The 72,089-nt window shown below is 39.3% G+C and overlaps 2 protein-coding genes across 8 annotated transcripts in view; one reads left to right on the forward strand and one right to left on the reverse strand.

The window, feature by feature from the left end:
* The first annotated feature begins 16,497 nt into the window (after nucleotides 1-16,497).
* CPSF6 (cleavage and polyadenylation specific factor 6) lies at nucleotides 16,498-51,639 on the forward strand. Of its 7 annotated transcripts, none has more exons than XM_036458042.2 (11): nucleotides 16,498-16,656; nucleotides 25,717-25,926; nucleotides 28,450-28,553; nucleotides 32,185-32,330; nucleotides 33,242-33,415; nucleotides 33,545-33,655; nucleotides 34,097-34,601; nucleotides 35,960-36,075; nucleotides 36,964-37,117; nucleotides 39,519-39,711; nucleotides 46,870-51,639. In XM_036458042.2, exons 1-10 carry the CDS (start codon nucleotides 16,597-16,599, stop codon nucleotides 39,706-39,708), a joined length of 1,770 nt encoding a protein of 589 aa, XP_036313935.1. In that variant the 5' UTR covers nucleotides 16,498-16,596; the 3' UTR covers nucleotides 39,709-39,711; nucleotides 46,870-51,639. The 7 variants fall into 7 exon arrangements, with proteins under 7 accessions (XP_036313935.1, XP_036313937.1, XP_036313936.1 ...); XM_036458044.2 differs by having other exon boundaries at nucleotides 39,522-39,711; XM_036458043.2 differs by having other exon boundaries at nucleotides 46,622-46,896.
* A 15,555-nt stretch (nucleotides 51,640-67,194) lies between these two features.
* The window catches only part of LOC118730245 (cytochrome P450 2A13), a 6,795-nt gene continuing 1,900 nt past the window's right edge, over nucleotides 67,195-72,089 (reverse strand). The window contains exons 4-9 of the mRNA XM_036458049.2: nucleotides 71,884-72,044; nucleotides 71,057-71,233; nucleotides 69,695-69,836; nucleotides 69,081-69,268; nucleotides 68,481-68,622; nucleotides 67,195-67,929 (exon numbers count right to left, since the gene is read on the reverse strand). Of these exons, the coding sequence (XP_036313942.1) occupies nucleotides 67,748-67,929; nucleotides 68,481-68,622; nucleotides 69,081-69,268; nucleotides 69,695-69,836; nucleotides 71,057-71,233; nucleotides 71,884-72,044 (992 nt within the window). The 3' untranslated portion in view covers nucleotides 67,195-67,747. The remainder of the gene's footprint in view (nucleotides 67,930-68,480; nucleotides 68,623-69,080; nucleotides 69,269-69,694; nucleotides 69,837-71,056; nucleotides 71,234-71,883; nucleotides 72,045-72,089) is intronic.

Genomic DNA, 72,089 nt, shown 5'->3' on the forward strand with positions numbered 1-72,089 from the left:
ACAGAGTTCGTTTGCTTTTAGAGTAAGGGGAGTCTTTCTTAGAAACCAGGCCAAGTCAAGTTTGAGTTGTTACCCTATCAAAGTGTTGGCCAGAAGCCCAGAAGTATATAAAAATCATTCTTCCCAAAGGACAGATCCATCAAAAACAACTTGAGCCAGCATAGCTCAGTGTCCTCCTATAAACCAGGAGGTCACAGTTCAATTCCCGGTCAGGGCACATGCCCAGGTTGTGGGCGTGATCCCCATTAGGGGGCATACAGGAGGCAGTTGATCAATTATTCTCTCTCATCATTGGTGTTTCTATCTCTCCCTCTTCCTTCCTCTCTGAAATCAATAAAAATATATTTTAAAAATTTTTTGAAAAACATTCAGCTGATTTCTTGAAACATCATAAAATAAAACAAATCTCATATTAACTTTGAAATAATTAAGCTGCTAGTACATATTTAGACACACTACTCAACCATCAGATATCATGAGGAAATTATGGTCCTGTTGGCAAGGTGAAGAAAATAGCTCATTTTCTTGTTCTCTGTAATATATCCAAATTGATTCTTCTGCTGATTTGTGTTACACACTAAACTAAACAGATGACCTCACCTGAAATTTACCTCAAAGTGTTCTTCTTTAGTGAAACTCTCCTCCTTCATTCTGATTAAGTGTTCCACTATGGAATTTTTCAGATTGAAAAAAATAACAAACTCCTCACTGACAATGCAGTAATGGAAATTCTCATAAATCTTTAAATTGTATGAATAAATCACGGAGAGAGTCTGTCTTAGACCAGATGTGCTGCCATGGATCAAAAGATAAATGTTAGGCTTCCAAATGTTAAAATAAGTCACTTTTTTCGTTGCTACTAGATCTTAGAATTTAGATACATTTTTATTAGTTCCAAGTTTAGGTGGGAGGGTAACATGGGGAGTATGTAAGGGAAGAAGGAAGATGAGAATATGCCTCAACATCATTCTTTTTTTTTTTTTTAATTGATTTTTAACAGAGAGAAAGAGAGAGAGATAGAGAGCTAGAAACGTCGATGAGAGAGACACATCGACCAGCTGACTCTTGCACACCCCCTACTGGGGATATGCCCGCAACCAACGTACATGCCCTTGACCGGAATCGAACCTGGGACCTTTCAGTCCGCAGACCGATGCTCTACCACTGAGCCAAGCCAGCTTCGGCTCAACATCATTCTTTAAAAAAAAATAAATAAGTAAAAATAAATAAAAATTACTCTATTATTGCCGAAACCGGTTTGGCTCAATGGATAGAGCGTTGGTCTGCAGACTGAGATGTCCCAGGTTCGATTCCAGTCAAGGGATGTACATTGGCTGCGGGCACATCCCCAGTAGGGAGTGTGCAGGAGGCAGCTGGTTGATGTTCTCTCTCATGGATGTTTCTAGCTCTCTATCCCTCTTTCTTCCACTCTGTAAAAAATCAATAAAATATTTTTTTTAATTATTATTTTATTTATTTGTTTGTTTTTCAGCATTATTCGTTAACTTCAGCCTCTGGATCGATGCTCAACTACTGAGCCACACCAGCCAGGCACTATCTTTATTTTTATTAATGGTTAAATTGTCTTTTATCTTATATTAATATAGCTAAGCCAGCTTTATTTTGGCCTGTACTTATTTCCTACACCTTTTTGTATCCCTTTATTTTTAACCCTTCTGTAAATCTTTGTTTAGATATGTTTTCTAGAGTATAATTTCAAGACCATATTAACTCTGACAATTGAGGTCTTTTAATTGGTGAATTTAATTTGATATGCCATTGGGTGTCCTGATGTTTCAGACATAAGTTACCATCTTGTTTTGTGTTTTCTATATATACTTTTGTTTTTATTTCTTTTCTGTTTTCCTAGTTCCTATTAGATTAACAAAAAATTTATATCTCCCACCTTTTTTCTCCCAGTTGTAAAGGCTATGTATTATGTCTCTCTGATTTTGGAGGTTACCTTTAATTTTTCGAGTAACATATTTAACATAGATAGCAACTTAACATATGTGTGTTTTTTTCTAACAATATCTGAAGTTATTCAATAGTTCTTTCACAGGCTACTTCCTTTTTAAAAAAAAATATTTTTGTTGATTTATATATAGAGAGAAAGGGTGCAAGACAGAGAGAAACATCAACATGAGAGTGAAACATCACTTGGCTGCCTCCTGCATGTCCCTTGCCAGAGATCAAGCTCACAATCCAGGCATGCACCCTGACCTGGAATCAAACCAGAGCCTTTCCATGCATGGGATGATGCCCAATCAAGTGAGCCATACCAACGAGGGCAGCACAGTCTATTACTATTTATTCTACCATCTTTATTATGCTGGCTTTTGACATCACATTTATTGCCTCATGGTTGCAGTATGATTACAATAAACTTCATTAGGTATCACATTTATATTTTAGGCAGAAAAAAGAAATGGGGTGGAGAGAAAGGTTATAGCTATTCTTATTAATAAAGTAAAAATTGCCTTCACCGGTTTGGCTCAGTGGATAGAGCTTCCACCTGCAGACTCAAGGATCCCAGGTTCGATTCCAGTCAAGGGCATGTATCTTGGTTGCGGGCACATACCCAGTAGGTAGTGTGCAGGAGGTAGCTGATCGATGTTTTGAACTCTCTATCCTTTCTCCCTTCCTCTCTGTAAAAAATCAATAAAATATATTTATTTAAAAAGAAAGTAAAAATTGTCCCATATTCTCACTAGCAGAATTCCAACAAGATTGCATTGACCAGAACCAAATTACAGTGCTATCCTAGCTATAACAGAAGCTAGGAAAACTAAGGCAACAAAGTGTTTACCAATAGATGAGGATTCCTTCACACTTCAGGCAACATTTGAAAATGGCTCAGAAAGGGAACAAAATACCTCCTTTCTAACTAAGATCTGCAGCAAGTCACTTTCCTCACAGTAAAATTAACATAATTGGATTAGATTATCTTTGTTGATGATGTGTGGTGATGAAGATATGGGTTAGGATAATAATAGTAGAGTAGAAACTATTTGAGAAATATTTAAAGGGAAATTCAATAGGTTTGAGACTGAATGAGCCCAGGCTTTTCAATAATTTGCATTTTTCTTTTCACTTTTGTCAACCCTTCTAGTAAATACCCATACCTCAGTTCCAAATGTTTTTATTTGAAGATTTATGCGGTATGACCAGCACTGATTTACCACCAGCCTGCTTAGGATTCATTTTGTGTGTGTGTGTAAAAAGAAAAGCGGGGGAGATTTGGATTCATTGATCCTTTTGGTCCTGAGGTTTATTGGTTTTTAACAATTCCATTCAGCGAGCATTCATTAAATACTTTATACAACTAAGGCACCCTTCCAGATGCTATGAAACATAAAGATGAAAGAATATATTTACTTACCTCAAGGGATTCACAGTATAATTGTGTGATACAAGGGTTTATCATCATCATCATCATTACCTATGTTCTTTTTTTCCGGTCTGCTTGCCTCCAAGGTTAATCTTAACATAGTTGGAGCCTCGTGCAGTGATAGTTTGTATTTCACACCAGGTATTTCCATTCCTGGCTCCAAGTATTCTCTTAGAGAAGGGAGGCAGCATATAGAAAAATGAGTGAGTGGGAGCATTAGCTTCACTGTGGGAGAGTCCGTGAAAACCAGATGGAATTGGGGATACAGTAATTTGCTAGTCAGATCCCATGCCCCAAAATAGCTTACCTAGCTCTTGAGGTTAAACATTTCTTCTTCACTTTGAGTGATGAGGGAACATTTTTAAAGAATTTGTATGTGACTCTGGCCAGGTAGCTCAGTTGGTTAAAACATCATCCTGGTAAGCCAAGGTTGCAGATTCAATCTCTGGTCGGGGCACATACAAAACTCAACCAATGAATGCATAAATAAGTGGAACAACAAAATTGATGTTTATCTCTCTCAAAAATAAAATCATTAAAAAATTTAAAAAACAACAACACAAACAATAAAACCATAGCCACCCTGGCTAGTGTGGCTCAGTTGATTGAGTACTGTCCCATGCATCAAGAGGTAGCTGGTTCTATTTCTAGACAGGGCACATGTCTCTATTACCAGTATGAGGCATGCAGGATGCAGCCAATCGATGTTTCTATCTCTCCCCATCCCTTTCTCTCTCCCTAAAAAATCAATAAAATACATATTTTTTAAAAATGAAGCAAAGCATAACTGCCAAAAAAAGAAATAAAAAATTCATGTGCTCACGATTGAACAATTTAATCATTGAATTAGCCATGTATAGGCTTGATAGAATGCATTAATATATACACTTTAATCTCTTTACACTTGAGCTAGAATTAAGAACAAGGCAGGTTCTGAAGTAAGCTTAGCCTGGAAGATCCCTTCTCTGGAGCCCCTGGTCTCTAAAAAGGTGTATTAAAGCTTTTTGATCCCACAAATGAACATACGTGGGAAATAACATTTGCTCATTTCTACACTTTCTGTGCTAAATAATCTTTGCCCCTCCATATTCTTTCCACCATCTCCACTCTGCTCCCAGTCCAGTGGGAGGACCATATCTTCCCCTCTGAATTCCAGTTGAGTTCAAGCAATGGGAGGCCCTCCCAAGAGATGTAAGATAAAAAGAGGAGTAATATCCCTAGACAGTTTGGCTCAGTAGACCGAGTGTTGGCCTGCAGACTGAAGGGTCTCAGGTTTGATTCTGATCAAGGGCACATGCCCAGGTTTTGGGCGTGATCCCAGGAGAGGGTGTGCAAGAAGCAGCCAATCAATGATTCTCTCTCATCATTGATGTTTCCTTCTCTCTCTCCCTCTCCCTTCCTCTCTAAAATCAATAAAAATATAGTATTTTATAAAATGAGTAATATCAGCTTTGGCTAGTGTGGCTCAGTTGGTTGAGTGTCATTCCCAAACACCGAAAAGTGGCAGGTTCAATACCTGGTCCAGGCATATTCCGAGGTTGCAGGTTTAATCCGCAGGCAGACACTCTACCCACGGAGCCAAATCGGTAACCAATTGATGTTTCTCTCACATCAATACTTGTCTTTCCCTCTCTCTTCCACTCTCTAAAAAAATCAATGGAGCCCTAACTGATTTGGCTCAGTGGATAAAGCATTGGCCTGCAGACTCAAGGGTCCCAGGTACAATTCCGGTCAAGGGCATGTACCTTGGTTGTGGGCACATTCCCAGTAGGGAGTGTGCAGGAGGCAGCTTATTGATGTTCTCTCTCATCGATGTTTCTAACCCTCTATCCCTCTCCCTTCCTCTCTGTAAAAAAATCAGTAAAATATATATATTTAAAAACAAAACAAAACAAAGCTTCCCATTGTTCATGGAGACCTTCCTGTGTAGGATTTTAGGTGACATATTTTCATGAGGTTCTGACTAAAGTACCAGCAGAGAATGAACACATGGAAAGATTTCTCAAGGTCCCACATCACTGACTATTTCAAATATTCGACTGGATTGGGGAAGGGTGAGAGAGGAACGGCCAGAGGTTACAGTGACACCTTCTGCAGCTCCCTGTCAGTGCTGTGGGTCTGCCCTCACCATAATCAGGACAATCACTAGAATGCCCGCACTCAGAAACAAAACACAGTACCCAACTTTCACAGCTCTGCTGATTTTTTACCACGTTTTGATGACTTTTCTTTGGCATATCCAAATTTCCAGCATCGATACTCTTGTACTTTGGGGGTCATGGTTAAGTAAAATAAGGGTTACTTGAACACAAGCACTGTTATTCCATGGCAGCCAATTTGCTGAGATTACTACATGACTAAAGGGCGGGGAGTATGTACAGCCTGGATACACTGGGTGAACGGATGATTCACATAATGGGCTGGACAGAGGGCGATTTCATCACACTACTTACCACGGTGTGCAATATAAAACTTATGAATTGTTCATTACTGGAACTTTAAATTTAATTTTTTTCATACTGCAAGTTGACTGCAGGTAATTGAAACAACGGGAAGCAAAACCGGCAAGAAAGGGGACTACTATATTCATTTTCCAGGCTTAGTCCACTGTCTGCCTCTCCTGAGGCTGCCGCTGAGTCAGGTGGCTTCTCTCACAGTTACAGCTTTCTCTCTGAGCTTTATTAACCGATTGCTCCCTTCCTTTCCTCAGGCTCACCCCACAGTGCTTCAGCAGCCTTTCTTTATTAGTTTCTCTTAACCCTGCTCACATCTTCATAACAGTTACTCCAACAAATCCTACTTCATTTTCCCTGTCGAGTGTGCCATTTGCTTCCTGCCAGATTCTGACGGAGACACATCTTTCCAGAGAATGCCAAAGTAATATCTGTGCTTTTCTAAGAACTACCCGCAACCCCATCTCCCACATTGTACGTATGCTTTCTAATTCAATTTGATGCTCATGAAGCATTTATCTCAGGGATGGCACATATTACTATATGCTGGCTCCTTTCCATTTCTTTCACAAAAATATTCCATTTGAGGTAGATGTTATTGACCCATTTTTTTTTAATTTTTTTTTTAAAGAGAGAGAGAGGAAGAGAAAGGGAGAGAGCAAGTGGGGAAGAAACATTGATATGAAAGAGAAACATTGGTCAGTTGTCTCCAGTATACACCTTGACTGGGGATAGAGCCTGAAATCTGGGCATGTGCCCTGATTGGAAATTGAACCGAAGACCTCTTGGTTCATGCGTCAATGCTCAACCACTGAGCAACACCGGCTGGGTACAACCTTAACTAATATTTTAATATAGGGATTGACATTAGTGTCCTCAACTCAGTTCATATGTCAAATGGTTTTATGTCACTAAGGTTTGTGACAAGCATGACTCTAGGTTTTCTGAGGCCTGATATATCTATATTTTGGGAGCTTTCTTAAAGAAACAAAAATTTATGAATACAAAATAATGTATGAAGGCAAATTGTTATTTGGAAGATGAAAAGAAATAGGAATTTAAATCTCCTACGATTTTCTCATAAAGAGGAAAAAGGTATAGTGAGTTGATAATTTTATATGCCTCATTATTTAGTGTTTTCCAGTAAGGTCTTCCATTTTATCTAGCCATCAATGAAAACCAAATCTTCCACTTACAATTCTCTTTAGACTAATTTCCTAAAGAATAGCATCTGATTTCAAAGATTTCAAACTTTGTTTCTCTTCTACTACCCATGTACCTCCAGTGCCTAACATGGTTGGATTCACTTAGATCATGATATGAACTCTGGTCTTGCATGTTTGTATCAGAAACTAAGTAAGTCGTAACAGTGGCAATAAAAATATTCCTGGAAAGCATTCCTAATACTAGGTTGGCTAACAATAATTTACACATAAGTGTTTTCCGTTACACACAAACTAAATATACCCCTTCATTTAACTTCTACTAAGATCCAAAAAGATGGCCAGTATACTCCAACTCCTATCTGACATGAGGCAGGGGTAGATGACAGAAAGATAAGTGGTGGAAAGGAATAGTGGTCTCAAACAAATTGTGCAAGGAGCCCATGAGATGGGGGAGGAGGGCCTTTGAATCATTAACTCTTTTTGCTTCCCATATAGTCGCCCTTGTTGGGGCAATCCAGAGAAAAGAGGGAGATTTCTTCCCTAATGGAGAGGATTCTAAAAAGAGTACCTCACACAGGCACTCAACATACTTCACTTGCAGTTTATGAGAGCCTCATTAAATAGGCTTACACGTCTATTTTCTTTTCTTTTTTTTTTTTTAATAAGTTTTTATTGTTCATATTATTACAAATGTTCCTTTCCCCCCCTCCCCCCCCGACCATTGCTCTCCTCCACCAGGTTCCCACCCCGCCCTCTGCCCTTTCCCCTCTCCCCATTGTCCTCATCCATAGGTGCACAGTTTATGTTCAGTCTCTTCCCACGCCCCCCTCTCCCCTTTACCCCAAGAATCGTCAGTTCACTCCCCTTCCATACCTCTGATTCTATTATATTCAACAGTTAATATTGTTCATCAGATTTTTTTAATTTCCTTGGTTTTTAGATTCACTTGTTGATAGTTATGTATTTGTTGTTCATAATTTTTATCTTTGTTTACTTTCTCTTCTGAAAGAACCCCCTTCAGCAATTCATATAATTCTGGTTTGGTGGTGATGAACTCCTTTAGCTTTTTTTTATTAGTGAAGCTCTTTATCTGGCCTTCGATTCTGAGTGATAGCTTTGCTGGGTAGATTATTTTTGGCTGTAGGTTCTTGCTATTCATCACCTTGAATATTTCTTGCCATTCCCTTCTGGCCTGCATGGTTTCTGTTGAGAAGTCAGCTGACAATCGTATAGGTGCTCCTTTGTAGGTTACTACCTTCTTTGCTCTTGCTTCTTTTAATATTCTCTCTTTGTCTTTTGCTCTTGGAATTTTAATAATGATGTGTCTCGGTGTGGTCCTCTTTGGATTCCTTTTGTTTGGAGTTCTGTGCGCTTCCTGGACTTGTAAGTCTAATTCTTTCACCAGGTGGGGGAAGTTTTCTGTCACTATTTCTTTCAGTATGTTTTTGATATCTTGCTCTCTCTCATCTTCTGGGACCCCCATAATTCTGATGTTGGTTCGCTTGAAGTTGTCCCAGAGGTTTCTTACATTATCTTCAATTTTCTGGATTCTCTTGCCTTCTAGCTTCTGTGGAGGAGTGTCTTCTGGCTCTTTATGTTCCAAATCTTTGACTTGATTCTTGCGATCTTCCCTTCTGTTTTTAGGACTCAGTAAAATATTTTTTATTTCAGACAATGTATTCTTTATTTCTTGTTGATCCCTTATCATTTCTTGATGACTCCTTATTAATTCTAGTTGATCTCTTTTCATGTCCTCATAGGCCTTATCCATCTTTTCTAGGAAATTCTTGAAAAACCTTATAAGCGTAGATTTGAACTCTATATCCAGACGCTTTTTGTCCTCCACTTCTTTTGTTTGTGATCTATTTTGTTGTCTCATTTCGCTGTTACAGATGGGACGGGGTTTCAGGGTGGAGCCTGCAGCTTTGGCTTCTGTCAGCCCCGCCCTATGCGGGTCCTTCAGTGCTCGCTGCCGGCGCCTCTGAGAGAAAGGTGCCCTCGATTTTCGCCTGCTGCCAAACAGTCTATGCTCTCCCCTAATGAGCCCAGTATTGGGGTTCAGTTCAGTTGGAAGTGGAGTTGGAGGTGGCGTTCAGAGCAGTCTGGAGCCCCAGTCTCCTTCCCGTCAGGCAATCCCGCAGCACAGCTGACCGTCCCTTCTCTGTGCGCAGTGTGCGCACCGCCGGGACCTCCTTTCGCCTCTCCCCGGGGTTCCGCCTTACAGCCCGGCTCCCTATGGCTGAGCCTGAGTCCCCGGGGTCTGGCCCAGAACCGGGGTTCAGAGCAGTCGGGGGCCCAGCACAGTCGGAGTTTTATCTCCTTTCAGCTCGGGAACTCCCGCCAGGCACTCCGCCTCCCTCCTCTCCGGCTCCGTCCTCTCCGCGCTGCGTCTCCGTACCTTGGGCTTTTCCAGCTCCTCCGCGCCTCCTTCTGGTTTGCTCCTTGCTTCTTGCTGTAGAATTTCCAGTCAGTCAACCTTCCTGTAGTTCTGGGCAATGTCCGTTTTATATTTTAGTTGTATTTTATTGAAATTGTTGTGTGCGGCTGCGGCTAGGTGTTCACCTGGGCGCAGCCATCTTGGATCCTCCTTACACGTCTATTTTCTAGCTTTAACTAAGCTAACCATCACAAAATGCACACGTGTCTTAAAAAGAATCCTAAGAAACCCTGGTTCACAGCTACTAGTAATAATGTGAGTACAAGTGAAAGATAAGAAAACGGCAGAGCCGATCCTTGTCTACTTCTAGTATGAATTCTTGTTAGCCACATAATAAGATGAAAATAATGACGATGATCATGAGATCTGACAGGAGTTGGTCCCAAAATTTCAGGAAGTCTACTTGAAAATATGTGTTTATATCTACTAAAGATGACATGAGGTTATGATTAGCAAGACATTTAAAAATCTTATTTATTTTGCCGGGACCGTTTTGGCTCAGTGGATAGAGCGTCGGCCTGCGGACTGAGGGGTCCCCGGGTTTGATTCCGGTCAAGGGCATGTACCTTGGTTGCGGGCACATCCCCAGTGGGGGGCGTGCAGGAGGCAGCTGGTCGATGTTTCTCTCTCATTGACGTTTCTGACTCTCTGTCCCTCTCAATTCCTCTCTGTGTAAAATCAATAAAATATATTTAAAAAAATAAATAATAAATAAATAAATAAATAAATAAAAATCTTATTTATTTCATCCTCTAAAATTTTATATTTGTATGTGTATTCATGGTATGAAAATGTTAATAAAACACTTTAATAAAGTAATGTCTACATTTGCATATATTATGATTACATCTTTATAAATGTTATACTAATATAGGTGAGTATATTTTAAAAGTCTTGCCCTAGGTGGTTTGACTCAGGAGATAGAGCACTCACCCACAGACTGAGGAGTTCCTCAGTTGCAGGCTCAATTCCCAGCCCTGGTCAGGGCTCATGTGAGAGACAACAAATGAATGTGTTTCTCTTATATAGATGTTTCTCTTTGTGTGTCTCTCCCCCTCCCTTCCACTCTCTCCTTAAAAAAATAAAATCAGCCGAAACTGGTTTGGCTCAGTGGATAGAGCGTCAGCCTATGGACTGGAAGGTCCCAGGTTCAATTCCAGTCAAGGGTATGTACCTTGGTTGCTTGCACATCCCCAGTAGGGGGTGTGCAAGAGGCAGCTGATCGATGATTCTCATCAATGTTTCTAACTCTCTATCCCTCTCTCTTCCTCTCTATAAAAAAATCAATAAAATCTATTTAAAAATAAATAAATATTTAAAAATAAAAAAAATCAGTGGAAAAATATTCTCAGGTAAGGATTAACCAAAAAACATATATAAATCAATAAATAAAAAGCTAAACTATAGCCTGTAGTGGGTTACAACCAAAGCCATGTTCCTACAGAGATTATGGCATTTATTTATTTGGAGTAAGTTAGAAGGATAGCATGTGTTAAATATTTGTGGGTTACGTATAGATTTTCTCCAACCATCAGGCCTTTGTCTATGTGTTGTCATCCAATAGGTGAAATGTGTTCAACAACCTTTGGGGTGTCTTCTTAGCTCAAAGTAATCATCTTTCACTGACAATTTCTACCCTTTTCAAATTCAGAATTGAATTTGTAAGCCATATCTTGACTATGTGACCCTGTCCCCTTTGGCAATCTTGCTTGGACTAAGGCTTCTATAAAGACCAAGTTGCTACCCTGGCTGGTGTGGCTCAGTTGACTGAGCATTTCCTGTGCACCAAAAGGTTGCCTATTTGAATCTTGGACAAGGCACACGATGACTGGTTTGCAGCTCAATTTTCAGTAGGGGTTGGGGGAGCAGCCAATCAATGTTTCACTCACACATCGATATTTCTCTCTCTCTCTTACCTCCTCTCCCTTCCTCTCTGAAAAGCAATGAAAAAATATTGTTTTGTTTTGTTTTTAACTGAGTTGCTTTCCCTTTAGATTTTGTAATTTAAACTAAGACAGATGGCCAGTATACTCCATTTTCTTGTATGGTGGCAATTTAAACTCTGGAGCATAGTCATGTGCATGAAAAGGAGAGATAGTGCCTCTATACAGAGAAGTAGATGTACAGAGGACTTTAGGACATTATTTACTCCTTTCCAACTCTTTTACGGCTCTCTTAAACATTTTGATTTGATTTTGCTTATATTGTTGAAGTGATGCGATTGTGGGAAGTGGGCCACAGCCAAAGAATGTGGACCACCTCTTCCTCTAGAAGCTGGAAAAGTCAGGAAAATGGAATCTCCTCGAGAGCCTCCAGAAGCAATTCGGTCCTGCCAACACTTTAATTTTAGCCCGATTCAACCTGTTCTCAACTTCTGATTCCTGGAACTGTAAGATACTAAATTTATGTTGTTTCAAGCCACTAAATTTGTGGCAGTGGGCTAGAAGGAAATTCCTCAGCAAGACAACTGTCAAATTCCTCCCAAGGTACTTTGGACTTCCAATTCTATTAATAGGTAGAGTTGGATAATAGAATTTCAGAATTGAGGGGGACCTTCATGGAGGACTTAAGGTAAAGGACTTGTCTAAGGTTACTTGGCTATTCAGTAGTAAAGCAGGACAAGAACCCAAACCTCCAATCTTTCATCTATGTACTTTACTGACTATAAGATGACTATAACAAAAAGGCTAGCACGTAAAAGGTATTCAATAAGTGGTAGAGTTTTTGTTGTCATCATTATGATTATATGGTTTTTTTTTGTAATCTATAATATTTCATTTTTTTAAACACTGCCAAGTAAGGAGGTATCATGTGTTAAAGAACCAAAGATTCAACTGAGTAAATTTAAAGACCTAATTGGCTTTATTGAATGATCTATGAATTGGGCAGCATCTCATCTAGGAAACAGAAAGGTGTTCTGAAGAGCTGTATGAAATGGGCTTTTACAGGCAGAAATGGGATGAGACAAAAAAAAAAAAAGTTAGAGTGGATTATTTCAGGCAAGGTCACCTCTCCTTAGCAGAAGTAAGAGGATCTACCAGTCAGATTACCTTGTGCTAACCATGAAATTCCAGACTGACTTAAAATTCCACTCCTGCAGTTAGGTTAGGCATTCAATCTTGGTAGGACTACAAGTGACTCCATTTGGGGTCTGTTACACATTCAGAGTGCTTTTATCCTCGGGGGCATTTTCAGATTCAAGCAATATGGTTGAGAGGTTGAGCTGCACTTGTGACTTCTAAGGAACCAAAATATGGAGTCTAGGACCTATCAAGAGTGGTGACTTTGGTAAACCATGCTTTGTGCTGGTCCTCAGAAGGACAGCACCTGTGGAGGTAAGGGTGAACAAAGCTAAATCAATCACTCCCAGGGTTCCCAATCATCTAGATTAGGGTGATCCTGTTTGTTGGTATCCCAAGGTCCTGCCAGAAGAAACTAAATTATACATGTAATTTATAATTACATATATAATGTCTCCATACAGACACACACATACATGTCTCCCATTATTTTTTCAAGTGTTTCAATTACAATCTCGTGCACATAGTCAGGTGACAACATGAGTAAGAATCAGCATAAACAACAAATAACTAGAACAAATAACTAACAATAGACCCAAACATTAAAAATAAAAAGCAATGCACTTCTAAACATACGTATTGAAAGCCTTGGTGGCTTAGCTCAGTTGGTGGGAGCATCATCCTGATACACAAAGATTGCAGATTCAATCCCAGGTCAAAACAGAAGACTCAACCAATGAATATATAATAAGAGGAACAAATCAAAGCTTATCTCTATATAAAATCAATAAAGCCCTGGGCGGTGTGGCTCAGTTAGTTGGCATCATACTGTTAAGGGCAAAAATAGAATATTGGGGACTAGCTATGGTTGTGGGAAATATTAACCATGCTCTGTTAACCACGATTGCCTTGTGTTGGTTAATGAAAGGACATTCTGACCTGGCTAGGAGTTGTATGTCACTAGGACATGGGAGTCAACCTTGGAACTTCCCATATGCAGTTTCTGATGACTGGCATATGGCCATCAATAATGGGCCATTTTTGTGCCTACCACATTACCATGTAATCCTTATCCTACCCTATTACTTCCCTATGTAATTCTTGTCCTACCCTATATAAGCAGCTGGTTTATGGGGGGCTGTAGAGCAGATTTTTATGGGTGACCTGCTGCTCTCCATACAGCCAGCAGTATGATTCAATCCCATCTCTGCTTAATTGACTCAGGTAGTGACAGGCAGCACAGACTCATTGATTGTCCGGTTACAGTCCTGTGCACTGAAAGGTTGCCAGTTCAATTCCAGGTCAGGGCATATGCTGGTTTTGGGCTTGATCCCTAGTTGGAGAGTGGAGGGGAGAGGAGTACAGGACACAGTAGATTGATGTTCTGCTCTCATCAATGTTTCTCTCTCCCTTCCTTTCTCTCTAAAAATCAATTTTTAAAAATAAATTAAGAAACAGTGAAAGAGCAGAAAACCAAGTTCTAAGAGAAAAAAAAAATCTCAAAAGCAGCTAGGGGGGGAAATAACCTGATGATCTTCAAAGAAACAGCCACACTAACAGCTGATTTTTCAAAGGCAACAACAGAAGTCAGAATCTTGAAATTATTTTTAATTGTACTGAAAAAAAGAATAGCCCTAGCGGTTGTTCAGTGGTTAAAGTGTGGGCGTTCAGACTGTAGTGGCTAAATTCTGCAAGTACCTCAGGCTCGGTCTGGTCCAGGGCATTAGGCGGTCTGGCTATGTGAGGGAGGCACCAGTATCCATGAGTCTCTCCTAGCAGATGTTTCTCTCTGTCTCTGTCTCTCCCCTTCCAATTCTCTCTTAAAAAAAACAAATAATATCAAGTAAGGATTAACAAAAACAAAACAAAAATGTAAATTGTTTCTGTTATCAAATCCTCTTCTTTGACCCTTCAGCTTTCTTTCGCTTGTGACTGCTATGGACCCACCAGGAAATCAAGGATAATCTCCTTTTCTCGAATCAGATCCGAAAAATCCCTTTTTCATCTGAAGGTAACATATGCATAGGTTCTGATGATTGGCACAAGGCCATCAATAATGGGCCATTTTTGTGCCTACCACATTACCACCTTTTTTAAAAAACATTTTTTAATTTTTTGTAGAGAGGAATAGTTAGAAACATCTATGAGAGAGAAACATCAATCAGCTGCTTCCTGCACACCCCCTACTGGGGATGTGCCTGAAACCAAGGCACATGCCCTTGACTGGAATCAAACCTGGGACCCTTCAGTCTGCAGGTAGACGCTCTATCCACTGAGCCAAACCCGTTAGGGCCACATTACCATCTTTTATCATAAAGCCCCAAGGAAATAAATGAATTCAGAACAGTATTTTCAAGTAGAAAGGGATGGGGAATTTTGCATACTACCTCATTTAAAACTACCATCAACCTTTGACCTTGGTGAGGTAAATGTTATTACTCCCATTTTAAGGATTCTGATATTGATCATGAGAGAAATGAGGTAACTTGACTGAGGTTAAAGTGTCTTTGATAAAGCTGATAAAGTGTCTAATTTGTATCCAGGTCACCAGATTGATTTCTATTACTCCAACCACGCTTCCCCCCACTTCCCTTATACCTAGAACAAATATTGCTTTGTTTATCAATTGTATGATTTCTGGTCAGTCGGGTTCTTAGGAAACACACTTTAATTTGGTGGGAAAGAAATAAAGAATGGGGGAAGGTTTCAAACTGTGACAACATTTTAAAAATATTTATTTATCTTAAGACTCAACTTTTTAATTTTTTAATGACATTTAAAAATATATTTTATTGAGTTTTTAATAAATATATTTTATTGATTTTTTACAGAGAGGAAGGGAGAGAGATAGAGCACTAGAAACGTCGATGAGAGAGAAACATCGACCAGCTGCCTCTTGGATGTGCCGGCAACCAAGGTACATGCCCTTGACCGGAATTGAACCCAGGACCTTTACAGTCCGCAGACCAACGCTCTACCACTGAGCCAAACCGGTTTCGGCTATTTTATTGAGAGGAAAGGAGATAGTTAGAAACATGGACCAGAGAGAAACATGGATCAGCTGGCTCCTGCTCACCTCCTACCGGGGATGTGCCCACAACCAAGGTACATGCCCTTGACCGGAATCGAACCTGGGACTCTTCAGTCCGCAGGCCGACGCTCTATCCACTGAGCCAAACCGGTTTTTGGCGACAACATTATTGAATAAAGTATTGGTGATAACAGCTTTCTTCATTGACAACAACGTCAAATCCCTTCTATTTTATAGGCTTCCTCTCCCCCATCAGTAAATTGAGATGTGTGGACCTGATAACACCCTTTTCCTCGTTATTCCCCGTCCCTCCTCCCACCCCGCCCCAGAGGGGAAGGGGCATTCTAGGATTCCAGGGAGAAGCCCCCCCCCCGCCTCAGGATGCCTCCACCATGTCGGGTGGGTGGGCTCTCGGATGCCTGCATTCAGGTCGGAGGCACCTGAACAGTTCCCGAGAAAAACCATTGCGGATCCAGCCAGGAAAAAAGAAAAGCAGGGCTGTGTACGGAGGGAAGAAGAGATGAAAGAAGACGACTCGTGGCAGGAGATGGAGCCGGAAACTTGAATGCAATGCTAATCACCTTAATAGCATGCAAACACTCAAAGATAACGACCGACCGCGGGGACCCAGGGTTTACGGGTCAAGTGAAACGCGGTGGGTCTGAGCGAGGAGCGTGCAGGGGCAGGACCCTGTTCCCGCGCTTCTGGCGCTGACGATCCCGGGCTTCGCGTTGCATTTCGTCGTCGCGGGTAGACAGCTCCCGCCTCTCCAGAGGCCCCAGCTGTGACAGGCGTTAGGAAGCACCGAGCGGCTGAGTACGGCAAAACCGGCGGCGTGTGCGAGGAAACGCCGCCTCCGAAGGCTGCCCGGGCTCCCTCCGTCCCCAGAGCCTCACGCAGACACAAAAGAAACCGCCTCCGGCCCCAGGGACCCGGCTGGCCGCTCCCGCCGCCCGCGGAGGCGCCGTCCCGGCCCCGCCCCCCGCCGCCGCGGAAGTGACGTATCGCCCCGCCCCCGCCGCTAGTTCGGCTGCTGCTGCCGCTGCGGGCGGACCTGCAGGAGGCGGCGGCGGCGGCGGCGGCCGAGGCCGAGGGAAGATGGCGGACGGTGTGGACCACATAGACATTTACGCGGATGTAGGCGAAGAGTTCAACCAGGTTCGTGAGGGCCCCGGGGCCCAGACCGCCGGAGCGGGCGGCGCTGCGGCCCGAGAGACGCAGGCCCCTGGGCCCGCCGCGGGCTGCTGAGCCTGCGCCGCTGCAGCCCGTGCGCGTTTGCCGCCGTGGGCCGTGCCCCGACCCCGGCGCCACGACCCCCCTCGCCCCTCGTTCTACCGCGTCGTTTCGCGGGGCCGCGGGCAGCGCGACCCGCCGCGGGGACCCCGAGCGCGGCCGCGGGCCGCAAAGGCTGCCGCCTCTGGCTCCTCCCCCCGCGCCGCCGCCTCGCCTCGCTCCCTCCCCATTGTTGGCGGCGGCGGCCGGCGGGCGCTTCCCGCCGCACTAGGCCCGGGCCGGGGGCCGCGTGTGCGTGCGGCGGGGAGAGCGGGCCGCCGCCGCCGCCGCCGCGCCCCCTCCCCGGCCGCGGGGCCGAGGAGCCGAGGAGGAGGAAGCCCGGCGAGGCGCGCGCCGCCCGCCGCCGCCCCCTCCCCGGCCGCGCCGCTCGGGCTCCGATTCCTCTCTTCGCTCCATTTTGTCTCCCGGCCGCGGGCGGCCGCCTCATGGAAGGCCGCGTTCACCGCCCTTTGTATCCCGCGCGCCGGGCTGCCCGGGCTCTCCCCGCGCGTTGGCGGCGGCTGTCGGCGGGGCGCTTCCCTCCTCCTCCTCTCACACATGGCGGCGGCGGCGGAGGTGTGGGCGCGTTTGCAACAAGTCCTTTGACTTTTGGACCCGTGGATCGTGTTAAAAAAAAAAAAAAAAAAAAGTCGGTGCCCTGGCGTCTCCGTGGTGGTCGAGGGCTTGCGGCCCCGGCCGTTCGTGGTGGCCTTTTCGGTGAAAATTATCTGGAAAGATGGGTGGTCTGGGGCCAAAAGGAAGACTTGGAAGCGGGGGGATGGTTGGATGGAACAAACAAACAAACAAAACAAAGATGGTAGCTCACCAAGAGATCAGAGGAGTGATTAAAAAACAACAACGTTACCCTGAAATTCTGAAGATACTGTTTAAAAAAATATAGGGGTTGTAGACACGACCTGTTTGTTTGTTTCCCAAAGCAAAATGCTACATGTCCCATAGAGACATGCGTGTTTTGAAGCGTTGGAGAAAGTGAGGACACAGGCTTTCCCCGGTCCCTCGCAGGCCGCCGTGGGCCTGGAGCTGGCTGCGGATGCAGGATGCCCGGTGCTGGGCATCCTTGCATAAGATCTCGTTTGTTATGAAGAGTGGTGCCGTTGGGACTCTGGGCCTGCTGTGCACGTCTTCACCGCCTTTTATGTAGTAACACACTCTTATTTTATTTTATTTTATTGGTTTTTGGGAGTACGTTATTAGAGCTGGGGCCAGGGAAGCAAGGTGGTTTAAGGGTAGAGGAAGCAACAGGAGAGAGCCTAGGCGAGCTGCTGTGCCTCTCTGAGAAGTCAGGAAAGGGAGGGTGCCTTGAAGGACAGGGTCCGGGGTTATTAGCCCTGGACGAGCTGCACTGCCCTTTTAGTTGCAAGTCTGGTGGGATCCCTTGGAATGTAGGAAAGGCAGGCCTTCGAGGGAAGAAGAGGGAGGGATAAAGGGATGCGGGAGCACGCTGTAGTAATACGTTTAAAAATAATCAAGTTGTGCCCAACTGCAGTGTATCCAAAAGCTTTATTTTTATGTTTTTCCAAGTCTGTATGAGAAAATAAGATTATTCTACTGGTTAATGTGTTTTATTCCCTCCCGCCCCCCCTCCCCAATTAGGGATTTTATGTGTGAATAGGAGCTCAAGATTTTATTTTATTTTTTTAATTGGGAAAGCTAGAAATCTGTATCATTCTGTTTTTTTCAGGAATGACTTTGTGCCCCCGGTTTCAATATTAGGAAAACAATGTTCAGTTAGATTTAAATGTTTCCTACTATGTTAAAACTGGATATGCTTAAATGTAAACCATTGTAATCAAACTTTAAGTTTTAAAATTGTTCTTTTTGTGTGCTTAAATTTTGAATATATGATGCCTTAGTTGTCAGTGACTATTTATTATCTTGAGTGCTACATAGTCAGACCTAATACTTTTAAGGTAATTAGATAAAGATCTCCAGGAAACCCCCCCCCCCCCCCCTTTATAATTTCATCCCAAAGCGGGCCATACTTACAAGTAAGGAACAATTAAGTGTTCAAGACTATCTTTATTAGCTTTTCTTACAAGAGTATACATTTGTCCCACCTGGATCGACTGAGTGGTTGAGCATTGCCAAGAGGTCGCCAGTTGGGAGCGTGCAAGAGGCAGCCCATCAATGATTTTTATCATTGATGTTTCTCCCTTTAGAAGTTGAGCTTTCTTCAGGATCTCTTTGAGAAATATTTTAGGCATTTACAGACTTAATATGATTATGGACATTTCTCTTAATTCATATAGCTGGATGAAGTGATACTTGTTTATCTCTGCTATAACTACTGTTGACAGCAGGAGGTAAGAAGAGATTAAATTTTGTGGCCCTGATGTGGAACTATTTTATAGTAATCTTTTTAAAGTGTAACTTTTGACTTGTACCTACAGCATTTTATCTCACACATAGTTGTATAATTTTATCAGTAAAGTAGCTATATTTTTGAATTGATGAAAGGGATTAAATTGAAGCCACAAAGGATAGTTGTTTTGCAACGTTCATTCTGTTTTTTAAAATGTTAGTATTATTGACTTTTTTTGTCCTGAAATTTTACCAGAATTAGAGGCAACTACAAAATCACTACTGATTTAGTTATTTTGCCACTATATTATTAGCTAGTGCCATTATTTGTATTGGTTGCTGAAATAAACTTATCATTTTTTTGTTGTAGTTGAGGAAAATATTTTACTAAGAATAAACAGTCTTGACTATTTTAGCTTTTAAACTGCTGTAAACATTTATAAATCTTTGTTCTTTAATGGGAGCTGCAGTTTTCTTTGAAGTTCTCCATAGTCTATGTATTTCCTATTTCTTGCATTTTAAATAGTCATACTTTTATGAAGCACTTTTTTTTCTTAATGTGTATTTTGGAAAAACACAGAATAAACCTATTTCATAAAGTATTAAATGTTAACTGTCTTAGAAGAAACTTCAAATTGGAAATAGGGTAAGAATAAATAAAACTATAGTAAAGTCCCTTTCTTCACCAGAAGAATTTAGAATAAAGAATAAAGTTGAATGGGAGAAGGCACAAGGGACTGGGCTATTTATGTGTACTTAAGTTGAAGGTCTTTGGATATAGCCAAACTGAGAACAGTTGTTCCAGTGGAAGGAGAATTTGAACTACTTCCAAACCTCTACATTATTTGATTTTGGAGTTGAAAAGAAAGTTGTTTTGTTTTAGTCTGTAGGGTGTATCAGTTGAATTTAAACTGGAATTTGTACTCAAATATAGTGTTGCTTATCTAATATTTAATAATTATGGACTTTTATTTTGACTAAAATAATGGAATTTTAAAAAATTCAGTCGCTCAAAATACATTTCTTGAGTTTTTGTTATATGCCAACAAGGAGGAATACAAAGTTTAGATATAGTGCACTAGTGTTTGGTGAGAGGCCCCCACACATAATTGTAACACTGATAGGTTGTGTATTGTATAATCCACTCCTTTATGTGTATATCTGTATCTGTAGAATTGTTGTTAAGGAAGAGTAAAGCAGATATTGTATGCATTGAAGTAGTGTGTATTTTGCTTATTTGGAGATCAAAAGCTCCTAATGTAGAATTAAGTTATTGATCTGACTACTCAGCTTTACAATGAAAATATGCATAGGTAGTAGTGGCCAGGAAAAAAATTCATTTAGATGTTACAGACCTAGACATCCTTGGAAGTCATGTTTATTTCATGAGTCCTTATACTTTATATCCTATACTGTATAAGAAAAGCCTAATATACTAAGTGACCATTTGACCATTCGACCAGTCTCTATGATGCGCACTTACCACCAGGGGGAATATGTTCCACCAGTAGGTTAGCTTGCTGCTGGGGTTCAGCTGGCCAGGACTAGGTGAGACGGCCCATCATGCCCTGGAGCTGTCCTGCAGTCCCTCCCAGTTCCGATGGTGCACCAGTAGGGTCCCTCTGCCTGGCCTACACCCTTTCTGGCCTACGCCCTCTCACAATCCAGGATCCCTTGGGGGAAGTTGGTGAGCCGGTTTCAGCTTGATCCCTGCAGGCAAGGCCAAGGAATCCTACCAATGCATGAATCTGTGCACTGGAACTCTGGATTAATCATAATGTATATTTACTCTAGCCAGTTTTGGAAAATGAGTTTATTAGACAAATATCAGTAAAACCTTATTTCTGATAAATTTATATGTAATAGAAAACCCTCTCAGATAAGGGTTTAGGGTTGGTTGTGAATGAGGTAGGTAGAGATTGATTCAGAAACTTGGGTAGAAGTGTTTAGGGGAGCTAGAATACATTTTGTAAATGCAAAATATAGAATTTCCCTGCTTTTTCCCTGCTTATATTTCTCTAAGTGAAAATGACTATTAAATTCCTTTTATTTGTTTATTTGCTTTTAAATAGAGGAGCTTTGCCAAAACCGGTTTGGCTCAGTGGATAGTGTGTCAGCCTGCAGACTGAAAGGTCCCGGGTTCTGTTCTGGTTAAGGGCATGTACCTTGTTTGCGGTCACATCCCCGATAGGGGGTGTGCAAGAGGCAGTTGATTGATGTTTCTAGCTTTCTATCCCTCTTCCTCTCTATATATTAAAAAAAGATCAATAAAATGTATTTAAATAAATAAATAAATAAATAAATAAATAAATCGGAGGATCTTTGAAACAAATGGCCTTTGCTTTGCTGTTACTGGTAGTATCATATGCAGGAATGATATTACTACAATTTTAGGACCAGAAGCAGTCTTGGTCCTATAAGGAAGAATGAAGAATTTAGCTGTATAATTACTATATATAGCACAGCTATACTATGGTCATCCAAATAATGGTATTCAGTATATACAGTATATCTGATACTGATTTTATGGGAGGTGATTAGGGAAATATCTTTTAAAATAACTTTGGAGGGAGGAGGTGCTGCTAATGAAAAATGGTCACAAAATAATTAAAAAGGAACTGATAAAATTTTGGTTACTAAGTTATGACTTGGCAATAACTACTTACATATCATATAGAATATAATCTTGGAAGTGTAAAATCTTGAGAGGATACCTCGTCGGTAGAATGATTTGTAGTGATTTAGAATGCAGGGAATGAAAAAAAAAATTGCTTAGTGCATTTTTGAAATAAATTCTAGGGGCTCTGTTAATTATTGGAAGTTATATATAATGCACAACTCTATTGGTGATTACTATGAAAAAAAGATAAGATTGGGCAGCATTTGGTATCAAACAATCGGGAGTAATGTTGATATTTTCTTGTTTTTGAATGTTATTAAAATTTTCTAAAGATGATTGAAAAGATTTTGCATAAGTAGCATCTGACATTGTTGACCATTTCTCTTAGACAAAGTAGAAGGCATTTTTTGATCAAGTAGACTTTCAGCACTTTCTTTAAGGCATGACCCATGAAGCACATTTTGCATAATTTCAGAATATGCTTGTTTCCCCTCTTTTTAAACTGGGAACAAAAAGTAGGATATGTTCTGTATTATTATTATTTTTTTTAATGTTTATTGATTTCAGAGAGGAAGAGAGGAGAGAAAGAGAGAGGGGGAGGGAGAGAGAGAGAAACATCAGTGATGAGAATCATTGATTGGCTGCCTCCTGCATGTCCTCCAATGGGGGTCAAGCCTGAAACCTGGGCATGTGCTATTGACCAGAACCTGGGACCCTTCAATCTGCAGATTGACACTCTGTCCAATGAGCAAAACCACCCAGGGCTATGTTCTGAATTATTTTTTAATGTGGAGTGGAGGTTAAGTGTGATGCTGAACCTGAAAAGGAAGACTACTAATCCTACAAAAAGAGTATGTGATTTCAGCTGAATTTTGGTAAGAGCGACAAATGTATTTAGATTCCTAGTATTTTTTCGCCATATCTAAATGTGTACCTTTGGGGCTAGAAGTATAGATTGTGGCTTTGAAATAGCAAAGTTAACTAGTCAACGTGGAAATTGAACCCCAGGACCGTTGTCTCAATTAGCATCATACTTGAACCAGTTGGAAGCAGTCCAACCAGACAAAGTGGCAGATCCTAAAATATTGGAAATCATATCAATGTGGAAAATTGGTTGGTGTCAATGTAGGAATCATGGAAGGACAAAAATAGTGATTGTGATTCACCATAGGTTAGTGTAGCTGCAATTATGCCTGTAAGGAATTGTTTATTTCTGTTAATATTTTCCTGGATTTATAACTAATGAAAAATCAAATGTGTTAACATGTTTGGTGAAAGTATAAACTATTCTCCCTCAGGCCTTATATTGTGATTGTAGGCTCTGCTGAGCAAACATAACTCCCTTTGTATAATAATAATACTAATATTATTACTGTTGTTATTACTATTATTATACTAGTGGTCTGGTGCATCACATTTGTGCACATTAAAAGGATTAGAGGAAATAATTGGTAAATTGGCTAACTTTGTTATGCAGATTAGACTTGACAAATTTCAGGTCCCTTTTGCTATGTGTATATATGGTATTTCCCTGTCTAGGTTTTCTTTTTCTCTTTTTAAAAAAGTTTTGGTCTAGCTTTCTCTGAACAACAAAGTAATAGCTATGTTCCTATAGGGCCCATAATAACAATACTTCGTTAATCTGTTAACAGTCACTTTATGAATGCTCTCTAGGCCATTCTCTATCCTTGTAAATAGTACCTAAAACTTTGCTCCTCTAATGTGCCATTTGTATAACAGTTCATCCTTAATAAATTTTATTAATGAGGGAGGATATGAGTTACATCTGAGTTTCTTGTTTTATAACTGATAGACTGTTATAATAAATACGGGGTGTGGCAAAAATAGGTTTACAGTTGTATGTAAAAGGTTTTATTCTTGTACCAGTAGTCCCTCGCATGAAACCATGCAGCAGTAGCTCACCAGTAGCTTGCAGCCGCCCTCCAGTAACTCTCTGGCCTCCAGTAGTTCTCTGCCCGCTGCCCAGCCCTCATGAAGCTCCTTCTTCCCTCTTCCCCCCTTAGCTTGCTGCCTTGTAGCTCTCTGCTGCCCTGCTTGTAGCTTGCCCCAACCTCCTGCTGATCAGTGATCTGGTCATTACACTTCACTATGTAACGACCATTTGCATATTATATCTTTTTTATATAGGATTATTATTGATTAATTACTGTAGTTTCCATACAAACAACTGTAAACCTACTTTTGCAGCAATCTACATCATTAGAATAAAATAGTTCATGTTGATTTTAGGTACTTGGTAGAAAGGAAGAAAGATGAAATAGATTTTCCTCTGATGAAGATTAGTTAAGCTTGTGGCCCAGTAATGGTTATCAAAGGCAGTTTTATTTTATTTTTTAAGTATATTTTTATTGATTTCAGAGAAGAAGGGAGAAGCAGAGATAGAAACATCAATGATGAGAATCATTGATCAGCTGCTTCCTGTACATCTCCTACTGGGTATTGAGCCTGCAACAAGGGCATGTGCCCTTGACTAGAATTGAACCTGGGACCCTTCAGTCTGCAGGCTGACATTCTATCTATCCACTGAGCCAAATCAGCTAGGAAACCAAAGGCAATTTTAAATGGTGTTGAGTGTTCTGCCAATAGCTGTACTTAATGGCTGGGGTGAGGGGTGGGGGTGTTTATTTACAAATTGAACCCTCCCTTTTCATTTTTCTCTATATATGTTTCTTTTCCCTCTTCCTTGCTTATTTAGATATGTAAGTGGCATCTACTAGCATTGCTTTAATTCTGTTAGTGACAACTTTCATAGGTCCATTTTCTCTTGCTAATTGACTAGATCAGTGGTTCTCAAGCTTTCTAATGCCGTGACCCTTTAATACAGTTCTCGAGTTGTGGTGACCCCCAACCATAAAATTATTTTCCTTGCTACTTCGTCGCTGCTGTAGAGCCTAAGACCATCAGAAAACACAGATATTTACTTCGTTGCTGCTGTAGAGCCTAAGACCATCAGAAAACAGATATTTACATTACAATTCATTAACAGTAACAAAATTACAGTTATGAAATAGCAACAAAAATAACTTTATGGTTGGGTGTCACCACAACAGAAGGAACCTGTATTAAAGGGTCGAGGCATAGCTTGACAATCACTGGACTAGATAATCTACAAGTCGGGTAAGCATTAACTCCTTGTTGACTGAGAATAATAAAACTATTGCTAGACACTAATTTGAATAGTTTTAGTTGTCTTTATGTATTGTTTATCTTTCTCTTGTTCATTTGTTATAATTTTCCGAATTATTTACATACCCATGTTTCATCATTCCCTATGCTTAGCTGTCTAAGCTTTCCGCCCCCAAAACTAATAGATTTCACAGGGCTAGGAAAAAAGATCTTAAATGCCATAGAAAAGAATAGTTGTTTTTTTTTTCCAGTTAAATATTTGTAATTCTGATTTTTGTGATATTTTTGTGTCAATTTTTTTTTGTCTTTTTTGTGTTAATTTTTTTAAAAAAGCTCATCTATTTGTATTAATTCATGTATTATTACTTTCACTTTAAGAGTATTTTACTTTCAAGGAAACTTTTACATTAGTACTTTGAGTCCATGTCATTCTTTTCCCAGAGGAACATTATTTTCTATCTTATAATAAATAGTGGAAAAATAACTTTTACTGTATAGACATTTACTTTATAGGTACTGTTTAAGAATACAAGTTTGGCCCTGGCTGGGTAGCTTAGTTCTCTGTCCAAGGTTGTGGGTTCATTCCCCGGTCAGGACACATACTAGGAGCAATCAATGAATGCATAAATAAATGGAAATCAATAAATTAAAAAACAAATGTGTGGCATAAAGTGAGAGAAGATTTTTGCTGATATTTTTGGTCTTTTCCTTTTTTTGATCTAGAACTTTAAAAACAAATAGTTAAATTAAATTGTGTGTTTTTAAAAAAATTAATAGTTACATGAATTTGTATTTAAATCTCTTTAGTGTAGTAGTCTGACTATTGTATGACTTACAAGCATTATTTTTGTATCCAGGAAGCTGAATATGGTGGGCATGATCAGATAGATTTGTATGATGATGTCATCTCTCCATCCGCAAATAATGGAGATGCCCCAGAAGACCGGGATTACATGGATACTCTCCCACCAACTGTTGGTGATGATGTGGGTAAAGGAGCAGCACCAAATGTTGTCTATACATATACGGGAAAGAGGATTGCATTATACATTGGAAATCTAACGTGGGTAAGTAAACTTGTCATATGAATTGGTAATTGAGTTTGAGCTATTCTAGCAGTTAACTTTGAAGTTACTAAATTGAATTTTCTATATGCTTGCTTATGCAATGAGGAGGACAATAATAGTACCTTTAAAACAAATTCCAGATCTTCTAGTTTTTAATTTTGTAGTCATTCAACTTATTTTGGTAGACATTCCAATTAAATATAGTTCAATGATTTTGTCTTCTAATCAGTTATTCTTACCTATTCCTAGATTTCAGCTATCTCAATTTTACAAAGGAAAAATATCTACATAAAGGCTAAAACAGGATTCAGAACTGCAAGAGAGAAAGAGACACAGTATGACTTCTGGTTTTAAAGTTTTCATTATCTGATTCCTGTTACAAACTTGGAGAGTTTTAATTTCTGCTCTTTTTTTTTTTTTTTTTTTTTTTCTTTTGAGTACATTTATCAAAGCTGGGGATGGAATCAAGAAGGTGCTTAGGATAGAAGAAGCAACAGGAGAGAACCTAGGATGGGCTGCTTTGGTTCATTGAGAAGTCAGGAAAAAGGGCTTTGCGGACATGTTCAGGGGGCTACTCCTGGACGAGCTGATGCTGCCCTTTGTTCCCATGGTTGCAAGACTTGGGGTGGGGGGGGGGGTCTCTTAGAGTTTAGGTCTTGTAGAATTTAGTAACCTGTGGAGGAAGAAGAGGGAAGGGGGAAATGCTGGCATACTCACAGAAGGGGGGAGCATGCTAAATTCTGATCTTAATTTTTTTTTTTAATGTGTAATTTCCAATTGCTGGTTGCTAGTATATAGAAGTACAATTTATTTTATTACCTTTAAAAAAAATCCTCACGGGATATTTTTCTATTGATTTTTAATTTAAAAAAAAATTTTAAAATAGATTTTATTGATTATTTACAGAGAGGAAGAGATAGGGAGAGTTAGAAACATCAATGAGAGAGAAACATCAGTCAGCTGTCTCCTGTACACCCCTTACTAGGGATGTGGCCACAACCAAGGTACATGCCCTTGGCCAGAATCGAATCTGGGACCCTTGAGTCTGTAGGCTGACACTTTATTCACTGAGCCAAACCAGTTAGGGCTCCATTGATTTTTTTTTTTTTTTATGAGCATGGAAGAGAGAGGGAAAGACAAATATTGTGAGAAACATCGATCGGTTACCGTACCTCCTGCACGAGCAAGCCCCTACCAAGCTCCTACCAGGCCTGCAACCAAAGTACATACCCTTGATCGGAATTCAACCCAGGACTGGTCTGCAGGCCGACGCTTTATCTATCCACTGATCGCTCTATCCACTTAGCCAAATTGGCCAGGGCTGCTCTTAAATTTTTAATCTGATTTATGGAAATACTGCTATATATACATTGTATCTTAATTTGCATTTATGGGACTTTAAAATTAGCAGTTGGGAGTTTTATTAACTGGATGTTTAATGTAGCCAGTTATAATTTTATTAGCATTAAATTTTAAATACTAGAGCAATCCTATAGAATTTTTATCTCTACTTTGAAACGTATATTACATGTACTGGAAAGTTTAAAAAATAGTCTAGAAATCAAAAGTTTCACTCCACAGAAGGAAACTTGACTTTGTCAAAGGAAAGATATGACAACAGGCAACACAACAATAGCCATCTGGTGCGAATAACCCAAAAAATATCCCCTTTTGTCAGATCAGAAGAAAGCATATATTTTGGTGTGCTATAGAATTTTGGTAGTTTTTGAGATGAAAAAGGCTGAAAATCATTGCAATATACAGATGATGTATTACAGAATTGTACATTTGAAACCTGTATAATTTTATTAACCAATACCACCCCAATAAATTTAAAAAAAAAATACTTGTCACTCTTCAACTTCCTAAATAGTATTTTCTTTTAAAATTTTTACATTAAAACACACACAAATTGATTGATCTACCACCCAATCTGAGAAGTTTTGTAAGATTGGAGACAGTAACAGTATAGTAATGGAGAGTGGTTGATAATTAAGTCTTTGAATCTGGACTCCTCCATCTATTAGTTTTGTGATAGAGCTTGTTAACCTCTCTTTCATCTTATGTGAAATGGGAATAATAATAATAATAGGACTTGTAAGACTGTTTAAGAGCTAAATATATGATATAAAGTACACGTCAGGGACTCAGTACATGTTATTTTTTTCTTTTTGTCTTCATGGTTGCCTTTAAGGAGAGGAAGTGACAAGTGATACTAGTTTTATTTAAAATTTTTGCAGTTTAATGTTGGAAAAGACCAGAAACTTTTTAAGATTAAAACAACAACCCACTATCCTATCTCTGAAGATTTGTATATTCTTAATTTCTGAAAATTATCAAGGAATGCATTTTGCCTTCAGGTACTTTTTGTGCTACTTAAACACTGAAGACTGATTTGCAGCAACTGCATTTAGATTTGAACTGAGCATTAATTTTCTTTATTTTGAGTTTACCCTTAAAAAATTGAAACAATAAAAATCTTGGATATGTTTTAATAGCTAATGAGGGGGAAATGTCTTGCAGTGGACAACTGATGAAGACTTAACTGAAGCAGTGCATTCTTTGGGAGTAAATGATATTTTGGAGATAAAATTTTTTGAAAACCGGGCAAATGGCCAATCAAAAGGGTAAGATTTTTCCCTCTAAGTTAGTTAGTAGCTAGTGATTCAGTTTTGATGTTAAGTTTCCTTCAAGTTAATGCTTACTATTCACATGTGTAGGATGCTGTGTTATCCACATTGGCAGGAGGTTCTTGGGAAAAGATTTGTACTTCATTTGTCCTGTGATCCAGCTCACTAAAACTAGTGGACAGATTGCAAGTGTGGACAGATTGTGTCTATTCTTTAATTTTCCTAAGTTTTCTCCATCTATGGCTGAAATTATTGAGATGACAGTTTAAAGAAACCTTATTATCCCTGGGATTAAAGGGTCAAGGAGATGGGCAATAGAAGGATGTTTTGCTTTATTTACTTATTTTTAAAATATATTTTATTGATTTTTTTTACAGAGAGGATGGGAGAGAGATAAAGAGTTAGAAACATCGATGAGAGAGAAACATTGATCAGCTGCCTCCTGCACATCCCCCACTGGGGATGTGTCTGCCACCAAGGTACATGCCCTTGATCGGAATTAAACCTGGAACCCTTCAGTCCTCATGCCGACGTTCTATCCACTGAGCCAAACCGGTTAAGGGCCACATATTCAAAATTTAATGAAAGCCATAATCTAACCATCCATAGATTATCACTCTTAACATTTAAGTAACTATACTTTCAGGTTTCTTCATAGTGCTTTGTGTTTTTACTGAAAAAACAAACAAAAAACAACAACAAAAAAAACAAAAACAAAACCCTAAAAACATAGGTTACAATTCTTGTGTTTTATAACATGCTTGATACAAGGAGTAAAACAAGTATCAATAAGTACATATTCTCTTCTAATGTCTAATTCTTTTCATCATTCCTTGTATGCTTCTGTAATTTAACCATTCTTATTTTGGTCATTTCGGTTGTTTCCAGTTTTTGCCTATTATAACTATGTTACAGCAAGAATCATTCTATATAAAACTACCTTCTGAATTTTTGCAGTAGCTGCCTACTAGGTGTTTCTGCTTTCACTCTAATCTCCTAAAGTATATACACATAGTAGAAGTTGGAAAAAAGTGACACCAATATTAGTTTGTTCAGAATCTTCTAATGGCTTCTATCTCACAGTGAAAACCAGAATATTTACTATGGCCTACAAATTATATGTGATCTGTTTCCCCACAACCTCTCTGACATCTCTTAACCATTTTCTACTTTATTATGCTGCTGTTTCAGCCATATTAGACTGTTGTTCCTCAAATACATTCCTGCTTAGGACCTTACACTAGGTGCTTCCTCTTCTGGTTTACTTTTTCCCCCAGTGTTCACATGGATCTAATTTCCTTCTGAACTCTGTTTTAAAGAGTTCTTTTCCTGACCATCTTGTGCAAAATAGCACCTTCTCTTTCCATCACTTTTTCCTGTCTTATTTTTTCTGTTACTGGTGTGTTTTTACTTGCTTATTGCCCTGTTCCCACTACATTATAAGCTCCATGCAAGCAGAGATTTTGTTTTAGTTAACTCTTGTATCCCTAGCCTTAGGGATGGTGCCTGGTATGTAGGAGTTGGTGTATTGCTCAATAAATAGATGTTAAATTAATGAATTCATTAAATTGTTGCTAAATTTAATTTTAACTCACAATAGCAGAATTTTTTACAACAAAAAAACTGGAATAGTGGTTCTAGTTAACAACCATTTTGAATATTAGTGAGAAAAGGGTTCTAAGCTCCTGAAAGTCCTGATAATTTAGAATATCCTATAGCTGTGCAAAATTGTTGATCTTTTTTTGTTTAAAATTTTTTTAAACTGCAATGTAATTCACATACCAAAAAATTCACAGTTTTAAAGTGTTCAGTGTTGTTTTTTTAATATATTACAAAGTTGTTACCACTGTTTCATTCCAGAACATTTCATCACCCCCAAAAAGAAATCTCATATCCATTAGCTATCTCTATGGATTGGCTTATTCTGAACATTCTATATGAATGGAATCATACAGTAAGTGGTCCCATGTGACTGACTTCTTTCACTTAGCACAAGGCTTTCAAAGTTCATCCATGGTGTAGCATGTATCCATATTTAATCACTAGTGGCCTGGTGCATGAAATTCATGTACCGGGGCGGGGGGGGGTTTGTCCCTCAGCCCAGCCTGCACCCTCTCCAATCTGGGACCTCTTGGGGGATGTCCAAATGCCGGTTTAGGCCTGAGACATCCCTCTTACAATTGGGGACCACTGGCTCCTAACTGCTTATCTGTCTGCCAGCTTGATCGCCCCCTAACCTCTCCCTTAATGGCCTGATTGCCCACAACTGTCCTTTGTGCAAGACGGTATAGACTCTGGGACTAGCCTCTCTGCGCCACGTGGAGCTCGGGACCCCCAGACCTCACTGCAGGGAGCTGCCTCTGGGCCCCACCTCTGCTGTGCACATGACCATCTTGTGACAACACGCACGAGGGTCACCTAGGCTTTTATTAGTTTAGATTTTCATGGCCACATATTTTATTAAATAGATGTACCCTCTTTATTTACTCAGTGGACATTGGGTTGTTTCTACTTTTGCTATTGAATAATGCCCCTATGAATATTCATGTGCCAACTTTGTGTGAACATATATTTTCAATTCTTCAGCATATATATAGGAATTATTGGATTATTGTTAACTACATTTAATTTTTTGAGAAACTGCCTGATTGTCAAAGTGGCTGTGCCATATTACATTCCTATCAGCAGTGTATGAAGGTTTCAGTTTCTCATCCTCACCAAGATTTGTTAATTGTCTTTTTTATTAAAGCTACTCTAGTGGGGCCCAGCTGGTATGGCTTAGTGATTGAATGTTGACCTATGAACCAGGAGGTCACAGTTTGATTCCCGATCAGGGCACTTGCCTGGTTTGTATAGCTTGATCTCTGGTATGGGGTGTGTAAGAGGCAGCCAATCAATGATTCTCTCTTGTCCTTGATGTTTCTATTTTTCCTTCTCCCTTTTTTTCTGAAATCAATAAAAATATATTTTAAAAGAGAAGCTACCCTAGTGGGTGCGGAACTGTATTTTACTGTGTTTTTGATTTATATTTCCCTGACAGTTAATGATGTTGAGCATATTTTTGTAGTGTCATTATTCACAATAACCAAAAAGTAGAAACAACTCAAATGTCCATCAATGAATGGATTTTTAAAATATGTTTAGAATCCATATAATGGAATATTATTCAGCCATAAAAATAAATTAAGTATAGCACATACTAGAGCATGCATAAACCTTGAAAACATGCTAAGTGAAGGAAGCCAGTCACAAAGACTAAATATTGTATGATTCCATTTATATGAAATGTCTAAAATAGGCAAATCCATAAAGAAAGTGGATTAGAGGTTGCTTAGGGTTGGAAAATGAGAGGAAATGGGTATGAAGTTCTATGTTGGTGTGGTGAAATGTTTTAAAACTGATTGTGTTGATGGTTGAAAAACTGGGAATGTGCTAAAAATCACTGAACTGTACACTAAATGAGTGAATTGTTATGTTATTTAAAAAGTTAAAGATGAAAGTTGAACTTGTATAATTTTAACTTAAAGTATTTTGTTTTCTTAGAGTAAATGGGGTTTAGGCTATTTTTAATAATAGTAACATTAATCTCTACTCACTTTCTATTTCCATCCCCTTAAACATCTTTTAGGTTTGCCCTTGTTGGTGTTGGATCTGAAGCATCTTCAAAAAAGTTAATGGATTTGTTGCCTAAAAGAGAACTTCATGGTCAGAATCCTGTTGTAACTCCATGCAATAAACAGTTCCTGAGTCAATTTGAAATGCAGTCCAGGAAAAGTAAGCAATTCCTCTGAGGCTTTTATTAAAAGATGTATATTTTTATCATTGTTGCTAGCATTTATTATATATTATTCTAGGAAAGTCACCTTAATATTTAGTTTTTTTGAGAATCCATTTTAGAAAGTCCATACTTTGCATTTGATTTAATTACTGGTTATGACTGTGATCCTGTGTACTGGAAACCTACTCGCATTTTTCTCTAGGTGTCACAAACCCAATATTATTCAACAGTGTGCAAGTTCTGTAGCCCTGCCATTCTTGTCCTGTCATTCCCATCCTAGAGAAAGGAAGAAACTACATTCTAATCCTTAGATTGAAGGAAACTTATGTGGATGTGTGTTATGGTGGTGGAGAAACCACTGATAACCAGAAAATATTCGTTGATTTCTGCTTGGCACCAAGACCTTTCACCACTTGGTAAAGTGACTATAGAAAAGATTTGCCATTGCCCACTTATGAATGCTATCACTTAAAGAGATAAGATGATAATTATGTATTAAACAGAAATTCAAGTGGTTGGTATTTTTTTTTTTAATGTTTTAGCACTCAAGGCTTAATTAACAAGAGAATGTTACAAAATTTAAATGATTTATGCTTAATGAAATTCAGATTTCTATTGGAGAATTTGGTCTTGGCTGCTGCAGAGAGTACTGTATTTTGAAAGTAACTCATATTTATTCATTGGAAATGCATATGTACCTGAATATTTTGAGACTTCAAAAGAACATAAATAAATGTGAATGTTTCCCTAATCAATACTTCTCAAGTAGTTTGGAAAGGCCCACGGCATCTGCAAATTAGTGTATAGTATAAATGATCTTTGAAATGTGGTTGTTTCTAATAATAATGGTTACATTTCAGAGAACTATTTTAATAAGTGCTATTTATGAGTATTTGGATATTTGCAGCTACACAATCAGGACAAATGTCTGGGGAAGGTAAAGCTGGTCCTCCAGGAGGCAGTTCACGTGCAGCATTTCCACAAGGTGGTAGAGGACGGGGCCGTTTTCCAGGGGCTGTTCCCGGTGGGGACAGATTTCCTGGGCCAGCAGGACCAGGAGGTCCACCCCCACCTTTTCCAGGTAAAAATTTTTTAAAAATTACCATGTGTAAAATGTGTCTATCTAATACCTCTTTTCCTTTTCTCTCTTTTCAAGTAATGCATTATTGATGTGACTTACTCTCCTTGTTATGCTATTTTTGGAATCCAGGAAATTTGATCAAGCATCTTGTTAAAGGAACTCGGCCTTTGTTCCTGGAAACTAGGATTCCATGGCATATGGGGCACAGCATAGAGGAAATACCCATTTTTGGCCTAAAAGGTCTTTATTTTTCTCCAAACTTGCTTGACTTATATATAGAATATTTACATCCGTCTTATTTTCTTACCTCTTAAAAAATTCTTTCAAGACAATTTTTCCTTGTTTCACTTTCTAGCTTGGCATCAGAGTAGAATATAAGGTGGGTGATTTCAATGTGAGAAATGTGTGTATGCTGAAAGATGGAAACTATCGCTAAGTATAATTATCTTTAGTATAAAGTTTTTGTTTTAATAAATTTTCTTAAGCATAAATTAAGGAAGTTAAATTTGTAAGGATATACTTTATCTTTGTAGTTGTTAGTATAGCATTTATCATATGGGTTTTATTTAACGAGAAAGAATCTTGGTCTATGAGTTATGCTTTAAAAGTATAATTTTGGCATGAAAGTTAAAATACTTTATTGAAGTGTGTTTTTTCTTTCTCTTTCTCTCCCCTTTATAGCTGGACAGACTCCACCACGTCCACCCTTAGGTCCTCCCGGCCCGCCTGGTCCACCAGGTCCACCTCCACCTGGTCAGGTTCTGCCTCCTCCTTTAGCTGGGCCTCCTAACCGAGGAGATCGCCCTCCACCGCCAGTTCTTTTTCCTGGACAACCTTTTGGGCAGCCTCCTTTGGGTCCGCTTCCTCCTGGTCCTCCACCTCCGGTTCCAGGCTACGGCCCCCCTCCTGGTCCACCACCTCCACAGCAGGGACCACCTCCACCTCCAGGTCCCTTTCCACCTCGTCCACCTGGTCCTCTGGGGCCACCCCTTACACTTGCTCCTCCTCCGCATCTTCCTGGACCACCTCCAGGGGCCCCACCGCCAGCTCCACATGTGAACCCAGCTTTCTTTCCTCCACCAACTAACAGCGGCATGCCTACATCAGATAGTCGTGGTCCACCACCAACAGATCCATATGGCCGACCTCCGCCATATGATAGGGGTGACTATGGGCCTCCTGGAAGGTAAGTTAGTATGTGTCTTTGAATGTAGACTTGGTATTTGGTAAAAGATATTCTATGTTCCATCATTGAAGTTTTTAAAAATGTTATTGCCTTTCCCCAAGTACTTAATTTTCTGTGTTATTTTCTCTTATTAGAAAAGGCGGTATGGTATGGTAAAAAGATACACAGAACAGGGTTGGGAATAATCCAGCTCTGCTACTTGCATAGCCATGTAATTTAGGGCAGGTTACTAAATCCTTAGAGATTAATTTCCTTCATATATATATATATATATATATATATATATATACATATACACACATACACACACACACACACACACATATATAAAATAGAGAGGAAGGGAGAGCTGAACATCAACGATGAGAAAGAATCATTGATTGGCTGCCTCCTGCACACCCCCTACTGGGGATTGAGCCCTCAAGCCAGGCATGTGCCCTTGACTTGAATTGAACCTGGGACCCTTCAGTCTACAGGCCATGCTCTATCCCGAGCCAAATCAGCTAGGGCCATATATATTTTTAAATATGTTTTTATTGATTTTTGTTTTTTAAGAGAGAAGTGTAGGGAGAGAGAGATTGAGAGTAATAGAAACATTGATGAAAGAGAAATATCACTCATCAATTGGCTGCCTCTTGCACACCCCCTAGTGGGGATCGAGCCTGCAGCTCGAGCGGATGCCCTGACTGGAATTGAAACAGTGACCTCTCAGTGCACGAGACATTGCTCAACTAACAGCCACGCTGGCTAGGGCTTCATGTACAATTTTCAAAGTTGTCAAGCTTTAGAAAATACTACTCATTATTTCTAACCAATATTTGCACTGAGTATCTTTTATTTTCCAGATACTTTTCTAGGATTTAGTGGCAAACAGCATAGTCTATAGTCTTGTCTGTCCTGAAATTCTGTTAATCAGACATTTATTATCCTTCAGTTGTGAGTTGGACCCTCTGCCTGGAGTATCCAAACGTAATGAAACCGAATTCTTGTCCTTGATTGCGTAGGCTATATTTTTTGCACTCAACATTTTGTGCGTGTATTCATCAAAAAATTTCTTACCTGTTTTTGTAAGAATTAAAAATGTCATATTGTAGATATGTAAAAATATCATTTCTGGCCTTCAGAAACACAAGATTTCTAAGCTGCTACTTCATTTCATCTGTAAGATCGTGATATTAGATAACTTTGCTTATTAGATTTGCTTTCTTAGTAGGAGAAAATAGCATGCTTCAATTTGAAAAATAAATACTAGCTCAAAGGCACTTCTCAAAAACAACCAATATAAATTGCTTAATATACTATTGAGACTGAGTTAGAAATCTGTTGTGTATGAGTTAAGGTTTATTCTGATTTTATAGGGAAATGGATACAGCAAGAACTCCACTGAGTGAAGCTGAGTTTGAAGAAATCATGAATAGAAATAGGGCAATCTCAAGCAGTGCTATTTCAAGAGCTGTGTCTGATGCCAGTGCTGGTTTGTGTATTTCTTTCTGTATTAATACTTATTTATGTTATTAAGAATGACCATTTATGTATAGTAGTTATTTATATAATTCTTAAATTATTGTCCGTCCTTTATTTAAAAGTTATTGAACAAAGCTGTGTGTCACAGTGTAATGGAAAAGCCCCTAATTTAAAATTTTTAGATGTAGGGTTAAATCTTAACCCTGTCATTTAATGACTGAGGCACCTTAGGGCTACTCATTTATTATCCTATGTAATAAAAGAGGAAATAAGGAGGGAATATGCTAATTGACTGTCCCACCTCAAAGATGGCGGCACCCACAGCTAATAAGTAGGGAATGTGCTAATTGCCATGCCCTCGAAAATGGTGGCACTCAGTCCCACCTGGGTAACAGTTGCAGGGCAAGACTGGGCTTGCTCCCAGGTGGCCCAGCTACTCTCTCTGCACCTGCCTCCAGGGTCCCTCAGGCCCCAGCCACCCAGGGCTGTCCAAGAATTGCACTGCCAGCAGTGGCAGCAGCAGAGGTGTGATGGGGCGTCACCTTCCCTTGATCACCAGGTTGCCTCCTGCCCCTGAGGGCTCCTGGACTGTGAGAGAGGGCAGGCCAGGCTGAGGGAACCATCCCCCCCCCCAGTGCATGCCCTGGGCTTCTCTAGTCATATTTACAAAATGGTAACCTTCTTCATATAGGTATAATAATAATAAACTGCTGATTTTATGCACAGAAAAGCCTTTTGCAAATGGTAAAATACTAAAAAACAAAACTAAGAAATCTCCTGTGGTCATTTTGAAGTTCACTCCTTTTGTAAAATGCTTTATACTCTTCTGCAGAGATGGTTTGGTGGTATTTTGAAAATGAAATTTATTTGTCTTCAATCCCTCTTCTTCCCCTCACAGGTGATTATGGGAGTGCAATTGAGACATTGGTAACTGCAATTTCTTTAATTAAACAATCCAAAGTATCTGCTGATGATCGTTGCAAAGTTCTTATTAGCTCTTTGCAAGATTGCCTTCATGGAATTGAATCCAAGTCTTATGGTTCTGGATCAAGGTAAAACTTTCCTGTCTCATTTCTATTCAAACCTGCTTACAAATGGGAAAAATATGTACTTTAAATAGGGCTTTGATTATGTTTACACTTGATCATCTCACTGTTTTTGTACTTTATATATTTTTTGTTAGAAGCCCTTTTCTTGAAAAAATATTTTTATTGATCCAAGAGGGAAAGAGAAAGACCAAGAGATATCCATGGGCTGCCTGCCTCTTATATGTCCCCTACTGGGGATGGAGCCCCGGGCATATGCCCTGATCAGGAATTGAATGGGATGCTGCTCAACCAACTAAGCCACACTGGCCAGGCCATGGCTTATGTTTTTCCTGCCTCAACTCAGTCTAACTTATAGCAGGAGTCTTCTCCCAGGACATTTTGTCAGGTTTTGTTATTTCTTTAATAGTACTTATTATAATCTATTCCTATTTATTATTAATTAATATTTCTTTTCACTGTACACATTGAAAGGTGGAAGGGGCCTTACCCATCCTATTCATCACAATATTTCTTCTAAGAAATTTCTTGGGGTGACAGATTCAAGTGTGCGATTGTATAAAACATCATCTGCACATTGCATTCTGTGTTTGTTCACCATCAAAAGTCTAGTCTCTTTTTAAAAATATATTTTATTGATTTTTTTTTTTTTTTTTTTTTTTTTTTTTTTTACAGAGAGGAAGGGAGAGGGATAGGGAATTAGAAGCATCGATTAGAAAGAGACCTCAATCAGCTGCCTCCTGCACATCCCCTACTGGGGATGTGCCTGCAACCAAGGTACATGGCCTTGACCGGAATCGAACCTGGGACCCTGCAGTCCACAGGCTGATGCTCTATCCACTGAGCCAAACCAGTTAGGGCTTAGTGTCCTTTTATCACTATTTATTTGATCCCCTTTACCTTCAAAATCCCCTGACCCTCTTACCCTTTTGGTAACCACATCTCATGGAATCTTGTTTTAAACATTTTAAGCCCAAAGTAAGCACCTAATAATGAATTTCAAATTTAGAATATAATTTTTAAAAGTATTTTAGGCAGCATACTTGGTTAAATTACCTGTGGGTTTTTTTTGTTTTGTTTTATTTTGTTTTGTTTTGTTTTTTAAGTGGTCCTTGGAACACTTCTTTTCATTAAGTAACAATGTGAATAGTGTCCCAATTTTTACTAGTGATCGTAATTAGTGGGTTTTCTTCTTTGCTTCCCACCACTCTTCTCAGCCCTCCCAAGAAACATGTCATTCCTAAGAAACTTTCTAATAATATATAACATTTTTTTTAGCTATAAAGGTAAAATAGATATTTATGTATGGGTTTAGGTAACCTGTGTTAATAGATGATAATTTTTTAAACTTAAAAAGAAAGATGTTTTTATTGATTTTAGAGACAGAAAGGGAGAGGGAGAAAGAGATAGAAATATCAATTGGCTGTTTCCCACATACCCATTTACTGGGGATTGTACCTGCAACCTAGGCATGTGCCTGACCTGGAATGGAACTAGTGTCCTCTTGGCGCATGGGATGATGCTCAATCCACTGAGCCACACCATCCAGGCAATAGGTGGTAATTTCTTATATTTAGGTCCCATTGTATATTGAGTGATTTCATGAATTTTATATCTGCAGAACTACCTTCTGTATGTTCTTTAGCTTGAAAAAGAAGTCCTTTGAAATTTTCTCTTTTACCTTTCTGTTTGTTTACTTAAGTTAATCCTCACATGAGGCTATTTTCCCATTGATTTTTAGAGAGAGTAGAAGGGAGAGACACACACACACAGAAACATTGGTGGGAGAGACTCGTGGATTGGTTGCCTACCACACGAGCCCTGACAGGGCTGGGGATCGAGCCTGCTATCAAGATATTTGCCCTTAACCTGAATCAAACCCGGGACTCTTCAGTCTGTGGGCCAATACTGATCACTGAGCCAAACTAGCTAGGGCTTACTTCCCTGTTTATTATTCAGTGAACAATATATGTCTGTTTTAGACTACCAGTTATAATAGATAAAACATGATGTGTGCCAGGTTCCTAATATTTGGGCATTTTTTAAAATGGAATTTCTAATTTATGCTTATAGGTATGTTTGTAAGTCATTGATAGTTCAGGATATCATAAATCTGAATTAGGCCTATAAAATGTTTTTGGCCTTAGATATTTTTAAATACTGGAATTATATCAAAGATGAAAATTTATGAAGAACCAGTATAGACTCCCACATAGGAAAAGGGAAAGAATCTCACAGCACAGCCGAAGCCAGTTTGGCTCGGTGGATAGAGCGTTGGACTGTGGACTGAAAGGTCCCAGGTTTGATTCTGGTCCAGGGCATATTCCTTGGTTGCAGGCATATCCCCAGTGGGCACTATGAATGCTTGTGCATGTGACACAAAAATTAATCCAGTAATTTTTTTTAGAAGACGTGAACGATCAAGAGAGAGGGACCATAGTAGATCACGAGAAAAGAGTCGGCGTCATAAATCCCGCAGTAGAGATCGTCATGATGATTATTATAGAGAGAGAAGCAGAGAAAGAGAGAGACACCGTGACCGAGATAGGGACCGAGACCGAGAGCGCGACCGAGAGCGCGAGTATCGTCACCGTTAGAAGGTGGGTGTTCCTTGACCTATTATATTTAGTATATGCATTATTAACAGTTATTATAACTCCGAGGCCATTGTTTATACAGTATATACCTACATTTTAAATGGTCCAACTACTTGTTCTGAGTTTAATCTTCTGGAACCATCTGAGACAAATGACAGGTGAGTAATGACAGGTAAATTTGACCTCTTATCTTTGAATATTGTATCGCTGAGTTTTAACGTTTAGTTTTCAGATTGTTAAGGATCTTAAGGAAGCAAGAAAATAATCAAGAGGACTCATTTTCTACTTCTAAAATCCAAAAATTGGAATTCTCTTAACCACATAATTTGCATATGACTTAAAATATAAAATAAAGGGATTATTTCATATATTCTTCATATATACATAAAATGTGCTTGGACTTTTAAAAAGTAAATTTTTAAAAAGTAAATTGTACAGTTTCTCTTCTGGAACTAACTTCATTCATTCATCCCTAAACCTTTAAAAAATACAGGATGGTTTTTCAACATTGAAAGAGCTTTTCTACTTAAAAACAACAACATAAAAAACCCCCAATTTTTAGTAAAGACACTTTTCCTAGCACCTGGTTTTTGTTTTTAAAAGAAAAAAACAAAACATGGTACTCTTTAATTTAATTTGCAAAGAAGATATGAAACTTACTCAATTAAAATGGGTTCGGGATACTTTATATATAGAAATTTTTAATTGTGTCAAATTATTCATCCCAGGTTAGAATAACCGTGAAATAATTTTCTTTGATGTTTCATTCATAATCATAATCATTGTCTTTTTTTTCCTGTATTTTAAAACTTTCTTGTGTACATTTTTTTCATAAAGCAGTGAGAGTTGTCTGTTTCTACTTCATTTTCATGTGTAATTTTATTTTTATATTGTGAACAGCATTTATTCATGTGAAAAGTGGGAGGAGGGCACTATAAATGCTTGTGCATGTGACACAAAGATGATTCTGTAAACAAATATTTTTTCTATATATGTTGATGGCATACTTGAATTAGACTAAAACTTATCTTTATAGGTATAACTACTCTTTATAGGTAAAACTTACCTCTATAGGTAACTACATAGTTATTTTCCATAATAATGGGAAACATTGAAAATTAAGTGATGGTAATTGTTAGTATTTAAACTGTTATGGACAGAATTAGAGACTTTATCAATGTATAATTTTGTGATGGAAGAGCAGTTTAATATGTTTTAGGAACTGATACTTTTTTTTGGTAATTTAGTAAATAAGCATGTCAATCTTATTTTTATGGTGCCTAATAATCTGTTGCATTATTTTAAGAGCTCTTTGAAGTGACAGCCAGTTTTAATACTTTTTCTTGCATTTCAATACCCTAACCCTGACATTTAATGACTTTAGGAGTCTTAGGGCATTTATATTTATCAAAATTTCAATTTTAAAATAGTCCTTCATGTATTGTATTATAGAACTTAATATAAATAATTCTCAAAATGTTTCTTTTATATGATGTAAAACATCTTTTTTTTTTTTTAATATATTTTATTGATTTTTTACAGAGAGGAAGGGAGAGGATAGAGAGTTAGAAACATTGATGAGAGAGAATCATCAATCAGCTGCCTCTTGCACACCCCCTACTGGGGATGTGCCCACACCCAAGGTACATGCCCTTGACCGGAATCGAACCTGAGACCTTTCAGTCTATCCACTGAGCCAGACTGGTTTGGCATGATGTAAAACATCTTTCACTTTTAAAATTAGGCTTATTGAAGTGGATAAATGTTTTTTGGATGAGTAAGAATTGAATACTTTTATCATGTAAATTTAAATATTAAATTTTAAGAGATACAGGTTTTGATACCCCTGGGTTGAACAGATATTATTTCATCTTATGAAAAAATTCTCAGTTTCCATCAATTGCTTAAGATAAATCGTGGCCAACTTATTACGTGAATGCTTATCAGCCATTTCATTTTATAGTAAAGTATAGGTCCTACAAGTTAGATTTTTAATGAGTTTTCATACTAGTTCTATTTAAACTAGCATAGTCGGCCAAGTAAACTCCTTGAAAAGTTCATTGTTGATTTTAAATACTTTTAATTAACTAACATTACATTCCAGTAATGGGTACACCTAACTAGATCATGCCTTGAATTTCGTTAGATTCAGACATTAACTGTGAATTGCTAACTTGCAAACTATTGTTGACATTTTTCTTAATCACTGATGTGTACCATACCAGAATCTTCATGTTTTGTTTGTACATTTATCAAAATTGAGTTGCAATATTGTTATGTGCCTTCATCCAAACAATATTTTTACATAAGCATTTCTAGTGCAAACATTTCTGTTTTTCTGGAATATATCGTTGCTATATACCAAACTTATTGTTGATGTAGGGATGGGAAGTGGGATTAAATATAATCAAGTGAAAAACTTTTAAAAATAAACAGTATCTGCACATTTAATCACCTTTATTAAGGTCTGTTGACCTTTTTAGAAGTTTTTAAATATGGGTCCTTTTGAGCTTTCAGGTAAATCTTAAATTTGACTAAATGGAATAAGAGTAACTTGGAAGCTGAAATGAATGTCAGAAAGTCTGTGTACAAATAAAATAATGTAATCTATTATTAAAATGGTGATGAATGCCTAAAAGAGCAAATTCTTAATTTAACTGGAAACATTATGATGTTGGCAAGCTGTTAATGTCTGTCTTATTTTAATTTTTTGTGTTTGAATTGTTGGTAATGTTAATTGCATTCTCTCATTTAAAAAATGTATTAGTTTTTCTAAAAGCATACAATATCTAGGTTTAAATAGATAATATTTCAGTGAAATATCAGTATTGTAAATTTTGGCATGTAAATACATTGTGCTTTATATGCTGTAATTTTTTATTTTTCAGACCACTCTGAGCAAAACAAAAGCATTTCAGTGTTGTAAAATTGTACACTTAGAGAAAAAATTTTACTTTCATAGTTACTTTCTTTTAGGTTGTATTCCACTTATTATTTCTGTTAAGAATTCAGTTTCTCTTTATGTACTGAAGAGTTGAAACCAAATTATTATTATTTTTAAATATCTTTTTACTGAAATCAAAGAGGAAGGAAGAGGGAGAGATAGAAATAGCAACAAGAGAGAATCATTTATGGGCTGCCTTCTGCATGCCCCCTACTTGAAACACAGGCATGCGCCCTGACTGGAATTGAACCATTACCTCCTGGTTCATGGGTCGATGTTCAACCACTGAACCACACAGTTTGGGCCCAAATTATTTTTTTATATACTCTTTATTCACCTTTCCCTGATAAATGAGTTTCACATATTCTCAAATCATTATCCATTTCTTTGATAAAAAATTTAAGCATCATGTATGGAATATGGGTTAAATAACCACTTTCTTTTTGCTGAGTGATTACTTCTGCCATAAATATAATGATCTTAAATGTTATGGCATAAGATTTAGGGCACTTTGCATTTCTTATTCAGTTTATATAGCTTTTCATTAATTTGGGGAAAACAGAGAGAGAGAGAGAGAGAGAGAGAGAGAGAGAGAGAGAGAGAGAAACATCAATGATGAGAATCATTGATCGGCTGTCTTCTGCACGACCCCCACTGGGGATCGAGCCCCCAACCTGGGCATGTGCACTTGACCAGAATCAAACCCAGAACCCTTCAGTCCACAGCTCTATCCAGTGAACCAAACCAGCTAGGCAAGATGTTTCATCTTAAGAGTGTTAATTTTAAGGCTTATGTGGAAATTAAAATTCTCTTAATTATCTGATGAATGATGCTGGTGATAATGAAATTTTAAAAATTATTTCTGCGACTCTCAGGTCATCTAAGGTCTGCCTTGTACTGTCCAGCCCTGTGTTTTCTTTGAGATTTCCTGTATATCCTTACTACTGCTTTTGGATATGCTAGTTCTCATTTCTTACACTCTAATTTTCTTTGCTTTTAGTATTATTTGTAAAACCTGTCTGACTACCAGCTGTCTAAAGTTCAGGAGGGTAGGAAGTGATCTCTTGAATGGATATATAGTATGTTTTTGCTCATTGTGGTCTAAGAATATGGTTGTTTACAAATAGTGTCCCTCTTTTAAAAAAAAAAAATCCATGCCAATGTGAGTGGCTTTGCTCTTTCCATTTTAATGTGGAATTTATTATCATTGTTTTAGTTTGTAAATTAGATGGTTTTGAATGGATATTTAGTTAGCATTGTTTAACAAGAACTTAATAACCAATAAAGGGCTAAGTTTGCCATATATGCTATCCAAATTTACTAATTTGCTTTCTGTGGTAGCATGTTTTAACTCACAGTGAATTCTAAATGACATAAGCTTATTTTGAAATGTCCATTTTGTGAAATTTTGAGGACAAAGCTGAGTTTTGTGGTAAAGTTCATTTCTACTATTTAGTGAACTGCCTAGATTAACATCATATAAAGGTTTTATAGTGTAATAAAAGGCTTTAGTTTAAATGAGGTAAGTACCAACTCTAAAGGTAGAAAGCCAAAAATATGAAATGTTTTGGTAGTAAGGGAACTTTTTGAAAACATCTACAGTAGACAGAATTTTGTATGATATATCTATGTCAATGCAGGAATGAATTTTATTTTTAAAATGATTTAACTTATATTTAGAGACTTCTTTTTTGTTCATTCCTCTCATTAAGGAAAATTTTTGAGGTAAAAGTGAATTTAATTGCACTGGGTTAATTAAAAGTGGTTCTCTAAAATTATAGCATTCTTTTAAAAAAGTATTTTTTATTTCAGAGAGAAAAGGAGAGGGAGAAAGATAGAAATATCAATGATGAGAGGGACTCATTGATTGGCTGCCTCCTGCATGCCCCCCTACTAGGGATCGAGCCTGCAACCCAGGCATGTGCCCTTGACCAGAATCTAACTCGGGACCCTTCAGTCCCCAGGCTGATCGATGCTCTGTCCACTGAGCCAAACCAGCTAGGGCATATTAGCATTCTTTAAATTAAATATACTAATGTAAAAACTTATAAAAGAGCCATATCAAATATACACTTGCATCTTTTACTTGACAGATGAATTTGCCATGGGTTTAAGATACTGATGGTAACAAATTTGCCTAGTTTCTAACAAACATTCATAATTTGAGTTTTTACTATTGACTTAATTTTACATTAATCTCAAAATGCAGATGCTTCTCTATTGAAATTTTATAACTGATAAAGCAAGTAATTGTGTGGCTTTGACATGAAAAGATTTGACCAAATGTTATTCTCAAAACAAAAGCATTGAATGTATTTGTCGCTTTTAAGCTTCTTTTTGATACCTTTGTTTATGTAGATGTCTACATAGAAATTTGAGACTATAATATGGAATCCGATTATTGGAAATGGGTTGTATTGCCTTCAAATTTGCTTTCATTTGGGATTGTATACTTTGTATTTCTAAATGGATAACTGTAAAGTGTTTAGAAATAGAAATAAAAACTGTTAGAGTATCCCCCAGATTTTATGTCTGTATGGTGAAATTGAGATACTTACTAATAGTAAAGATCTAACTATAAAGTATAATTATGCAAAAGATGAGTGCATTCGTCCTAGATAAAGGTGTATGTTAAAATTACATGAACGGAATTTTCTACATTAAAAGCAGTAAAATTCTCCATTGGGAGTGATGAATGATATAAAGTTGCAGTGTATATTATGATATTTGGATGGGTTGGTTGTTTTTATTTTGTTCACTGTGACCTTAAATAATTTTTCCCTCTTAATGATTCATCTCTCCCAGAATAACAAAAATATAGGGTGATAGCATTTTTTTGCAATAAGATTTATTACTTTTTCAGTAATCTTTTTTTTTTTTACATATATATTCCTTGTCTCTTTAAAACTGTACTAGTTTTTAAAAGTGCATTGCAAATAATAAAAATAAAATATTAAAGCTGCCTTTCTAGATTTTTTTTCATTAAATAATTCCATCAAAAGGTTCATCAACAATAAGATAAGGGTACTGTAACAGGTAACATTAGAAATGGCGTAATTATCTCTTTGAAAAACGAGCAAATAGAAACTATTTAAAACAAAAAGTTCAAGATTATAACATTGCTTTTTCCTTTTGCAGTTATATAATTTAGGTTTTTACTGCTAGGCAGTGTGAATGTGATATGTGTACTGATGCTCTTAAAATTCTTAGAGCCTAGTGGAGAGGATAGAACATAAATAAAATTTATAGTTTGATAGAATATTAAATACTCATAATTATACAGCAAAAATTTTTCTTATGGCAAAATATCACTAAATATTGTGCTCTTTTGCCTCTGATTATTGAAGTGCTCTTGTGGGGTTTATATTTTAAATAACTGATGTTTCAGTGATCACTTATCCAAGTAAATTGAATGGCTTTTTTGTGAATCTTTACTTGAAGTGTGCACATTTATGTATTCTTAAAATTTTAGTTTATCAAATTTGGTTTTCTTTATGTGCATTTTCAATGAAATTTATTGTGGATCCCTATTTAGCTTGTTTTTGGTTAGTTTATTCCATTAGATATTTAAATATATAGGAGGATTAGAGTGAAAGTAAAGTAAATGTTTTAAATTTGTATTATGTCAAAATTTGTACATGGATGTTATCTTTATTTAAATGTGCATACTAAGCTATATATTTATAAATTTTGTAACGTGGAGGACCCTTTGGTTGATAACATTTGCAGAAGTTCCTGTACACTGTCAAATAAATACAACTAATTTGTAAAATAATTTATTGCATTTTATATTCACTTCGCATTTAATTGTTAATCCATTCTATAGAATTGATATGTGTTTGGATGAAAATATTTACATTAAAATCAAGCATTGAAAAATTACTTTTGTAGTATGCATATTTTAGAAAATGACATGTTTCTAGCGTCACAGAAACAGTAGCTGCTATATTTTTTTCTTTTCTGTTTTAGTCATTAAATTTATAAGACTTAAGGTCCAAAAATAATGAAATCAGTATGTCTTCAAGTTTTAATCATCACATATATTGGGAACATTTCTCCACCACAAAGGCAGCTACTGTTTCAATTAATTCTTACTTTGTGTTAGAATACATAACAGTGAAATAGATGCACGACTTGTGTTTGTATAGTTAAGCCAGCGTTTTTCTGTGTATATGGGGAATAGCAAAATCTACATCACAAATTTTGACACATTACAGCTGAAGGAAGAGGAACACCTTCCAAGACAAAGCAGTCTTCATGAGGGAAACATGACGCTTGTCCAGCAGTTTGCTTCTTGTGATTGAACTGAACCTGTAAGGATTCATGGATAAAATGAACAGGAATAGATCTGAATAAAGCAAATCTGCATAAATGGTAACCAGTAGCTCTCCTTTTATTTTTTATGTTGCTTAACTGTTTTTATTTGAGGAAAACCTGTGTGATTTAAAAGTTATAGCTTTTGCAACTTTATTACTGGTTATATACTTTTTGGCTATTATAATGTGCAAGCAATTGAAACATGTCAAGTAAATGCTTGTTTTTATAGTAGTTTGTTCTTGTTAAAAATGTTCATATGATAATGTCTGTAAACAGCACCACTTTGATTACAATAGATGTAGTGTTGTAATAAACTGTTTAATGGGGCTGATGTGTAAAGCTGTTCAAGTTATTTGATGTTTACACCTCAGGGAAAGTCTTGTGTTTAGCAATATCTAAAGATAATGTTTTATGACATTTATACTGTCCTCTAAAAAGGCATTGCAATAGCATTTTTGGATATGCATCAATCTAATCTTGCATTCAGTGAATTAAACATACTAATTAAGTGTCTGTTGCCCTTAGTTTGATATTAGGATAGGTAATTACACGGACATTTAATATTTCTATATTCTGCTTTTCTAGCTCTTTTTACCTAGTTAGCTTGTGGTTTTGCTGAATGGTATGTAAACCTATAAACTGAAATTTCACAGACATAGCAATTCAGGCAATGTGTTGGGGTCAAAACAGTTTTGTGGTTTTAACATTTTAGTTAAAATCCATGCATTATTTGCTATAGTAATACAGCAACAGTACAACACAAATGTACTGAAATGCTTAATTGTAAACTTAAGGCATTGAAGAAATATTTTGACAATTTCTATTTGATGCGGCAATTACTTGTGGTTTTATATTGATAGTGCTAATGGTTAATTTTTGAAGCCATGGGCAGTGTAAATATAGTCATGCAGCAGACAAATTTGAGTAAAGAGAGCCTTAGTTTTATTTTCTGGTTACTATATAGATTTCTGAAGGGTATAATGTTTATTAACATCAGGTTGTATTCTCCCATGTGTGTAATGGGAGATTATAGGTAATCCCTATCTATCTCCATAGTTAAAGAATTCTATGTATTTTTATGCAACCTGATGATTCATGCTAGAGTTACTTAGTTAATCAAAGAATTTTCCCCCCAAATCTGCCTTGCATAAAGGCCCACAGTGTAAGCACTTGCCTAGCATATCTTTTTAATTGCAAAATTAGCATAGGCAGTGTCACCTTGATTAGTTATTTTATAGAAAGGTTATTCTGAATCACTACAGAAACTTGAGTGAAAATCCTTAAGCAGGTTATAAATTGCTTTTAATATTTTTAAAGTTTGAGAAGTTTTCTGATAATACACATTGGTTTTTTAAGAGTATCACCAAACAATGCTTAAAGTTTAGGTACCCTAGATATTATGTCATGTGCAACTGTAGAACCCTCCTGAGATTTGCACTGCAGTTCTTCACTTAATCTGTGTGCTGTCACACTAGTTCTTTCAAAATTAACTGTTTCAGATGATTTATACCATATTACTGCCAGTTTTATTTTAAAACATTTTGTTGAGTTTTTATGCATGGGATCATTGGTGTTTATCAGAACTCTTTGCTCTCAAATTCTTAAAAGTGTTTTATCTTGTTGAAATGCACATACCTTTTAAACGTTATTTGAGAGTTGTATCAAAATCGATTTTCTTGTTTTGTATATAGGTGGTTTTTCGTTTTTGTCATTTCCTAGTTTTTTATATTTTAATTATAATGTCCTAATGCAAAGTACGGACATAAATCTATTACAAGTGGAATTAGTTAATAGTAATCTTAAAAAGGTAAGTAAATATCCATGAGAATAAACATTTCTCTGAAAATTGTTAAAATGGAATCATAGAAATCGATGTTTGAACTTGAAATGAAACTGGAAATTTTATGCTAATTAAATCCTTCATTTACTTTCTCACTTTTTATCAGTGGAACCCTTTAATTGCTCATCTATGTCACTCTTCTCCCTACATGTCTTATCTCATTGTGTGACTTATTGCAGACAGTGTGAGTGTACTAGAATTAATTGCTACTATTTCATTATTTTTTAAGTGTCATCAGAAGTAAATAACTTTGGTTTTACTAATTAAATTTCACAGTCTTGTTCTGCCTGATAACATATGAATGTACAGATGTAAAGGTGAAAATTTCAATCCTTGTTTTATTCATAATCTTTCTGTTGTCTATGGGCTGATGTGATTTGAAAGAAACAAAATTTATGTATAAAAACAATCCAAAGAGATAAATCTTGATTTACATAGACACACAAAAAAAAAAAAAACAGTGTGTGTGTCCATAGACCCTTCAATTTTTTCTTAGTTACAGTGGATATGAAAACAAATCTGAGTTTAATTTTAAACCACAGCATTTATTAATGCTATGCAACCACATTCCTTTTAGTTAGTAAAGTTATGTGTGTGATGACAGCACCTGAATAGTATTGCTTCTTGAAACAACACTTTGAATTGAAGTGTGCTGCTTTTAGTTAAAGGACATTTGTTGTAGAAAAGATATTCCAGTTTATTTTGTCAGTTTTGATAAGCAAGATTTGGACTATGTTGAGGTGGTTGGTGATCATAGTTTAGTTCATCTAATGTTCCCTTTACCTCAGATATTCTTAAGCAGTTAACTACAATTTGGAGTTCACAAGTAACTTATGGATTGTAGCTTAAAGTATTTTTTTAATTTAATTCTCCTATGGAGAACATTGCGTTTTTGTTTTTAAATTAGTTTAAGTTCAGTTCTTAAACACAGGTTTTAATGTTGAATAACATTTTATAGTGAAGGGGGAAATTGTTGGAAGGGTAAAGACTTTCCCTTACGTATTTAAATGTGCCAATAATTAAATAAATACATACTGTTTTGTACAATGAGATGCTACTACAAGACTTTCTGTTGGAGTGCTCTCGACATTTTGTGTTTTTTGTGTTTTGTTTTTTTTTTACCTGAATGATGTTTGCATTTTCTGTATCTTATAAGATGGCCCCAATTTTGTGTTTAAGGTTCAGCTTGTTATTTTTAGAGGAAGTTTATGTTTTGATTCTTTACCAAGAATATAGTATTAAAGTTCTTGGCACTTTGCAGATACCTACCCTTTAAATTTTAATCCATTAAGTTCATTTGCATCCCATAGCCATCTGTAAATGTTTCCCACAGTTGTATGTACTTAATTGCACGCTTATCCATTGTACATATCTGATATTTTTGTGCTAAAATACATTAAGTGGGGATTTTGCATTCTATTTTTCTGTTCTTAAAGTGTGTGTGGTGGTGTTTTATTTTTATTTTTTTACATTAATTTTCCGTTTAAACACTGGTGTATTTTTTTTTTTTTTTTTCAACTTGACTCTTAGAAGCCTTAGACTAATTTTTAAATAAATACTCAACCAAAAATTATAAATTTATTAAAATGTGGCCTTACATATAGCATTCTTTGTGTAGTAATATGATTGTTTTAATTTAGAGAGATCAGAAGATTCAGGATTAACGTTTCATTAAATTGAAATAGAAAATGTGCTTAAATGTCTAGGCTTCTGGGAGGAAGTTCTTATACTCTTCTTTCTTGGCATTAGAAAGAAGCAATATGAACTTCTATGAATATTCAAAATATTAAGGCAATTGTATCCTGTTCAGATTAATTTAGATTTGTCTTAACCAATGTTTTTTTTTTTAAATTTCAGGTTTTTGGCAATCACTTTGAGTATTCAGCTAGTACGGTTTTTAAAGTTTTTAAAACTTCCTGCTATATTAAAATTGTAATGGGAGACTTTTAAAATATTAGGTAGAATTTTATTGAAATCACACAAATTTTAAAATGTTTTCTGCGGATAGTATGTACTACAGAGAGTTTTCCATTCCATGTGTGAGTAGTATTCCAAAACTCTGCCATGGTTGTAAATGTTTTACATTAATTTCATAATTAGACTCAAATGAAAGTAAACATTTCATTTTGAAGATTTTTCTTGTTACATTGTTACTATGTAACACTTCTCAGCATTTTGTAAGTTATTTTAAAATACAATGGTGGATTCATGTTTATTTTTTTATGTTGAAAATTGAAGTACTCAGGTGGTATTTAATGGGAAAGGAATTTTTGGGGTAATAGTGTATTCTAAGGAATGCATCTATAACATTGATGACTTTAGCCTTAAAACAGGTCTATTATTCCTTCTTCCTCTTCATCCATTGGTATGTTAGCAAAGTAGTTTACAGCCTTGTACAGCCTTACAAAGTTGTTTCACAATTTTGATGGAAAGACCTTAACAAAATTATTGTATCATATTCCAGTATCCATGGTTTGTAAATAATTTGTCTAATACCAGAAGGCCAAAGATAGTCTTGAAATTTTAGCTATTGAGACTCTATGGTGACTTCACACAATAAGGTTTCTGTGCAAAAGGTAAGGTAATCAAATGACATATTTTTGGTGTCCATGATAACTAGACTTCCATATTTGCTTCTACTAGAAAGTTCATTCCATTTTATTAAAGTGTAATTGCAATTTTGTGTTTAATGTTTACTTTCTGTCTTTTTTTTCTTTAGCATTTAGGTGATTGTTCAGCAGTTTACTATATGGCCATTGTTGGCCTTAAACTGCATTAGTAACAAGCATGGTATTTATCTTGTATTGAAAATAAACCAGTTTTTATAATACTTTGCAGTTTGTTCTTTTTGCTTGATTTATAATTTATTAACCATTGTATAATGGTTTGAAGAATTTTTATCTATTGGCCATTCTATCCTATATAATAAAAGGCTAATATGCAAATTGATCAAATGGCAGAACCACCAGTCACTGTGACGTGCACTGACCACTGGGTGGGTGGGGGGTGCAGATGCTCAACACAGGAGCTGCCCCCTGGTGGTTATTGTGTTCCCACCAGGAGTGCTGCTCAGCAGCCGTGGCTGGAGCCTCTCCCACCTCCGAAGCAGTCACATTCTGCCAGGGCTCCTGTGAAAGCACAGGCCTGGCTGAGGGAATCCCAACCCCCGAGTGGATGAATTTTGTGCACTGGGCCTCTAGTGTGCAATATAACAAAGGTCAGACTTTTTGTCTTTAAGCCAGCCTCCTAGATAAGTGATTTATTTTCATCTGTATTGGCATTTGGTGGTCCTTAAAGCAATGGTATCTGACTGAAATGAAGATTTAGAAACCTAAAAGATTTCAGGGCTCTTTTGTCAAATATAAAGTTCAATAAACATTTCTTGAGTTTTTTATTTATATATAGTTGATTTTTTACAGAGAAGAAGGAAGAGGGATAGGGAGTTAGAAACAATCAGCTGCCTCATACATACCCCTTACTAAGGATATGCCCACAACCAAGTTTACATGCCCTTGATCAAAATCGAACCTGGGACCCTTCAGTCCGCGGGCCAAAGCTCTAACCACTGAACCCAACTAGTTAGAGCCATTTGTCTAGTTTTACGTGATTATTAATCTTCCTAGATTTTAACCAAATAAATGTAGAACAGCAAAAACATTTCACCAGCGAGCTTGAAGGTAATATAGAATACTTTTTTTTAAAACTTTTTTTTAAAATATATTTTATTGATTTTGTACAGAGAGGAAGGGAGAGAGCTAGAAACATCGATGAGAGAGAGTCATCGATCAGCTGCCTCTTGCACACCCCCTACTGGGGATGTGCCCGCAACCAAGGTACATGCCCTTGACTGGAATCGAACCTGGGTCCCTTTAATCCCCAAGTCGATTCTCTATCCATTGAGCCAAAACGGTTTCGGCAATATAGAATACTTTTAAAACATTTTTATTTCAGTGCATGACCCATGGCTTCAGAGAATAGTGTGGTCAAGGGCTGGGGCAGAGGACAGGGCAGGCTAGAAGGAGTCATGGGATAAAAGGGAACGTGTAATTTAACAATAAAGATTAGAAAATTTGTGATTTCAGTGAGGTTTTTTTCAGTGCTGTGTATTATAATGCAGGCCCCAAATTTCTTAAAATTGTTTCAAAGTATGTTCAAGGTGAAATGACCATGAGAAATAACAAATTATCATTATAGGGATTCTTTTCCATATTCCAATTCAAATTGTGGTTCAGGTTTTGTTAGTTTTTCTCTATAATTTTTTGTTATATATTTACATTTTTAAGAAGATTCCATTCATTGAGATTGAATTAATTGAAACTCTTTGAAAGAAAAGATTATTAGGGCCCTAGACTGAAGGGTCTAGGGCCCCATAGACTGAAGGGTCCCCTGATTCTGGTCAAGGACACATACCTTGGTTGTAAGCTCCATCCTGGCGTAAGGGGCTGGGGTGGGGAGCATGCAGGAGGTAGCCAAATATATGTCTCATGTTGATGTTTTTCTTCTACTCTCTTAAAAGTGGGATTAATAAAAAAGATTATTACTAATCTTTAAGGCAGATGCCACACAAAATTTCATGAGTCAACAGTGGATAGTGTCCCAGGTTTGATTCTAGTCAAGGGCATGTACCCTGGTTTCGGGCATATCCCCAATAAGGTGTGTGCAGGAGGCAGCTGATCGATGTTTTTCTTTCATTGATGTTTCTACCTCCCTCTCCCTCTCTGTAAAATATCAATGAAATATATATTTTTTTATAAAGTCAGTCAAGGCCTGATTTAGTATAAGGGTTTTTCTTTTGAAGGAGTTATACACAGTTTTGTTGTTGTTGTTGTTATTTTTCCAGTCTCATAGTTTTATTCCCTAACAATTACCATGAAACAAATAAGTACTAGAAATGGTTTACCAAATGTAAGAGACAGGCACAGGACAAAGTGTCTTCTATTACTAACAGTTTATGCATTTTCATGTTCTAATCAGCCATCAGTGTCAGGTAAAGGATATATACATTTTTTGGCTTTCAAAAAGCTACATTCAGAAATTAGAATTTATTTCCTTAATGTGTCTTTACTGTTTGGACCTAAAGAAAAAACAAGACTTGGTGCATATGGAAGGGAATTACCTCACACACAGGAGGGACTAGCATATTAGTCGGAACTAGAAGAATGCCAGTTAGGCTGATGTAGGGAATGACTGTCATAGCCTGTGCATGGGGCTGAAGAAAAAGGCAAGAGTCCGGACTCTTCAGGGCTCATAAGTCACATTCAAGACAGTCTCACTGTAGCTGGTTTGGCTCACTGGACAGAAAGTCAGCCTGTGGTCTGAAGGGTTCTATTCCGGTCAAGGGCACATGCCTGGGTTTCAGGCTCGATCCCCAGTTGGGGGCTTGAAAGAGGCAGCTGATTAATGGTCATCATTGATGTTTCTCTTCCGTTCTCTGAAACCAAAAGCTTTTTAACAAGATTGTCATAAGTAATAACATTTAAGAATTCTTGCTGCAGAGAAGGAAAAGGGATAGGGAGTTAGAAACATCGATCTCCTGCACACCCCTTACTGGGGATGTGTCCGCAACCAAGTTTAAATGCCCTTGACCAGAATCGAAGATTACCTTGATGCTTTTATTTATATTTAATCAAGGAAAGAATAAATGAAGTAAACCAGTAAAACTTAGTCTCCAATCACAGGTGATAAGGGGATAATAGAGAGAAAAATTAACTTCGTGAAAGACTTAAGCACAGTTGATAAATTTAGTGGAAATTTGGATACAACAAGGCACAAAGAATGACTTAAATGGTATGTCTTCAACTGAAATGGGATACTAGGAAAAGATGTGGAGGCAGTATGTAGTATGTTTGAAATCCAAGAAATAGCAAGTAGTTGTGTGGCCATATGGTTTCTGTGTTTTGTGTGTGTGTGTGTGTGTGTGTGTGTGTGAATCCATTAGCTTTTGTTTTATTGATTTTTTTTTTTTTTTTTTTTTACAGAGAGGAAAGGAGAGGGATAGAGACTTAGAAACATTTATGAGAGAGAAACATTGATCAACTGCCTCTTGCACACTCCCTACTGGGGATGTGCCCCCAACCAAGGTACATGCCCTTGACTAGAATCGAACCTGGGACCTTTCAGTCTGCAGACTGAGGCTCTAGCCACTGAGCCAAACCAGTTTCGGCAGGCCATTGTAACTTCAGTGGCATCTTGTTAATTTTATTTTAAACTATTTCTGTTGACTTCAGAGAAGAGGTTGGAGGGAGAGAAACATTGATGAGAAAACCATTTATCTGCTGCCTCCTGCATACCACCTATTAAGGATGGAGTCCGCAACCTGGGTATGTGCTCTGACAGGGAATCTAACCATGACCTGTTCATAATGCTCAGCCTCTGAGCCACAGTGGCTGGACTTTGTTTTATTTTTATTTATTTATTTATTTATTTATTTATTTAATTTCAGGGAGGAAGGAAGAGAGATTAGAGATCAATGATGAGAATCATTGATCGGCCACCTCCTGCACATCCCTGCTGGGGATCAAGCCTGCAACCTGGGCATATGCCCCAAATCGAACCTGGGACCCTTCAGTCTGCAGGCTGATGCTCTATCCACTGAGCCAAACCAGCGAGGCCAGGCTTTATTTTTTTAAATGTCTCATAGATAACTTGCTCAGGTTCTACTTACATAATAGCTATCTTATAAGTAGTTCAACTTTGTGAAAAGAAAGTTTTGTCATTGACTCAGGAATTGGGCCCCACTCCATTATGGTTTAGAAACCTGAATACCACTGTATGACACTTGAGTTCTCTGCCCTCCCTACTTCCCCCTGCCACGAAAAACAAAAACATAAACAAAAAAACCCATAAACTGATGAGTCATTTTACATTACTACCTCTATCTTCAGCTTTCCCCCAAGTAGGGGTAGAAATCACCTTAGATGAAAACATAAATAAGAATTCTTAAGCATCCAAAAATATGCTCAGTTTATTAGAAAGTGATTTTGCAGAATGTGATTCACAGATGGCTATTTTTATAGTTAATTAAGCGCCATGTCAGTCACTGGTATCTGACACTATACTTTCAATCCGGAAGGCAAAACAGGCTGGGCGTTTAACGTGTTAATAGTGTATCTGTTGTGGAATACTTGTCTCGTTCCTTTTGAGAGTACCTGGCAGTAATCTACCTAAAGTTATCTTCACCAATTTTTACCTCAATCCCTGCTTACATGACTATTGAGACTAAAACGTGCTCTTAACAGAAGTTGATCCGTTAGCATAAATAGTCAGGTAAAGTTAGGAATCATAATGATAGTTTAAATTTTCATTATTTCATGCATCCTGTGTCTCTCCTCTAACCTTTTAAGTTTAATCTTAATTTCTTGGCACTCTTCCTGTTCACAGCTTTTATGTATTAACTAGAGGCCTGGTGCATGAAAATTCATGCACTGGAGGAGGGGGTGGTCCCTCAGCCCAGCCTGTTCCCTCTCACAGTCCAGGAGCCCTGATGGGCAGGAGGTGACCCGGTGATTATGGGAAGGCGATGCAAAAAATCACACCTCTGCTGCTGCTACTGCCGGCAGCGCAAGCCTTGGCTGGCCCTGGGCATCCACCATCAGGTTTGCTTGCAGGGCCTGGGGAACTCTGGAGGCAGGCACCATGACAGGCTGGGACTGCCATCTTGTGGCTGTGGGCACCGCCATCTTAGAGGCCTGGACAATCAATTAGTATGTTCCTTCCTTATTGGATGTGGGTGCTGCCATCTTTGAAGGTGGGGCAATCGTAGCATATTTCCTCCTCATTGGCTGTGGCCACCGCCATATTTGTGGTGGCTTGAGGGTCAATTAGTATATTCCCTCTTTATTACATAGGATATTCTGTTGGTTTCTAACTTGATAGTATTTCCAATTCACACCTTTTCCCAAACTGGAGACTTAAGTACTGGACATCTCTATTTGAATATATATATATTTTTATTTTTTTAATATATATTTTCATTTCAGAGAGGGAGAGAGAAATATCAATGATGAGAGAGAATCATTGATTGGCTGCCTCCTGCATGCCCCCTACTGGGGACTAAGCCCACAACCCTGGGCATGTGTCCTTGACTGGAATCAAACCCAGGACCTTCAGTTGCAGGCAGGCTAGGGCCCTACTTGAATATTTAGTAGGTATCTCAACACTTTACCCTCAACTATTCCTCAGCACCTACTCAGCCCAGGCTTCCCTAGTAGCAAACAGCAACACCATCATTTCAGTTGCTTAGGCTCAAAGCGTTGAAATCATTTTTTACTCTTACATCCCTATTCAATACATCAGGAAATATTGTTGGCCATCAGAAAATACCTAGAATTTGACCATTGCTTGCTTGCTTATATTACTGCAGTAATTCCTAATGGTTTTTCCTATTTTTCTATCCCTACATTCTTAGTACATCTTTCAAGAGTTTTTATTGTCTCTGTTAAAAAAACAGCAGTGACTCCCCATTTCTGACAAGATTAAAGCTCCAGTCCTTAAAAGGTTCTTCCATGAGTTGGTCCTAATTTTCAGAGATCTTCCAGTACCTGCCTTCCGTGCTCACTGCATTCCATCCACTCTACTAGTAGCCTCTGTTTTTTAAACAGGTCAGGCATTTTTAAACAGCTTTTGCAGAGGCTGTTACTCTGCCTGGAATGCTCTGGATATCTGCATGTTAAAATAATTCTTTAACCTGGATGGTGTGGCTCAATGATTGAGCATTGACCTGTCAACCAGGAGGTCATGGTTCAGGGCACATGGCCAGGTTGTGGGCTCAATCCCCAGTGGGGAACATGCAAGAGTCAGTGGGTCAATGATTGTCTTCATTATATTTTTATTCCTTTTCCTTCCTCTCTGAAATCAATGAAAACATTACATTTTTAAAATTTGGCCCTGACTGGTTTGGCTCAGTGGATAAGAGTGTCAGCCTGAGGACTCAAGGGTCCCAGGTTTGATTCCAGTCAAGGGCATGTACCTTAGTTGTGGACACATCCCCAGTGGGGAGTGTGCAGGAGCAGCTGATGGATATTTCTAACTCTATCCCTCTCCCTTCCGCTCTGTAAAAAATCAATAAGAATATATATACACACACACACACAAATTTGTTTTAGTCTTTACTGGTGGTGGTCTTACTCATTTTAAGAGTCTTATGTTCTACCAACTGAGCTAGCCGGGCGAGACTGTTCTTACTCATTTTAGAGGGAGAGAGAAACCAAATGGTTGGCTCCCATACATTCCCCAACAGGTCTATAGGACAATGCTCCAACAGCCACCTCGTCAGGGCTCTCTTCACCTTTATATTGAAGAATGGAACCCACTCTTATTCTTCCAAGTATTTATTACTAACACAGTATGTTACATTTTTAATTCATTGGAATATAAACAGTCTTGTTTTCCGTTAAGACCCAAGTGCCACATCAGCAGGGGGCACATTGATGTTAAATAAATGCTTAAATAAGTGTAGGTCTACCACATTACCTTGTTAGCTTAAGCTTAGAGTTGTAAGAATTAATTCAGCATCTTTTAAATTATAATATGTAACAAAAGTTGCTGTTTTGATTAAGAATATATTCAGTGTGCAGCCATCACCACTATTCATATCCAGGATTTTTTTCAAGTTCTCATTAAGCAGTAATTTCCCATTCTTGTCTGTCTCCTCACTACTGCCAACCTTTACTGTTGATGGTAGCTGTTCTGACGGGTGTGAGGTGGTACACAAGTGACCCGGTACACAAAATTTGTGCATATTAAATGGGGATTAATTAGAGGAAATAATATTCGCCCTTTCTCTATAATAGAAGTGTCAAGAGGTTAAAGAAAATTAATAAAATGTATATAAAAACCTTCCTGTCAAGAGTTGGGCTCACCATGGGACCCAGACTCAAGTCCCCGCCAACCCACATTGACCTCAAAATTGTGTGAGACCCCAGCCCCAGTTGGTTCCCCCCACCCCATTGGGCTAGATCCAGACCTTGCCAGTCCCACCCTTGTCAAGCCCTGCCAGGCAGGGGGCGTGGCCTCAGGTTTCCTAGCCCAGTGCTGGGGCAGAGGGCATGGCTTGAGGTACCTTAGCCCAACACCAGGATGGGAAGCACATCTTGAGGTCCCCTGTCAAGCCCTGCTGGGTGGGGAGTGGCCTGAGGTCCCTTGTTAACTCCAAGGGAGTGGGGGAGGGCAAAAGCTCAGGTCCCTGCTGATTGCTCGTTAAGGCTCCTTATGGGAACTTGGCCTCAGCTGTGGGTGCAGCCATCTTTGTGATGGAGTGATAATCAGCATATTCCCTCTCTTAGATAGGATTTGCCTCTTCTAAGTACCTCATATAAGGAGAAACCTACAATATCTTCCTATGTGGCCAGCTTATTTCACTTAGCATAATGTTTTCAAGGGTCATCTATGTAGCATGTATCAATTTTATTTTTGTGGCTCAATAATAATCTATTGTTTGTATATTACCAAGTTTCGTTTTTCTATCTACCGTGAACATTTGGGTTTTCACCCTTTGGCTATGGTGAATAATGCTGCTGTGAACATTGGTGTACAAGCATGTGAGTTCCTATTTGTGATTCTTTGGGTATATACGTAGGAATTGCTGAGCATGTGGTAATTCTGTTTAGATTTTGAGGAGCCCCAATTCTTGTCTACAGCAGTTGCACCATTTTGCATCCCTACCAGCAACTCATGAGGGTTTCAGTTTCTCCACATCCTGACCAACACACATTTTCCTAACTAGAGGCCCAGTGCATGAAATTCACGCACTAGTAAGGGTCCCTAGCAGCTGCTGGCTGCTGGCCGGGTACTCCCTCCCTTCCCCCTACTAGTCCCATTCCCTGGTCAAACTCTCAGACAATTTTTGGTTGAGGGGACAATTTGCATCCAACATTTTTATTATATAGGAATGGTGTGAAGTAGTATGTCAAAATATGAACTTAGTTTTTATTGAACCAATTATACTCATTTCATTGGCTTTCATAGTTCTAAATTATGTGGGAGGGGGGAGAGACAGGAAAAAAATACTATTTAGGAACAAACTGACTCATAAGTAATTATCTGAGAGATGCAAATCAAAACAATGAGGTATCACCTGACACCTGTCTGAACAGCTATCATCAACAAATCAAATGACGAGTGCTGGAGAGGATGCAGAGAAGAACCCTCCTTCACGGTTGGTGGGAATGCAGACTGGTGCAGCCATTGTGGGAAACAGTATGGCGTTTCCTCAAAAACTAAAAATGGAACTGCCACTTGACCCAGTAATACCATTTCTAGGAATATATTCCAAGAAAACAAACACCAATCAGAAAGGATATATATACCCCTATGTTCATAGCAGCACAATTTACAATAGCTAAATTTTGGAAACAGCTTAAATGCCTATCAGCAGATGAGTGGATTAGAAAACTGTGGTACATCTACACAATGGAATACTACGCTGCTACAAAAAAAGAAAAGGAATTCTTACATTTGCAGCAGCATGGATGGAACTGGAGAGCATTATGCTAAGTGAAATAATCCAGGCAGTGAAAGAAAAATACCACAGGCTCTCATTCATTTATGGATAACAAAGAACATTATAAACCTGATGAACAAAAAGATACAGAGGCAGAGAAGCATTGAACAGACTGTCAAATTACAGCAGGAAGGCTGGGGAGTGTTGCGGGGGGTGGGGGTGGGGTTTAAGAGATCAACCAAAAGACTTGTATGCATTCATGTAAGCATAACCAATGTACATAAGCCCGGGGGGGGGGGGGGGGGAAGCATGTGCTCGGGGATAGGGGATGCCGGGGGAAGGTCAATGAGGAAAAAAAAGGAGACGTACTACTATTTGTAATACCAATAAAACAAAAAGTAATTGAGTAGGTTCTTGATCATATATGTTGTGTGAATAAGTCCGTTGTATAGAAAGAGTGTATGTATAAGTTGTTTATGTGAGGCTCACTTGAGTACTTTTACAGCATTGACATTTTGTGTCATTAAATGATCCAAAAGCTTGCTACTATTATAAAAATGTTGTCTATAGCCCAGCTGGCATTGCTCAGTGGTTGAGCGTCAACCTATGAACCAGGACGTCATGTTTCGATTCCAAGTCAGGGCACATGTCCGGATTTCGGGCTTGATCCCCAGTGGGGGGAGGTGTGCAAGAAGCAGCCGATCAATGATTCTCATCGTTGATGTTTCTATTTCTCCCTGTCCTTAATTTCTAAATCAATAAAAATATATTTTAAAAATAAAATAAAAGTGTGGTCTACAGCAGCGTTTTTCAACCGCTGTTCCGCGGCATACTAGTGTGCCGCGAGATGTTGCCTGGTGTGCCATAGGTGCAGACAAGACAAGAATTTTATAATTTTTCACTATTTTGTTTACTTAATATTTCATAATAAAGTAATTATAAAATACTTTCCTTGTGTTTATTTGATTCCTATTCAAGAGAATTACTTTATATATAGTCAATATAGGCACAGAGTTAAATTTTTTAACATTTTCTAATGGTGGTGTGCCTCGTGATTTTTTTCATGAAACAAGTGTGCCTTTGCCCAAAAAAGGTTGAAAAACACTGGTCTACAGACTATTAATGTCAGCATCACCTGGGGTGGGAACTTGCTACAAATATCGAGTCTGGGGCCCTACCTCAGGAGCCAGAATATGCATTTGGACAAGATCCCCAAGTGATTTCTATGCACATTAAAAAGCGACAAGTTGTGTTTTTAAACTGCTTTTAATGACTACCTGATATTTCAACTTATACCATGATTTTAATCAGTTCTTGTCATTGGGTATTCAGGTTATTTCACTAGATTTTTTCGACTGATGTAAAGGATATTGCAATTAATAACCTTATAAGTTAATCTAAATGTACATCTCTATATTCCAAAAAGTTTGTTACAGTGCATAATTTAATGAGTATGAACATTTGAGGTTTTTGGCACAGGAAGTTGCCCTCTGATTTACCTTCACCTCAGCTGTTTGTGAAAATGGATATTTACCCATTTCATTTCCAATAATGAGTGCTTTTTAGAAATACCAATTTTGAAAGTGAAAACTGGTATATTTATTTTGTGATGTTTACAGTGGGTTAAATATTGTCAATGTTTTCAAGTGTTATGTACTGCCACCTAGTGGTTAGCTTTATGTAAGAAATGGATAGGTCATATAATAATTTATTAATTCCAAAGTACTGTATTTTTCCATGTATAAGATGCCCCCCATTTTCCAACCCAAACTTAAGAAATCAGTATTTTAAACTTAAAACAGAAAAAAATTTTATTATATAGTATTATATAGTAATTACCACAGTAATGTGTACATACAAGTCCTATGATATGCAGCATCACTTTATTCACTTTATTCAGCTTCTGTTGCATCACTGCTGTCTTCCGAGTCTCTGTATATGTGAGGCCATCCTCATAAACTGGTGGCATTTTCTGAGCTAACTTTGTTCCTGTTCTCATGGCCAACCCTTCTCTCATGAAATTGAAGCACCATTTTGCCTTTCCTATAAAATCAACAATGTTGCCGAAACCAGTTTGGCTCAATGGATAAGAGTGTCAGCCTGCAGACTGAAGGGTCCCGGGTTCGATTCCGGTCAAGGGCATGTACCTTGGTTGCCGACATATCCCCAGTAGGGGGTGTGCAAGAGGCAGCTGATCGATGATTCTCTCTCATCGATGTTTCTAACTCTCTATCCCTCTCTTTTCCTCTCTGTAAAAAATCAATAAAAAATATATTTTTAAAAATCAGCAATGTTTATTCTCTTGGAAACATTCTTGCCTGATACTGAAAAAGCTTGGTTGACACATATGAGCCACTCTGGTGCTGCTCCATAATCCAAATCTTAAGCCTCTGCTCCAAGTTTGCACATTTTGCTGGTTTTTCTCCTAAGGCCTTTTTCTTTTTTGGCATTTAGGAGTTGTTCTTCCTGTTTCCTCCACTGTCCGATTATACACTCGGTGGGCAGCAGTCCAAATTGTCTCTCTGCAGCTCTATTTCCATGCTCTTTTGCATAGCTGATTATATTCAGTTTGAATTTTGCAGAGTAAGACCATCACCAGTGTGTGTGTGTGTGTGTGTGTGTGTGTGTGTGTGTGTATGTGTGTGTATGTGTGTGTGTGTGTGTTTACATCTTTATGGGCTCAGAACACTCAGGTTCCTATTGTGTCTGCACACTCTCCACCTCCACCTCCAATTATGGCATCAGCTGATGTCAGTAACAAAAGGGTTCATGATTGGAGGAGCCTGTTTGACAAGGTATGGGAGCTATGCACCTGTGCGGTTCCCTCCTCGGCTGACTTCCTTGTATAAGATGCCCCTCGATTTTCAGTCTAATGATTTTTAGAAAACAGATAGTGTCTTAGCCGAAACCAGTTCGGCTCAATGGAAAGAGCATCAGCCTGCGGACTGAGGGGTTTGATTCTGCTCAAGGGCATGTACCTTGGTTGCAGGCACGTTCCCAGTGGGGGGTGTACAGGAGGTGGCTAATCGATGTTTCTCTCTCATCGATGTTTCTGACTTTTTATCCCTCTCCCTCTAAAAATCAATAAAATATAAATAAAGATCGTGTCTTAGACATGGAAAAATGTGGTAATACAACCCGTAAAGGACAAATATAAGAACTAGAAGATACAAGCCAAGTTTCAATTACCACGAAGGATCTGAAATTATTTTTTCTAAATCAGTGTTAAGTTACAACAATATAGTCAAATAGAATGAATGAATAATTCTCTGGCTATTCTGGCGAAATCAATAAGAACTTTTTTGTTTTCATCCTTATACTGAAAATATTTCTATATTTGCTCAAAGCACACAATAAGTCATTTGAAGGGAAGGTAGTTTGTACCTACATATTTCGTACTTATCTATACAAAAATTTAATTTAGATAATTAGCATTTCTTTGAAGAAGTATAGACTTGCCTGATGTCATTCTGAATAGAATGCTCATGGTAGGTGTAAGAGAGTGAACTTAATCTTAGCAGAATTCAGTACTGTTTTTTGTTTTTGTGTTTAACCCTAGGTGAAAGCAAATCTTTTTATTTTTCTAAAGACAAGAATTTTAAGGGAGGATCTTTTTTTTAAAAAAAATTTTTTTTTTGTTGCCGGAACCGGTTTGATTCAGTGGATAGAGCATCAGTCTGAGGACTGAAAGGTCCCAGGTTCGAGTCCAGTCAAGGGCATGTACATTGGTTGCGGGCACATGTCCAGTGTGGGGTGTGCAGGAGGCAGCTGATAGATGTTTCTCTCTCATCTACGTTTCTAGCTCTCTATCCCTATCCCTTCCTCTCTGTTGAAAATTAATAAAATATATTGAAAAAAATATTTTGTTGTTAATCCTCACCTGAGGATATTTTTCCATTGATTTTTTTTCTTGTTTTTAGAGTGGAAGGGAGGGGTAGAGACAGAGAGAAACATAGATGTGAGAGAGATACAATGATTGGTTGCCTCTGGAATGTGCCCTGAGGGGTCAGGGATTGAGCCTGCAACCGAGGTACATGCCCTGGACCAGAATCAATACCCTTAAATCCAAGAGCTGACACTGAATCTCTCTACACTGAGACTGACTGGCTAGGGCAAGCATATCTTTTTAAGCATTTGAGTGCTTACTCTAAGTATAGGATTCAGAAAGAGTATCCCAGCCAAGGAATATGCTTTCTGCCCTGTAGGAGTCATGTAATAAATTAATTTCTACATTAGGCTTTTTATTGTATGTCTAACGGAATTCTGGACCATTTAAGCTCCATCATACCTAGGAAATGATACAAGTATTTAAAATAATATTTAAGGTACTTCTTCCAAAACATTATAAATGCTACTTAAAAACAAACCAACAAAAACAAACAAACACCTGTCTTCTATTTATATTTTAATTTTTCTTTGCGTACAGTTCACCTCAAGTGGGAGATGACATTTTGGGGCATGGAGATAGCAAATAGGTAATGTTACAGTCTCCTGCTGTAGCAGATTCTCAACATGGAAAAAAGGTAGTCTGAAAAGACACCTTTTAAAGCTACCATTGTTACATTTTGTTTCAAGTTTTTAAATAACATCAAAGGAGATCACACGATTTATATTTATTAGAAGTGAGCTCATGACACTTCCTTCTCTGAAAGTGCTGGGTAACGATGTGGGGAGGAGTGCCGTTACCAACCATAGTCAGTGCCAGGATAAACATCCCAAAACCTTGAGCTGTGTGTGCGGCTACTTGAAAGTGTCAGTATTTATTGTCTTGGATGGGATGCAGTGGTCATTACAAGTAATACTTGGGCGTGGACTGAACAGCCACCCTCCCTCATTGGATGGGCCATTCAGGAATATTCTGCCCAACACCTTTGGACTTAGGTAGTAACCTGTCCTTTTTATGGTGGTGTGATGCCTCTTTTCACAAATCTTGGAATTATGACCTCAGTTGGAGCCTATGTCCTGAAGGAAGTGGCTCAGATGGAGGTCACTAGAGCCTGCATTGTATTGGCATAGATTGGACCCTAGCAGTGTTGGAAGCAACTACCATTAGATGGCAGGCCAAGCTGGTTGGGGGAGATGGTGTGGGGTGGCAGTGAATAGTGTCTTCCAATACCTGGAAGGCCTGAGTTGCCAATGGGTTCTCTGTGTTCACTCTTTCAGGAATTGGCCACAGGGGGGCAGCCTTACACAGGCTGTCAGAGCCCAAAGGCATGAACCAGGTGTTGGTGGAAGGGGTAGGGAAAGAAAGTGAGAAAGAGAAGAAAGGAGAAGAAAGGGGAGGAGAGGGGAGGGAGAGAAGGAGAAGGGAGGAGAAGGGAGGGGAGAGTCCTCAGTCTGCAGGCCAACGCTCCATTCACTGAGCCAAACCGGTTTCGGCTAAATGCAGTTTTTAACAGACGCATGGGGCTGAAGGAACAAAAATTAGAATTGAGGGCTGCAAGGAAAAATTATACACCTGAGGTTTTAATTTGAAATGTGAAAGAGTTCATCCAGATTCAAATTGTTGGAAGCCGTCCATTGCCTTCAATAGCAGAAAGGTGTGGACCAGGAACCCGGAAGGCTGGTCAACCTTGAAGCTCTGAAAGGTCAGAGCCAACCACCCACTGTTTAGTTGAGACAATGGTAGCTAAAGCATCTCCATCTTTTAGTTTTATGCAAATTTTTGCTGATTGGCTATACTGGAATTGCCTGCCTTGAGCTATGGGTGCATCTCATAGTCTTAATAAAAGGGGTCTCTAGGCAGTAGCAAAGGAAGTCCATTCCTTGAGCTGGGCTCCTGCCTGGCCCCCAGTATTTCCAAATTAATATTTTCTAGTCTCTTTCATTTGCGTGTAGCCTCTTCCAGAGCCCAAACTCTGAACTTGAACCACACGGACGTGAAAGGGGTTCACTAAAAATTGGAGCTCAAATGTGGGACACTACAAAGGATCTCAATCCCTGTTTGGATTAAAAGGGACTACAAGTGACTAATGTCTACCTGCCTGGCAGGAGCAAAAGTAAGTTATCGAGGATAACAACATCGTCCAGGTCTTTGAACTGTCTACAGTTCGTCAAGGGTGATCTGTGGCTCATTTCAAAATAACCTGACTTGCCAGAAGACAGCATATGGACAAAAGCCAAGAGAAATGATATGGAAACAGGTGTATACGGGATCTGATGCTCTAAGCCAGGGGCCAGCAAACCATGGCCCACAGGCCAAATCCAGCCCTCCACCCGGTTTTGTAAATAAAGGTTTATTGAGTCACAGCCACACACATCCTTATGTGTATGTTTGTGGCTGCTTTTGTGCTGTTAACAGCATAGTAACAGTGTAGGCTAAATAAGTATTATCCTATCTAATAAAAGAGTAATATGCAAATGGACTGTACCTGTGCCACACCCACAAGCCACACCCACTAACCAATCAGGAGCAAGCATGCAAATTAACCCAACCAAGATGGCTACAGCCACAGAGTGAGCAGGAGGCTTGGGTTTCCTCGGTAATGTGTGACCAGGCTGGCAGGGGAGTAGTGAGGGACAACCAAACGACCAAACAGCAGGCTGAGTGGGGTGACCAGGCTTGCAGGGGGAACACTTCGGGGTGACCAGGCTAGTGGGGGGGCAGTGAGGGGCAACCAGGTTGGGAGGGGGGGGTAGTGAGGGATGACCAGGCCAGTGGGGGGAGACAGTGGGGGCGACCAGGCCAGCATGGGAGGTAGTTGGGGGTGACCAGGCCAGCAGGAGGGGAAGTTAGGGGCAAAATCAGGCAGGCAGGCAGGTGAGCAGTTAGGAACCAGGTGTCCTGGATTGTGAGAGGGATATCCAACTGCCGGCTTAGGCCCGATCCTAGGATCGGGCCTAAGCCGGCAGTTGAACACCCTTGAGGTATCCCAGATTGGAGAGGGTGTAGGCTGGGCTGAGGGAACCCTCCCCATGCACGAATTTTGTGCACTGGGTGTCTAGTATTGTATAATAATATATTAAGTTATAATTTTTTTACTTGAAAAAAAGGGGTGCTCTTTAAGAATCTACCCAAAGGACAGTGGGCTACATATAGCCATCCCTGCACAGATCTGTGCTTGAGTACTTGTTGAGCACTTATTGTATTTTGTGGGATCTCGGGTAGAGACTTAAAACTTTTTGAGCCTCAGCTGTGTCACCTGTAAAATAGGTATGAACACAGTTCCCATCCCATAGGGCTGTGAGCATTAAGGGAGGTGAGTGTGTAACACTTTTAGCACAGAGTTGACACAGAGTACTTGCTCAATAAATAATAGCTGTTACCATTATTATTATCGCCATGCGGGGGATAGGGTAAGGTTTTGCTTAATCTCATCCCAACTCGGAAGGATCTATCTCTAACACGGCGAACAGACAGTCCGTCTGTTTCTTCTTACTCTCCTATCCACCTTGCACTTTCTTTTCCTCCACCTCACCCCCATCCTTAGCACCGCCTCTCCAGGCCCCGCCCTCCCATGTGCTCCTCCCACTAGCCCTGCCCTGTGGCAGCTGGAGCTCAGCGTGGCAGGAAGCTCATGGTGTAGTTTTGTGGGATAGTGGCAAAGCCCACATGTTTTGGGGACACGTCGATATCCTTGGGTGACTGCGGGGACTTGAAGCGGAAGTTCTGCATGATGGTGGTGAGAAAGAGAAAGAGCTCCATTCTAGCCAGGCCTTCTCCAAAGCAGTACCGCTTTCCTGACAAGAAAAGGGTGGGAAGGGCGGAGGTGAGGCCTACTCTCACGGCCACCTCTTCCCTCTCTGGATCTCCAGCTGCATTCTCCCCGGGGAGGAGGGGATGGAATACGTGGCCTAGAGACTTTTAGAGAAGTCTCTCATCCTGTCTGAGCCTGTTTCCCTTGTCCATGGGATGGGGGTGAGCTACAGTGGCTGTCGCAAAGGGAATTTTAGACGCCCTCCCCCACCCTCCTTAAACACACACATATGGCTGCTGTGCTATCATCTCCTTTGGAGTCTGAGGAATTCAAGTGACCTTGAGCAAATCTCTGAGTCACTCTGAGACTTGATTTTTCCCATCTCTGAAGTAGGTACAATCACCCCTTTCCTTTTGCCTGAGCATTGGTAGGTGTTAGGTAAGAGGGCTACAGTTGGTTGACTGCAGGGTGGGTAGTAAGAGGAGCATCCAAGCTGGAGAAAGCTCCTAGGCTACATCTCAGAGAGGGGAGTGCGAAGGGAGGCGGCCCCTGTTGGTGTGACTGGTGGCTCGGCCGTAGACAGCGGTCTCTTACCAATGGAGAACGGCACAAAAGCATCGTTCTTCTTGAACTGCCCTTCCTCATCTAGGAAGTGCTGCGGGTTGAAATCTCCAGGGTTGGAGAAGAACTTGGGGTCTTTTAGCACGGAGCCCAGCATAGGAAACACTTCAGTGCCCTGGTGGGGAGGAAGAAGGGTTGACAAGGTGAAGGGCGAATGGGTAGCGTGGGGTTAGAAGGGGAATCTGGGTGCTCTAGGTGAGGAGAAATGGGAGCCAGGGTCCTCTCTGAGGGAGGAGCTTTGAGGGATGTGACATTTATGTCCCTGAGAAAGGAATTCTGGGGAGTAGGGGGTCTGTGTCTCCTTAAGTAGAAGCGTTGGGGTGCATGCCATTCATGTCTCTCAAGGCAGGACGTTTGGGGGACATGGGACTCAGATTCCTCGAGGCAAGAGGTCTTGGGGAGTTATGGGTGGGTTAAAGGAACCCCTGTCTGAGTGGGAAGGTTGAAGGGACATGTGATTGAGGCAGTCTGCGGTTGAGGGAGGGGACAGGGCTGGGAAGCTTTTAAGGAGGATGGGGTGCTGGGTCACAGGGTGCAGGTTGGAGGTCCCTCCAGGCTGGGCGAGGGCAGCACCTTAGGGAGGAGGAAGTTCCGAAACATAGTGTCCTTGGTCACTCTGCGGGCCACGCCGATGGGGAGCATGTCTCCGAATCTCTGGATCTCGTGGATCACCGCCTCTGTGTAGGGCATCTTGGCCCGGTCTTCGAACTTGGGCTGACGGTTTTTGCCAACCACCCGGTCAATCTCCTCATGGACCTTGGCTATGGGACAAGGAGGACTATGTTGAGGTATCTAGGGGTCTTGGGGCAGGAATGACAGCCTAAATATGTGCAACTGGATCGTTCCTATGATCATTCGAAACAGAGGTTGGCCATCAGCATTGGCGCAGGGTCCTGTTAACCTGGTGTACCAGACTCACAGGGGAAGCTGCGATGGAAGAGTCTTGGGGATGGCCTGGAGAGGCAGGTAGTGGGCACTGGGTAGAGCTATTTACCCATCGGTTCAGATATTTTCAATTTGTTAACAGTGAACGAAACCTGCCTGGTCCCTATTAGCAAGTACCATCACCTCTGGGTAGCAGGGTGTGTCTGAGGGTGCAGACATTTGAGAGAGGTGGGGACACTGCAGCGGGCTCAGAGGATGCTGAGGGTCCATGGCCTCACTTCCCTGCCCCCCTCCTGCCTTACCCTCCACATCCGGGTGCTTCATGAGCAGCAGGAAGCCATAACGCAGGGTCGTGCTGACGGTCTCGGTGCCCGCAAAGAAAAGGTTCAGCGTGGTCATTACCAGGTTCTTCAGGTGGAACTCTGTGTCGGGGTGCTTTTGCTCCTGCAGAGAGAGATGGCTTCAGGCCCAGCCCGCTCCCCCATGCTCTCAGGGCCCTCCTGGGGTTTTCCCTCTTGACCCACGTCTTATAGATCTGGACCAAAGTTGGGAAGAGGGACCCTCGTTCTGCCAGGCCTTTTCCCCAGCTGTTGGCTCTACCCAAATGTTCTTCGCACACCCCTTACCCAGCTGACTATCTGTTCTTTAATCACCCACTTAGTTGTTGCTTTTTAATTATATAAATATTTAGAAGTGACGGAATAGAGACAGGGAGTGAGAGAAGATCATTGTAGAATGCATACGAGAGAGTTGAAGAGGGACCTTTTCTGAGACACAGACCGGATTTTAAACAACAGCATCCTACTCCTTCATTGAAAATCCTGAAGCTCACGATGGAGAATCCACTCCCTGATCCTTTCACCTTGAACTTCAGACTCCATAAAGCCCATCCCGTTAGGAGGGGGAACCCTCCAATGCCACACAGTAAAGCCAGGTCACCTGTCCACACAAGTGTGTCTGACAACCAAGGAACAAAAGGTGCGCGATGGTGGCTAAAAGCACCAGCCTTGCAGTCTGAGAGACCAGAGCTGGAGCTAGGTTCCATCGCTTCCTCCCTGCGGGACCTCAGGCATGGCACTTGTACTCTCTGGGCCTCAGTGTCCTCATTTGTAACTGGAGTCATAGTCGGACCACCTCCAAGAGCTGGTGTGAGCAAAACCGGTTTGGCTCAATGGATAGAGCGTCGGCTTGAGGACTAAAAGGTCCTGGGTTCAATTCTGGTCTAGGGCATGTACCTTGGTTGCGGGCATATCCCTATTAGGGGATGTGCAAGAGGCAGCTAATCGATGACTCTCTCTCATTGATATTTCTGACTCTCTATCTCTTTCCCTTCCTCTCTGTACAAAATCAATAAAATATATTTAAAAACAAAAGAGCTGGTGTGAGTGTCAAATAGGTGAATGCTGTGACATTCTTAAAATGGTGCCTGGTGCACAGAGATAGCACAGACATGCTTATGATGATGATTTGCACTCATGAGTCCTGCCCATGGGGGAAGGCTCAGTGGAGAGAACAGTGAATGATAATTGGGGTCCTGAGGGTTATGATGGGAGTTTATCTGAATGAGCCTCTGTTCTCCCCCGTCCCCCTGCCCCCTAAGAAGACCAAAGCTGGATTCTCCTCTACCAGGCTGTGGTCTTCTTTCACCGGCTGCTGGCAGGTACCTCCTGCATGCGGATGAGGAAGGAGTCGATGAAGTCCCGTGGGGAGTTGGGATCCAGCGTACGTTGGTTCTGCTCCACCTTCTTGGCTATAAAGGCCTCCAGCCCCTGGAGCTCCTTATACGCCTGCTGCTGTGGCCCCGGCAGGTGCTTCATCACCGAGGAGAACATCTCATAGAGCTGAGGGGGAGGACAGCGGTCAGCGGGCGTCACCTGAAGGGAGCGGGGCCTGTCTCTGGGGTCTAGGTATTTATTTATTTATAAATATATACATTTTATTGATTTTTTACAGAGAGGAAGCGAGAGGGATAGAGAGTTAGAAACATCGATGAGAGAGAATCATCAATCAGCTGCCTCTTGAACACTCCCTATTGGGGATGTGCCCACAACCAAGGTATATGCCCTTCACCGGAATCGAATCCAGGACCTTTCAGTCAGCAGGCTGATGCTCTATCCACTGAGCAAAACCAGCTGGGCTGGGTGTCTAGGTATTTAGATGGGGCTGGATGGAAACAGATGTCTAAGTTTCCATGTGAGATCAGCGTGCGGGCTCCTGTCCAAGGATTGAATAGTAGTGGGGTGGACTGAGACACATGCCCAGATGTCCTTCCTTCCCTTTCTTTTGTGGTGAGGGGACTGTCAGCTGAGATTCCAGGTATTGAGACTGGGTAGTGGGCACCTGTCCTGAGTTCCTGTTCACCTGTTCAGTTGTCCAAGGGAGACGGTGGTGTTGGGGGTCCCTGGTCTGGAGGAGGACAGGGGCTGGGGCGCCTGTGTCCCTGTGAGCAGGCGGTGGCTGGCTGTGCAGGGACCAGGTGGGGGTCAGTTACCTGCCCCATGGACGTGGCTGTGAACTGGAAGCTTCCCAGCATCATGCTCAGCAGCGAAAGGAACTCTTTGTCCTCATAGTCAAAGCGGTCCCCGAAGACGATGGAGCTGATGATGTTGGAGACAGTTCGGCTCAGGAAGAAGGTGGGATCAATGGAGGCACCTGGGAGGGGGGAAGGTAGGAGTTTGGGGGAGAGTCAACTTGGAT

This window comes from Pipistrellus kuhlii, unplaced genomic scaffold (genome assembly GCF_014108245.1).
Source record: "Pipistrellus kuhlii isolate mPipKuh1 unplaced genomic scaffold, mPipKuh1.p scaffold_m20_p_3, whole genome shotgun sequence".
NCBI lineage: Eukaryota > Metazoa > Chordata > Mammalia > Chiroptera > Vespertilionidae > Pipistrellus > Pipistrellus kuhlii.

What these genes read in the sequence shown, in the direction of transcription:
- CPSF6 (XM_036458042.2), top strand. Translation starts at nt 16,597, where the DNA reads ATGGCGGACGGTGTGGACCACATAGACATTTACGCGGATGTAGGCGAA. An exon ending in ACATTGGAAATCTAACGTGG is followed by an intron (nt 25,927 to 28,449) that starts GTAAGTAAACTT and finishes AATGTCTTGCAG; the next exon opens with TGGACAACTGATGAAGACTT. An exon ending in TGTGTCTGATGCCAGTGCTG is followed by an intron (nt 36,076 to 36,963) that starts GTTTGTGTATTT and finishes TTCCCCTCACAG; the next exon opens with GTGATTATGGGAGTGCAATT.